Source organism: Myxocyprinus asiaticus, chromosome 48 (genome assembly GCF_019703515.2).
Source record: "Myxocyprinus asiaticus isolate MX2 ecotype Aquarium Trade chromosome 48, UBuf_Myxa_2, whole genome shotgun sequence".
NCBI classification, from domain to species: domain Eukaryota; kingdom Metazoa; phylum Chordata; class Actinopteri; order Cypriniformes; family Catostomidae; genus Myxocyprinus; species Myxocyprinus asiaticus.
The window spans coordinates 17,120,456-17,192,544 of NC_059391.1; the positions used below are offsets into that span (position 1 = coordinate 17,120,456).

General features: G+C 39.5%; 1 pseudogene; it reads right to left on the minus strand.

Moving 5' to 3' along the window:
• Window positions 1-25,240: 25,240 nt before the first annotated feature.
• On the minus strand, window positions 25,241-60,008 carry LOC127437349 (protein O-mannosyl-transferase TMTC3-like; annotated as a pseudogene).
• Between the last annotated feature and the right edge of the window lie 12,081 nt (window positions 60,009-72,089).

The window sequence follows — 72,089 nt, forward strand, 5'->3', positions numbered from 1 at the left end:
TTTAAAGCCATTTGAAAATTTGTAATTATTTTTATTGTGCCCCCAAGTGGCAAATCCCAGCCAAATTCATTACAGATGCCCTACAAATTTGTCTTAAGTTTGATCAAGATTGCTCATTGCGATCAGGAGTTATCACCTTTGAAGTGTTTTTGATAATTATTGATGTAAGGACTCCAAAGTATCTTTCTAAACTGGTTTAATTTTTATTGAACTTAAAACCTATGACTAGTTTGCAAAAGTAGGTTTTTCAAATAAACTCAAATATTTAATGAACGATTTGATGACACTTATGGTTCTTGAGGCAAAGTTGTTCAGAACGAGGAGAGCTATCATATGAATTACTTGTTTGTTTTTTAAAACACTGCATTATATCCAACCGTTAAAAGGAACAAAAATCGTGAAAACGCAACCCAGTGGCCGATTTTTAAAAAACTTTGCACAGACCTCTTAGGCCAAGAGTCAAATAGGTCCACCGAGTGTCGTTCTGATCAGCCTATGTTAACCCTGTGTAATAGCTGCTTAAATTTTATTGGTCGATAGCGGCCATGTTTTTCAACATAAGACATACAACTGTCCTCATAGACCTTTATAGTAGCTTGGACAAAGACACTGCATGCAAAATTTCATGTTGATTGGACCAACGGTTCCATAGTTGCAGCTGTTTTAATATTTTAAATTATTATAGCGCCATCAAGAGGCAGAGCCACGTAATTTTATTCATGTGTCCTCAGAATGACTCCATACATAACTGTACCGAATTGAGTGAGAATATCTCATTCCGTTCAAGAGTTATAACCATTTAAGCAAAACTCGCCAATCGCACCACGTACGTTTTAGCGTACCGTTCCGAAGATTAATCGAAATGTTAAAAATGTTTTGATAACTTTTCATAATGGGACTCTGCTGAATCTTTATGCACTGGTTTGGTTCCGAATGGGCAAACGGCCTAGGACTAGTTTATTTTGAATTTTATTTCGAATAATCGCAAATTGCGAGAAACATTTTTTTATGGCGGAAATGAATTCGGAGATAGATATGTGTTTTCCTTTGTTATAGTGCCACCATCTGGCAGATCAGGCTGAATCTTTGCGCTGTTGTAGACTGGGGGAGTACTACCTACCTTCAAAGTTTCAGTTCTCTACGACTTACGGTTTGGTCTGCACGATCAGTTTTAGGGCAGAATAATAATAATAATAAAAATTCCTACAAAAACAATAGGGTTTCAGCACTTCATGCTTGAACTCCTAATAAAAAAAAATCTGAGCAAAAACAATAGGGTTTCTAGCACTTCGTGCTTGAATCCCTAATAAAATCAAATCCAAGCAAAAACAATAGGGTTTCTAGCCCTTCAGACAAGAACCCCAAAATATAGCTGCAAGTGGCGATTGTCGGGGGCCAAGCACATATGCGAGATGACCAAAATAATCAAATTTGACAGAAAAAAATCCAGCAAATGCTGTGGACACAGTTATTTTTATTTGATATTTCAAATGATTTGAGCACAGTTGCAAAATGAAGATTTTCTAAAGTTATAATGCCCCCTAGCATCAAAAATAAATTAAACTTGGTTTGTTAACTCAGAGTGTTCTCTTGTCCATGTGTACAAAGTTTTGTTAAGTTTGAAAATTGCGCTCACAAGATACAGGCTAATTAGTCAATTTAGGCCATGCCTCAAAATGTATTTGTTTATATCTTCTAAACATTTTGACGAATCAAAATTCTTTTAACAACTTTTTGTCAGGAGGGTCTGTAGATGACGTTTACCAAGTTTTGTGCGAATCGGACAAACGGCCTAGGACGAGTTCGATAAACCGAATAAAACAAAGTCATAGAAAATGTTTGTTGCAGAAATTGAAATTCATGTGACTATGATTTGGGGGCACTGATGGATTCAGAAAAGCTTTAGAATTTTATTCTAGCCTATACAGTTCCAGAGATATTAGCAAAAACGTGAATTAGCTAATTATAGCGCCACCTTTGGCCAATTGTCACAGAATTTTATTTACCACTTCATGTAGACACCCTGCTTTTGTATAGTAAGTTTCATAACCATCGGCCATTCCCAATAGGAGTTATTAGATGCTGAAATTTGATTGGCCATTGGCGGCCATTTTTGTTAATTTGTTGAATCGATTTTTTAAGAATATCTTAGCACTTGAACCAAAGAAGAAGCATATTTAAGTGTTTATTATAGGGCCACCTAGGGTCAGATGGGTGTGCGTTTGTATGCCTGAGTAGTGGGGGAGATTTGTGATCATCCTGCCAAGTTTTGATGTCTCCACGACTTACGGACTCTGAAGCCCAGGCACTTTTATGGCAGAAAAAAAAAGAATAAGAAAAATAAGAAAATCAGTACAATTACAATAGGGTTCCAGCAGCTTCGCTGCTTGGCCCCCTAATAATAACAATAAAAATCCTAACAAATACAATAGGGGCTTGAATCCCTAATAATACAAATCCTGACAAATATAATTTGCATTACAATGCAATATGCAGAGTAGTTCTCATGAATGAGCATGACTAGCAGAGGTGCCTCCGAATACTACATCCTGTATATAACTGCCTATACATGCTACTAAAAGATTGTTTGTCATTCTATGAAAATGCTCTATTTAAACATGGATATTTTAGCATGCACACAATATTTCATCTATTGGTGCAATAAATATGAACTTTATTTGTTATAAACCAGGGGTATTCAATTAAAGTTCCAAGAGGTCCAATCTCTACATTTCCTTCCCAGCAAAGGTTCAGATTTAATTAATTGTTCAGAAATACTCACAGTTGTCATTTTGAGTCATTCTAGCAAATTCTTCAATGAATCCACAGAGTGTTTAAACATGATCTGACTCTGACTTAAAAAAAATGTTGTTGCAATTACAAGTGATGATCACCTGTCACTTGTAACTGCTCTCATTAAGTGCCAAATTAATGCTGTTTTCTCATTTCTTCTCGAGAGAACCATCTTTGTCCTGTGTCCCCGCATACAGGAAAGCGGTAATCACGCAGACACCGAGATGAGCCATCGCTCTCAGCAATAAGCCACACCCAAAATATATTTGCTTATATCTTCGAGGTATCAAAATTCTTTTGATTTTTTTTTTGTCATGAGGGTCTGTAGATTATGTATGCCAAGTTTCGTGCAAATTGGGAAAACGGCCTAAAAAGTAGGTTTTTCAAAAAATATTTGTGATAAAGTATTCTTGTGGGAATGAAAATCCATGTGACCATATCAGTGTGGGGCACTGGTGGATTCAAAGAAGCTACAAATTTGTTTTGTAGCCTATATGGTTCCGGAGTGCCCTTACGGTTGCAGAGATATGAGCCAAAACGCAAAAGTGTTTATTATAGGGCCACCTAGGTTCAGATGGGTGTGCGTTTGTGCACCTGAGTAGTGAGGGGAATTTGGGACCATCCTGCCAAGTTTGGTGTCTCCATGACTTACGCTCTCTGATGCCCAGACACTTTATGGCAGAAAAAAAAAAAAGAAGAAAAAGAATCCTCAGAATGACCCCATACATAATTGTCTAAAATTTGGGGAAAATATCTTATTCCGTTCAAGAGTTACTGTTCAAGTAAAAGTGGCCACGCCCGCTGCATACATTTTGGTATAGCGTTTCGATGATGAATGAAAAGTTTAAACTTTTTTGATAATTATTAATAATGGGACTCCAGAGAATCTTTCTGCACTTGTTTGGTTCCGATTGGTCGAACGGCCTAGGACGAGTTCAAATAGCTGCTATAAGTTGATTTTGTTGATGGTGGCCATGTTTTTCAAGGTATATGACTGTCCTCATAGACCTTGGTGGCACCTTTGATACAGACACTGCATGCAAAACTTCAAGTCGATCGGCCCAACGGTTCCATAGTTACAGTCATTTTGACATTTCTTTACTATTTTAGCACCACCAACAGGTAGAGACGCACAATTTTTTTGTGTCTCCTTAGAATGACTCCATACATATGTGCAGGGTTGGGAGGGTTACTTTTGAAATGTGTTCCACTACAGATTACAGAATACATGCTGTAAAATGTAATTTGTAATGTATTCTGTTAGATTACTCAAGGTCAGTAACGTATTCTAAATACTTTGGATTACTTCTTCAGCACTGGTAGATTTTTTCACTTGTTTTGACTATAAAAACTCTGCCAGTACAGTAAGACAAAATACACATGTTAAAAATACATTCTCTGAAAAACCTAAATATCTTATGCAGTGTTGTTTCTAAAACAAGATAAATCAAATTGATCTTGTTTTAAGGATTTTTAGATATTTTTACAGGAAAACAATACAGAAATTATTATTAAGAATACGATACTTGCCCTATATCAAAGGTCTTACTAGAAAAAAAAGAAATTATGATCTAACATGAATTTTCTTAATAAAAAAATATGATCGTGCCTGGTAACATGTGCATGTAAAATTTTAAAAGCATTTTATTTTAGCGTTAAGCTGACAATTTACACAAGGTTTATTTCTATTTCGTCCATACTTTATAATTACCAATGACCAAGTCCGGACAGACTCTGCAGACTTTTCACATTATCTACACTGATTTTGTGGAGAATGTGGGGAATTCTGAGGAATGCAGTTAAACAGGGGAAAATGTCATAAGTGGAACTGAGAGAACTGTACTTTTATTGGTAGCTGACAGCACAATCAGATTAGCTAAAATAAAACAAAAGAACAAGCAGGGGCCCGAGGATGTGTAAAACTTTTTAAATTACGGGCATCCTAAGTTGTAAACATCTTGTCGTAAACAAGTACAAAAGGTTTATTTCTATTTCTTCTGCTCCAAACTTACTTCTCTGTCTGCTCGTATGAATGTAACACATCATAAGAAAGTGTTTCACCGCTGTTCAAATGCACTTTGGATCGCATTATATATATGTATAAATGTTTTCGATCTGAAAGGACTAAATATTAAATGAAAGAAATGACAATAAAATGCAAAGTAATCTCTTCAGTAATCAAAATACTTTTTGAATGTAACTGTATTCTAATTACCAATGATTTAAATTGTAACTTTAGTGGAATACAGTTACTTATATTTTGTATTTTAAATATGTATTCCCGTTACATGTATTCCGTTACTGCCCAACCCTGCATACAGTGCATCCGGAAAGTATTCACAGCGCTTCACTTTTTCCACATTTTGTTATGTTACAGCCTTATTCCAAAATGGATTAAATTCATTATTTTCTGCAAAATTCTACAAACAATACCCCATAATGACAATGTGAAAGAAGTTTGTTTGAAATCTTTGCAAATTTATTTTTAAAAAAAAAAATCGGGAAAAAAAAAAAAAAAAAAAATCACATGTACATAAGTATTCACAGCCTTTGCTCAATACTTTGTTGAAGCACCTTTGGCACCAATTACAGCCTCAAGTCTTTTTGAGTATGATGCTACAAGCTTGGCACACCTATTTTTGGGCAGTTTCTCCCACTCTTCTTTGCAGGACCTCTCAAGCTCCATCAGGTTGGATGGGGAGCATCGGTGCACAGCCATTTTCAGATCTCTCCAGAGATGTTCAATCGGGTTCAAGTCTGGGCTCTGGCTGGGCCACTCAAGGACATTCACAGAGCTGTCCCGGAGCCACTCCTTTGTTATGTTGGCTGTGTGCTTAGGGTTGTTGTCCTGTTGGAAGATGAACCTTCACCCCAGTCTGAGGTCCAGAGCGCTCTGGGCAGGTTTTCATCAAGGATGTCTCTGTACATTGCTGCATTCATCTTTCCCTCGATCCTGATTAGTCTCCCAGTTCCTGCCGCTGAAAAACATCCCCACAGCATGATGCTGCCACCACCATGCTTCACTGTAGGGATGGTATTGGCCAGGTGATGAGCGGTGCCTGGTTTCCTCCAGACATGACGCTTGCCATTCAGGCCAAAGAGTTCAATCTTCATTTCTCATGGTCTGAGAGTCCTTCAGGTGTCTTTTGGCAAACTCCAGGTGGGCTGTCATGTGCCTTTTACTGAGGAGTGCCTTCCGTCTGGCCACTCTACCATACAGGCCTGATTGGTGGAGTGCTGCAGAGATGGTTGTTCTTCTGGAAGTTTCTCCTCTCTCCACAGAGAAATGCTGGAGCTCTGTCAGAGTGACCATCAGGTTCTTGGTCACCTCTCTGACTAAGGCCCGACTCCCCCGATCACTCAGTTTGGCAGGGCGGCTAGCTCTAGGAAGAGAAAATGAAGTGAAGTGCTGTGAATACTTTCCGGATGCACTGTATGTGTACCAAATTTGGTGACAATATCTGATTCTGTTCAAGAGTTATAACCGTTTTAGTAAAAGTGGCTATGCCCACTACGTCTGTTTTGGTGTACCGTTTGATGACAAATCAAAATTTCAAAATTCCTTTGATAACTTTTCATACTGGGACTCTGCTGAATCTTTCTGCACTGGTTTGGTTCCGATTGGGCGAACATTCTAGGACAAGTTCGTTTTGAAGGGGTGGAGCAAAATGTCTTCATCATGACACAAGGGATCACAGGAAAAAATTATTTTGTTTCTAGCCCTTACAGTTCAAGTGTTATTGCCAAAAGTGTGATTTTTTTTTTTCTTTAGTTTTGTTCACTATAGCGCCACCTATGGGCCAATCGGGCTGATTACATGGGTCCGGCTGCCCAACCGAAGTACTACCATCCCTGAAAGTCTCAAGTCTCTAGGTCTTACAGTTTGGTGCTTCGTGCTTGAACCCCTAATAAAAGCAAATCCGAGCTAAAACAATAGGGTTTCTAGCACTTTGTGCTTGAACCCCTAAAAAAGAAGAAAATCAGTACAATTACAATAGGGTTCCAGCAGCGTCACTGCTTGAACCCCTAATAAGAAAATCCTAACGGATAAAATAGGGTTCCAGCATCTTCGGTACTTGGCCACCTAATAAGAAAATCCTAACAGATACAATAGGGTTCCAGCACCTTTGGTGCTTGGCCCCCTAATTATAAGAAAATCCTAACGGATAAAATAGGGTTCCAGCAGCTTCGGTACTTGGCCCCCTAATAAGAAACTCCTAACGGATACAATAGGGTTCCAGCACCTTTTGTGCTTGGCCCCCTAATTATACGAAAATCCTAATGGATACAATAGGGTTCCAGCACCTTCAGTGCTTGGCCCCCTAAAAATCCTGACAAATACAATAGGGTTCAAGCCCGAAATATTTGGAATGCCACTTCTTGTTTAAGTGTGACGGAATTTGAAAGTTATTTTAAGATTCCAGAGGTCATATGAATAGCTACAGTACCTATTAATTGCATCAGATTTTGCCATGTTTGTAATGTAATCTCTTTTAAACTACTTAAGGGTATATTGTATTTTACTGAAACAGACAATAAAGAACAAACTCTCTCCACTGACAGCATCATAAAACAGTGACATCACAGTGCCATAAAAATCAATTAAGCAATGCAAGATTTTAGAATTATTATCATGGCATTAGAATTATTATCAGTATGATCACACAAGTTGACCAAATGTACCAGTACCCTGACATCATCCCCATTCTGCCAAGTTACCGACAAGTGCCACTTCCCATCAGACATTTTTGCATCAATTACAATGTTTTTACTTTTTCCTGTAGTACTACTGATAGCGCTAGCAGCCTCATAAACACTGCATCTGATCCCATGGAAACCAGCAAGTAATTGTGTTCACCTAATCAATATTGAGCGCAACTTAGAGGTTCCCTTTTCCCTGTAAGATTACATTTTCACTCCACTGACGGTTAGGTTAAGGGCTGGGGTTTGGGTTTTACATAATTTAAGACTAAAAACAATTTGCTTTTGGCACCCCTCTGTGGACATTTCACCCGGAAACCAGAGCTCACGCGTGCCTGCATGTTCAACAACATTTTTTTTCTGCGGTCACTGGGGGCAGAGTTTCAAATTTTGAGAAGCACTGACTGATTTCAGCTTAAGAACTTTTGACCTACTGTCGCCGAATTCACAGTGAGACCAATCTGTGCAGCAATGCACTTACAATATGGGGCAAGGCATAGCACTGGGATAAACTTGCATGCTGTTTTGAAAGTATAACCACAAGAGTTAAACATTACTTGTATTAACAAACAGTATAATAGAATTGCATACCTTGTCTCTGCAAAGTCATATCTAATATTTCAACCCCAGTCATGACCATGTAAAGTCAGTGAACTAGAAATCCATCCACCTAGAACAAGTAAACTACCTCTAAAACAACAAAAAACATTTTACAGAAGAATTTTATAAGTGTAACAAAAATACAAGCTTCAAATTTTTCTTTAAATACATTCTAAAATACCTTGCACCATAGACTTCCATTGTAAGTGTGTTACTGTACAGAATTACTATACATTTACAAAATGAGAAATGATTTGAAATTATTTTCTGTGGTAATCAACAGCATGCCAGCCAAGGATAAATTCTTAACTTGTATTTAACCCAGAATATACCTTCAAGTTGTTTATTGCATGTCTATGCTCAATTTGTATCTCAGATTCATCAACAAACTCATAACATTCCAGAATTTAAAAAAAGGAAAGAAAACGAAATATATATAGCATGTGCTGGTCTGAGAAATCATTTAAGAGTCATACTGTATGGGATTTTGGCTAAATGCATAAACAAAAGAGAGGCTTACATAGTGACACAGGGCACAGAGTTAGTCCAAAATGATGTGACAAATTATTCCAAACATGCTGCAGTTATTTTTGATAAATCACAATAAGGGAATATCATAAAATGTTTTAAAATTGGGTGTTGGGTTGCTTGGAAATCATACGAGCCAGTCTAGTCTAGTCTGGTAGATGATCCAGTCTGATGCAGTACATCTTAAAGATTATACAATCTATATTACATCGCAAGACAGGATTTCACAGTAAACATAAAATTAAATCTGATAACCATGGAGTTAAAATAGTTAACTCCAAAATTAAGGTTCTGTCATTATTCACTCAACCTCATGTTGTTCCAACCCCATATGCTGTTATTTTTCCATGTAACACAAAGTAGAATTTTTTTTTGAAGAATCTTTTCGCAGCTCTTTCCATTCAATGTCAAGTTCATAGTGACCAAACAGCGCCAGAAAAGCAAAAAAAGTACTAAAAGAAGTCTATTAAACTTGTAAACTATATTCATTCTTTTGAAGGTACACAATAGCTTTAACGTTAAATAGCTAAAACGTATATTCACATAAGAATTAAAAAATGCTGTGTTGTCATCATTTACGCTAAAACAGCTTTGTAGTAACTAAACATGACACTTCTTCGAATTCTGGACACAAACAAATATAAGATGCAAGCTTTGGCAGAAGGAAAGATTACCATAAAATGAAGTATTAAATTTTGCTCTGTTCCTCACACAAAAGTAATTGTGTAGCTTCATATAGTTCACAAATCATATGGACTTCTTTCACGATACTTTGGACTTTTTGGGAAATTGAGAGACAACAATAATAATAAAACAAATAAAAAATTAAATAAATGACAGAATTTTCATATTTGGGCGAACTATCCCTTCAACTTCAAGTGGAAAAAGGTATAGAGGGAGCAAAAAAAAAAAAAAAAAGGAGAGGTATTGGCCTATGATTAATCACCACATTGATTAATCACCACCTCCTTAGTATTTGAGAGCTGAAGAAACATAGGAACTTGAGGCTTAAACACTTCATCCGAGGTCAGGGTCAACATGAGTACTTCAGCAGCTTAGTTTCAGTAGCCGGCGCACTACTTCCTGTTGCTGATTGCTTATGTCCAGCTATTATACAGCTTTGAAGTCAAACCCAGCAGGAGAATGCTATAAGCCAAGACTCTGAGATCCTGATAATTCCCACAATTGTTCTGGCTAAAGTCTAAGCATCTCTGTTTACATGATGGGACCAGCGACTGTAGCTTCTTAAAATAGCGGTTTCCAGATCAAATACAGGAAATCATGACACTAACCAAACAAGACAATGGCTTCAAGATGAAGCCATTTTATGTCGTTTATGACTTGTTTTTCTGTTTCTAAACATTTTGAATGTCACAAGATAAAAAAACACTTGACCTAGCTTTATCGTATAATTAAAAACAGATAAGTCTGAAGATTCCCACACAACTGCGAGCAATACGGTAAAAATGTGTTCACATCATTCCTATAGATATTACTAAGAAACATTTTCAAAACAGGCCTTCAAATGGAAACAATGGTGGTGCTTTTCCAAGGCAATAGATGTGCTGGCATCCACCAGGACTCTTCCTAGAGCTGGCTGCCCAGCCAAACTGAGCGATTGGGGGAGTAGGGCCTTAGTCAGAGAGGTGACCAAGAACCCGATGGTCACTCTGACAGAGCTCCAGCGTTTCTCTGTGGAGAGAGGAGAACCCTCCAGAAGAACAACCATCTCTGCAACACTCCACCAATCAGGCCTGTATGGTAGAGTGGCCAGACGGAAGCCACTCCTCAGTAAAAGGCACATGACAGCCCGCCTGGAGTTTGCCAAAAGGCACCTGAAGGACTCTCAGACCATGAGAAACAAAGATTGAACTCTTTGGCCTGAATGGCAAGCATCGTGACTGGAGCAAACCAGGCATCGCTCATCACCTGGCCAATACCATCCCTACAGTGAAGCATGGTGGTGGCAGCATCATGCTGTGGGGATGTTTTTCAGCAGCAGGAACTGGGAGACTAGTCAGGATCGAGGGAAAGATGAATTCAGCAATGTACAGAGACATCCCTGATGAAAACCTGCTCCAGAGCGCTCTGGACCTCAGACTGGGGCGAAGGTTCATCTTCCAACAGAACAACGACCCTAAGCACACAGCCAGGATAACAAAGGAGTGGCTCTGGGACAACTCTGTGAATGTCCTTGAGTGGCCCAGCCAGAGCCCAGACTTGAACCCGATTGAACATCTCTGGAGAGATCTGAAAATGGCTGTGCACCGACGCTCCCCATCCAACCTGATGGAGCTTGAGAGGTCCTGCAAAGAAGAATGGGAGAAACTGCCCAAAGATAGGTGTGCCAAGCTTGTAGCATCATACTCAAAAAGACTTGAGGCTGTAATTGGTGACAAAGGTGCTTCAACAAAGTATTGAATACTTATGTACGTGATTTTTTTTTATTTTTCATTTTTTATTTTTAATAAATGTGCAAAGATTTCAAACAAACTCCTTTCACGTTGTCATTATGGGGTATTGTTTGTAGAATTTTGAGGAAAATAATGAATTTAATCCAATTTGGAATAAGGCTCTAACATAACAAAATATAGAAAAAGTGAAGCTCTGTGAATACTTTCCGGATACACTGTAAGCATTCTTCCACAGAGCGGTGAATACAAACAAAGAAGATGGCGAAAGCTTCGAGCAATTTTGTCTGGACGGACAATGAGGTTGCTTTATTACTACAATTACTTTGCTGGAGAAGCATCAATAAACTCAAAATCTTGAGCAGCATAAACACAGTCCTGTAGTCCGCCATTGTAGTTTTGAATGTCTCGCGCATTGTTTTGAAGTACTCGCGTGCATGCCTATAGACTGATCTGTCAAGATTATTAATTAAACTCTGCTAATTTTTTACCATCACTTCGTCTCCTGCTTCTTCTGTATTCCCCCTGCTGACTCTTGGGCTGGTAGGAGAGTAAGTTAACATAACAAGCTGTTGATGTTGACTGGTTTTGGATATCAGACAGAACTCTGATATATGGATATCTTCTGACGGAGAGAGAGGTCTTGTGTACACTGGATTTAACATGCATTTTCACTGCCTCTCATGTTTTCATATTCTAAGCATATCATTGAATACTGTACATGGCATCACATCTCTGTCTATAGGCTATATACATAAGCGGTGGATGAATGAATTGCAGGGTAAAGGTACATCAAATAAAATTAAGTAAATAATAAATAACATTTAAAATACAAATACATTTTTCCCATCTGAATCCATATATTAATTTCAAGATTTTAAAATAGCAGGTTCTGCCTACTGTACAAATGTTCACTCTCCATACAAAACACTCCAAATGAATAAATTGTTGATTATTGATATTTGCACAGACACCCGCATTCATATTCATATTGATGCCTATCAATCCATCATTCTTTATATAACACGTAATACGTGTGCGCATGTCGTCATCGTTTTCACAATTTCATCGTTTTTGTATGTTTACACGGAGATGATAACGGCATCATTTTCAAAAACTTGCACTTTGAAACCCATTTTCAAAAGTTTGCGTTTTCAGGCCCCAAAACGCTGTTGTCGTGTAAATGAACAGCCAAAACGCATAAAAAGTTTTCAGTTTTTAGTTGAAAACATTGTTGTGTAAACAAAGGTTTTACCTTTGTGGAAAACTTTGCTTAAAACACAGTACATGCCAAGGGCAATAACTTTCACCTTACACAGTCCTAAACGAGTCATGTTGCCGGTACAATTCAAAGCAAGCATAATTATGCCTTTGAAGAACTGTTTCAAGTGTGCAGGCTGATTTTTTTTTTTATTTTATTATGATTATTATTTTTTTCAATCTTTTAATAGCAAAATAACAAAAATCAGTTCAAACTATCTGGCTCTCTGACAGGGTATGTTGTTCTAATGACACATCTTCTGTTAAACCACCTAATTTTTTCTTAATAATGCAATAAGAGCTCTAAACACAACACAATGTGCCTATGAGGACTAATAAACCCTGATACACAACATACTTCCCATTGGGAAAAAAAAGGAAAGGGGCTTAACCTTATCTAATTATTCTGAATCCAAAAACAGTGACTCATAGAGCTGATGCATGTGTGAAACACATTTAATGTACCTCTGATTAATTTGTTCGCATTGTCTAACTGACATTTGTGAGAAACAGAACAAGATGACTAAGTTGCAAAAAAGACATTATAAACAGTAGTACATAAGCAAGTTGTAACTGAACGAGTTATGCATATGGTCACGAGCACCACAAAATACGCTGTCTGAGGATCATTCCTAACTTTAAGGACACCGGTGCCCATGGGGAAGAAGGTTACCACATGCTGACAAGTTGAGAAACCATGTTCACGCAATGCCTTTCTTACATATACATATATATATATATATATATATATATATATATATATATATATATATATATTATGTATTGACAGTGACATGATCCAACCATTCACGGTAAGTCTGCTTGAATGAAAGTATTAGCTGTTTTTTTTTTGTTTTTTTGTTTTTTAACAAGTTTGTTTCCAATGACAACTCTTTGAATGTTTAACGCAACAAAATGCTATATATCTTCTTTGTTTTGGAGTGGTTGTCTTCCCATGGTTACAACAGGATAACTATCTTTGGCTGAAAAAAGTCTACCTGAAGCGGTGTTCACAACCCATTGACGAAGTTAAACAGGAATTAGATATTCTTTTTTTTCATGATTAACATTTTTTATTTATTCATCTATTAAACAAAGAAAAGCAAAACATATACAAACAGAATCAATATTTAACCCCCACTATTACCTCCAAATCCCCAACCCCACTCTGACCCCCAACAACACCCCAGTGGTCACATGATAATAGACACACACACAAAAAATAAATAAATAAATAAATAAATAAATAATATATATATATAGAATTACCACACATTATCCACTACACCCCTCTCTCTCTCCACTGTCCCTCCCATAAAGGCTTCCAAAAATGCCAGATATTTGCCCCATTTCCCCACAAACAAGTCTAAATTCCCCAGTCTTCTGGATGACCCCTCTTCAAAAGCTGAAATGGGGGCGCTCAAGTATGTAAACTACTCCCAAAAACAGTACAGAGCAGGTGGCACAGCTGTAAATACATATAGAACTGAGATCTGGGAATCCCAAAATGTTGAACCAAATTTTCAAAGGATCTCAACACTCCACTCTCATATAGGTCACCGAGTGTATTAACCTCCCTCACGATCCACTCTGAGCAGCAAAAAGGGTACTTATTAATACATAATTTGGGGTTCAGCCATATGCTAGAGGCAACATTTACATAAAAGTCTGAATTAAACACTCTGGACACTTTTGTCCATACCGAGTGCAAATGTGAGATAATGGGGTGTAACTTAACTTCTCCGGTTAGGTTGATAGAAAGGCTTTTTAATGGCAAAATAGGGGCAAGAACTTCTTGTTCAATACAAAACCAGGGAAGGGCTCTCTCAGGTGGAAGCAACCAATGAGCCAAATGTCTGAGACCGAATGCATAATAATAAAACAAAATCTTCGGTAGGCCTAGCCCACCTTTGTCAATCGGCCTATGTAACTTACTGAAATGTAATCTGGGACGCTTACCATTCCAAATGAAGGTCACCTGTACACATCACTCGAAAACTGTTTTATTAAGGGGTCAAAATTAACTTTAACTAAATCACACAAATTTGCTGGGAATAAAATACCCAAATACTTAATGCCCTGATTAGGCCACTGGAAGGCACATGACTGAAAAGCCATTACTGAGCAGTACGCTTTCAGAGCCAAAGCTTCAGATTTAGACCAATTGACTCTGTATCCCGACTGAGAACTTAGAAAAGGAATTAATAATTCTGTGGAGTCAAGGCACAGATCTAGTGGGGTCGGAGACGAATAATAAAATATCATCTGCATAAAGCAAAATCTTATGCGTCATACCTCCCACCACCATCCCTGGAAAATCATCTTCCTTTCTTATCATGGCTGCTAATGGTTCCAGGGCAAGACAGAACAATAATGGGGAAAGAGGACAACCCTGCAGGTTGCCCCTATCCAGAGGAAAATATTCTGAAATTAATACATTTGTTTGTACCGCCGCTACCGGGTGTCTATAAAGCAAATTAATTCAACCAATAAACGTATTCCCAAAACCATACATTTCCACAGTCTTAAAAAGATAATCCCATTCTACCATATCAAATGCCTTTTCGGCATCAAGTCATATGGCAGTGACCGGAGCCTGATCATTCAACACTGACCATATGATATTGATGAGACGCCTGATGTTATCAGAAGAGCTGCAGCCCCAAATAAGCCCCACCTGATCTATATGTATAAGAGATGTCATAACTTTACTTAATCGGTTAGCCAACATTTTTTACAATATTTTAACGTCTAGCTGGATCAGGGAAATTGGACGGTAACTCTTACACTCACATGGATCTTTGTCCTTTTTAAGAATCAGACTGATCCGGGCTTGTGTCATGGTTGGAGGAAGCTTTCCATTCTTTAATGATTCCGAATAAACTTCTAATAAAAGTGAAGCCAATTCTGTTGCATAAGATCTAAAAAATTCAGTGGCAAATCTGTCTGGCATGGGAGCTTTGCCTGTAGGCAAGGCCTTAATTACCTCACCAAGCTCCTCCAAGGTTATCTCAGCATCAAGAGAATTTTTTGAGTTTAGGGAGTTCTAATGGTCCCACAAAATTTCTAATATCTTCATCAGTAGACGAAGACGTGGAGCTATAGAGATCAAGATAAAACACTTTATAAGCATTATTAATATCAATGTCCAAGGTAAAAATGTCACCACCAGCAGATTTCACTGAAGAAATGGTAGAAAAAGACTCTCTCTGCTTTATATATTTAGCCAAAAGCTTCCCTGCTTTGTCCCCCGACTCAAAGTATTACTGTCTTGCCCTGAATAGCCAAAACTCCACCTCCTGCGACAAAATAGTATTATATCTATATTTCAATCGGGTCAATTCTCTGAGGCCATCAGATGACATTCAGCACTTCAGCTCTGCCTCGACACTTTTAATATTCCCTTCCAACTCCACGAGTTCTCGTGCTTTGGACTTTTTGATGAATGAGGCATACTGTATGATCCAACCCCTAAGAACCGCTTTAAATGCTTCCAAAGCCATGCCCACAGAGGATACTGAGGACCAGTTGGTCTCCATATAAACACTGATTTCAGCCTTTAATATTTGTTGGAATTCAGGATTTTGCAAAAGGGATACATTAAATTGCCAACTATATGATTTCTTTTTCTCATTTGGAATGAACCACATCCTCACTTGGTTCTACACCAGCACTGCCTGGCACTGCAATAGCACCGCCCACAACCGCAAAGCCCTGCAAAGGGTGGTGCGAACTGCCAGACACATCATCGGAGGTGAGCTTCCCTCCCTCCAGGACATATATACCAGGCGGTGTGTGAAAAAAGCTTGAAGGATCATCAGAGGCTCCAGCCACCCGAGCCATGGGCTGCTCTTACTGCTACCATCAGGCAGGCGGTATCGCAGCATCAGGACCCGCACCAACCGACTCCATGACAGCTTCTTCCCCCAAGCAATCAGACTTTTGAACTCCTGATCCTCACGATCAATATACATCAGCACTGCACTTTATTAATCTTATTATCTCACAACGGACTGTCATAAATTATATTCTCTCTTAACAAAACACTGGCAACTGACTATCAACCGACAGCCTGAATGTCAATACAGTACAATACAACCTACTGTATATTTTATATATACCTCATATACTATTTTTATTGAATGTGTATTCTATATTGTGTGTAATTATGTGTATATTAGATATGTAAATTGTGTTGTGTAAATCTAATATTTATTGTAAATTAGTATATGTCTCATCACTGTCATGACTACAATGTTGCTCGGAACTGCACCCAAGACTTTCACCCACTGTTGCACTTGTGCATATGGTTGTGTGACAATAAAAGTGATTTGATTTGAAATCTTATGGACTGATGAAAAAATGTATAGTCCCTACTAGATGGATTCAAAAGTCTCCAAATATCTGTAAGACCAAGATTTTTACACATCCTGTGAAGCATCAATGTTGCTCTAGGGGGCTTACACACTTTTGTTTCACTATGATCAAGAACTGAGTCCATCAAAAGATTAAAGTCTCCTCCCAATATTATATCATGAGGGGTGCCAGCGGCTTGCAACATCCCTTCAAGATCTATAAAAAAGCCCTGATCATCAACGTTAGGTGTGTAAATATTAGCCAAAATCAACCTTTGCTCCTGAATTTCTGTTAAAACAATAATGACTCTACCTAATTTATCATTCATCTGTTTGAGACATTTGAATTGTAGATGTTTACTTATCAATGTAATGACTCCCCTGCTCTTACTTGAGCCAGCACTAAAGAAAACATGTCCACCTCATATCTTCACAAATTTTTCAGCTTCCTGCAGGGAAAAATGCATTTATTGAAGAAACACAATATCATATTTCTTACATTTAAGAAAAGAAATAACCTTTCTTCTTTTTATGAGGTGCCCCAATCCATTCACATTCCATGTGGAGAGAGACAATCCACTCATATTAACATCTGACATTTTAACATATTAGAAAAAATAGATTGTGTGTCAAAAATAAAATTATAAAGACCACTTTCCAACATTAGTGCAACAATCAAACCCCGAACTTTCCCCCTTACCAAACAAACAGAAAAAAGAAAAATGTGCACATTAACCCCACACGACAGCGCCAACCGGTGTCCATCCCTCTAAACTCAAACAGTCCAGGCTATGAGAGCCCCTGCGACAACTTTGCCATCAGATTGCTCAAGTCCGGTGCTTCTGTACAAATTTTGTGAGACAGAATTACACAACAGAAAATAATCTATAAAACAAACTCCAGCCAATAGGAGGGATAAACACAAAGATGTGTAGATTCATCCACATAACTGTTCTGAAGGTGTGTTCTTCCACAAAACAAACTCCAGCCGCTAGGCGGAACCAGCAAAAAAGAAACAAAAAAAGGCACCCAGTTTCCTCGGATAGTCAAGTGAATGTTCAGTGAGTCAGGCCCACTCGGCTGTTACATGACTGCAAAACAATGCCCTAATCACTCCAATGTTTTGCAAGAAATATTCGACAGAACAAACTTCAACCAATAGGAGGCACAAAGAACGTGCAGATTCATCCACAAACTGTCCCGAAGGAGTGTTACTCCACAAAACATACTCCAACCACTAGGCGGAACCAGCACAAAAAGAAACAAAGGCAGCGCTCAGTTCCTCAGACAGTCAAGTGAATGTTCAGAGAGTCAGGTCCACTCGGCTGCTTAGACAGTATCACACAATAACTTACTCATTCCATTGACTTTATGAAGGACATCGCTTGTTGTGGGCATTTTGCGGCCATCCTTAGTATCTATTCTCAAATTGATCGGGAATATCAGTGCAAAGGCGACCTTCCATTGATGTAACAGTTTCTTGCATTCCTTGAATCGATCACCTTTCTCTTTTGTCAAATTCGCAAAGTCTGGGAACAAGAAAATGCTGTGGGTCTTCCAAGAAAGCCTTCCTTTACTCCTCGCCTCCCATAACACAAGATCTTTATCGGATGATCTCAGATATTTGGCCAGAACTGATCGGGGCCTGTCTCCTTCAGCGAATCTCCGAGCCGGAACACTTTGAGCTCGCTCGATTTCCAGCTTATGGCCTGTTATGTTGAGCAGACTCGGGAAGAGCTCATCTAGGAATTTCACCATATCTCGGCTTTCTTCTTTCTCAGGAATTCCAACAATTCAGACGTTGTTTCACCAGCCATGATTCTCTAAGTCTTCTAACTTTCCCAAACGCATTCCAAGTCTGTCTTGATCGCTAGCAGGTTAGCAGCTAATTCCCTCTCCGATGACTCCAGATAATCGATTACAGCAAGATCCTCCAAGTCAGCAACGACCTTCACCAGCATTGCTGACATGCTCGACAGTTGACACCGAATCTCTCCCGCTGTGCATTCTTTTGTTAAATATTTTCTGAGGTGTTGTCTTATTAGGCCCTATTTAGAATATGTAATTTTCCCCCCCCACATTTTTACTGATGTTTCAACTTTTAATAACAAGTTGTATTTATATAGCGCCTTTGTAGAACCCAATTTTATTCACTTTTGCACATATTTTTGCCAACTTTTGTTTTCAATAATTTTGTTGCACAAAAAAAAAAAAAAAAAAAAAAGAATTTATGCATAGTTATTAGGGTAGTTGACATGAAATTTCAAGCATTGTCAGCATTGTCCTGTGGTGTGAAATTCTTTCTTCATCTAAAACTATTTTAAACATGATTTTCTTATTTTGTGTACTGTAATGGGTAACACTTTACAATACAGTTGTTTTTGTTAACATTAACAACTTTAGTTAACATGAACTAACAATGAACAATACTTAATCTTGGTAAATGTTATTTTCTACATTTATTAGTGCATTTTTAACATTAAAAGTTGTACAAGTTAACATCAATTAATGCAGTATGATGCATTGAACATGAACAAACAATGAACAGTTGTATTTTTTATAAATGAAAATGAAAGATTAATAAATGCTGTTAAATTATATTGTTCATTGTTAGTTCATGATACAGAATGCATTTACTAATGTTAACAAATAGAGCCTTATTATAAAGTGTAACCCTGTAATTATTATACTTGCAGTTCCCATGACCATGAGTATTGTACTTCTAGAAAAAAGTTGAAATAGTTAAAAAAATGTTGACTTGTCACAACACACAAAATACACATTTTTCCTTTTACATTCATGCACATTTTAACCTAACATATACAAACATATAGGGTGCTTATTTTTAGCACTTTCTCTTAAAAAAAAACAAAAAACACTTACATTCAATTCCACTCATCACGTTTGCAATGGTTCTATGGATGTTTTAAAGTTATGGGAATATTCACACCGGTGTAGCCCATTACCATGATTTTCCATGGGGATCCATAGGCCGACCGTGCATACAAGGCCAATTTCTAGTAGTTGTAGTGCACAATAATTAGTGAAAGATTAAAAAAGCAAAACAAACAAACAAACAAAAAAATAGGTAAACTTACAACCTGCAGGAAATAATGAGATAAAAGAAATTGCATTAATTATACAGCATGCTGTCCCTTTAAAAGCTTCAATGCTTGACAAAGATGCCAACCTCGGTCTGACAGTCTTCCATTGTATGTTATCTGAAATGGCTAATCTTTGTTCCCTGTCCATAGGACATCGGCCAGTTCATGAATTCCCAAACCGCGGACATGGCCATTTAAGACTTAATCAGGCATTACCACTACAAAAGGAACATTGAGCCTTTAATCCAATAATATAAATCGTGCTCTCTCACATGGACTAAAAGCATAACCATATTAAACATCTAGTGTGATCAAATGTCAATGTGATGACAATCTCGTTTCTTGAACCAGGAGCTCTGTAGACTACTTAAAGGTCAGTTCCTGTAGTTTAGTACTCTTGGTCTGCCAGATACTGCACATAATCACGTTTCCCAACAAATCCTAGATATGGGCCTTCCACCCTTACCATAAGCCTATTTCCCAAAAATATCCGGCAGCCAGGGTTAATGTGTTACACAAAGACTGTTAATTACCAAGATCAATTTCATGCCAAATTGTTCAACAAATGCAATAAAGTACCACTTGTTTGCAGCGTGCTTCATGGCCCGCATATCACATTACAGTGAGCGGTTTTGCAACAAAACTTGAGTTGAAACCCGAGGCTTCAACAACAAGGAAAAATTTACAGTTACAGCCTTTGGGTAGCACATGAGTCGCAGGGGTGTGGATGACTAACCTTGGGGTATGCATGTATGGACTATGGTTTGTATCTCTGTGCACACATCAAAACTCATATTTGTGTCTTGGCTATTCAAACCCTGCTGCTTGCTGATGCCAGAATGTGTAAAAAGTAGCATTTACGAGACAGTCCTGTAGTAATCCATTTTTATTGGATAACCAAAGACCTGCCACCACTCATAACTCAGGATATTAGCCGAAAACAGAAAAGACATACAAGAAGTAAAAGGTAAATACTGTAAATCAAAGAGGTAAACAAAATAGGTTTTTGGTTAAAACATAGCAACCACCAAGAAAATATGATTGGGGAAAATATAATAACTGGACATTTTTGTTGAGAAGCACCATGAAGACTCAAGCTAAGAAGGGAAGCTGAAATATGACATGCAGTTCAATGAGTTCTAAGTGAGCTCTATGATTTCGTGGAAACTAATATTCTTTACTTGCAATCCCAAACATTTCTAATATATACACTGGTTATATACACAAAAGTTTGGAATAATGTACAGACTTTGCTCTTAAGGAAAGAAATTGGTACTTTTATTCAACAAAGTGGCATTCCACTGATCACAATGTATAGTAAGGACATTAATAACGTGAAAAATTACTATTACAATTTGAATTTTTTAAACTACTTCAAAGAGTTCTCATCAAAACAATCCTCTATGTGCAGCAATGACAGCTTTGCAGATCTTTGGCATTCTAGCTGTCAGTTTGTCCATATACTCAGGTGACATTTCACCCCACACTTACTGTAGCACTTGCCATAGTCTAGCAGATCCCACAAAAGCTCAATAGAGTTAAAAATCCATAACACAAAAGCTCAATGGGGTTAAAATCCATAGCATTCTTTTCCAATTATCTGTTGTCCAGTGTCTGTTTCTTTGCCCACTCTAACCTTTTCTCTTTTTTTTTTCCTGTGTCAAAAGTGACTTTTTCTTTGCAATTCTTCCCATAAGGCCTGCACCCCTGAGTCTTCTCTTTACTGTTACATGAAACTGGAGTTGAGCAGGTAGAATTCAATGAAGCTGTCAGCTGAGGACATGTGAGGTGTCTGTTTCTCAAACTAGAGACACTGATGTACTTCTCCTCTTGTTTAGTTGTACATCTGGCTTTCCACATCTCTTTCTGTCCTTGCTAGAGCCAGTTGTCCTTTGTCTTTGAAGACTGTAGTGTATGCTTTTGTACGAAATCTTCAGTTTTTTTTTTTGTTTTGTTTTTTGGCAATTTCAAGCATTGTATAGCCTTCATTCTTCAAAACAATGATTGACTGACGAGTTTCTGGAGAAAATTATTTTCACACTTTTTTGCCATTTTTGACCTAATATTGACCTTAAGACATGCCAGTCTATTGGATATTGTGGCAACTCAAAAACAAACACAAAGACAATGTTAAGCTTCATTTAACAAACTAAATAGCTTTCAGCACTGTTTGATATAATGGCAAGTGGTTTTCTAGTACCAAATTAGCAATTTAACATGGTTACTCAATGATAAGGTGTTGAAGTGATGGCTGCTGGAAATGGGGCCTGTCTAGATTTGATCAAAAATGACTTTTTTCAAATAGTGATGGTGCTGTTTTTTACATCAGTACTGTCCTGACTATACTTTGTGATCAGTTGAATGCCACTTTGGTGAATTAAAGTACCAATTTCCTTCCGAAACAGCAAAATCTGTACATTAATCCAAACTCTTTTCCGCAGTGTATATACACCGATCAGCCACAACAATAAAACCACCTGCCTAATATTGTGTAGGTCCCCCTCGTGCCGCCAAAACAGCAGCAACCTACATCTCAGAATAGCATTCTGAGATGATGTTCTTCTCACCAAAATTGTACAGAGTGGTTATCTGAGTTACCGTAGACTTAACAAAAAAGCACCATTAAAGTGGTCAATATAAATTGTGTGCTATATTTTAAGTGTTCTGAAGCTATATAGCGATTGTGTGAGGAATAACAGAAATGTATGTTGTTATTCACTGATAATCTTCCTATCCAGTGAGCTGTTAATCACTGTCACCAGATCATTGAGTCTTTGAGTTTAACTCGAGAACCTGATTCATGAACAAATAATTCAGATTGCTTTTGTAAACTGGATCAATGTATAAAAAGTGTGTATATGTTCACGCATCTTATATTGCTACTGTTCAGATGAACTAGCTTAAGAAGACTTGGAATATAGTGCACAAGTCATATGGACCACTTTTTTTTTCTTTTTTTTTGGAGCTTGATAGCCCCAGTCAGTTTCATTAATGATTTCATTACTTTTCACAGAAAATTCACCTTTTGTATGAAGAACGACATTAGTGTTAATAACGTCAGTGTTGTGTAGATGGAATATATGGAAATGCATAACCCCTAAATGCTTTGTGGACTTCTATAGTCTGACAGATTGGCACATTCTCTGGTACCCTTTTCCTGTGAAGATGATCTGAGAGGTCAGAGCAGATATTTCAGGGCCAGCCTTCAAAGTCAACAGTAAAACAACGGCTTGTCACTAAGCTTCATGCATTCCAGCAAGAGAGCATGGATATTTCGGCTTCACAGAAATCAATAGGCCTAACATGTCTGCGATTACGATACCGGTAGCATAACAATTTGCAGATCCATCTGCAGAACATTATATTAAAATATTAAAGAAACATGTGTCAGTGGATAAAGAGCATGATTTAGTATCTCAGACTTAATACCAAAGCTTAAAGATCCCACAAAAATGTCAGGCTATGTGACGATGTTAGTTTCAAAAGTTTTTTCCCACTTAAAGGGATAGTGAAAATTAAAATTAAAAATGTAACATTCTGTAATCACAATCAAAAACCTGTATGATTATCCTTTTACAATAGAACACTGTGGTGGTGGGGGCGTGGTCAAGCGATGGCTTGTGAATGGAGAGCGAGATCGGGAGATGAGAACGGTAAGGATCATCACCTGTCAATGGCTGTCTCTAACAGCTGTCTGTCATTGCAGTGAGAGTTGGAGATGGATTTAAGAGCGAGCCAGATGCCAGTGAGGGAGAGAGAAAGCAACCACGCACACCCCGAGACTGTGCTGTTTATGTTGCCATTTGAAGATTCTGCTGAAAAGCGAGTTTTTTTGTTTAAAAATAAAATATCTTTCGCCATCTCCCGCTTCCTCCTTACACCTTCAACGAACTTGTCACAAACACAAATGGAGATTTTAGGCAGAATGTTAGCCTCAGTCACCATTCTCTCACTAAATCTTTATTCCATGTAATGAAAGTGAATACTGACTGAGGCTGTCATTCTGCCTAAAATCTACTTTCGTTGAAAGAAAGTAATACAAGTACAGAACGACACAATGTTGAATAAATGATGACAGAAATTCATTTTTGGGTAAACAATCCTTTTAAGGCTTGATTATAAAGCTAATCAGCCACAACAGTAAAACCACCTGCTTAATATTGTGTAGGTCCCCCTCATGATGCCAAAACAGCGCCAACCTGCATCTCAGAATAGCATTCTGAGATGTTATTCTTCTCACCACAATTGAACAGAACAGTTATCTGAGTTACTGTAGACTTTGTCAGTTCAAACCAGTCTGGCCATTCTCCGTTGACCTCTCTCATCAACAAGGTGTTTCCATCCGCAGAACTGCTGCTTACTGGATGTTTTTTGTTTTTGGCACCATTCTGAGTAAATTCTAGAGTAATTTCTAGAGACTGTTGTGTGTGAAAATCCCAGGAGATCAGCAGTTACAGAAATACTCAAACCAGCCCATCTGGCACCAACAATCATGTCATACTCCAAATCACTGAAATCACATTTTTTTTTTCCCATTCTGATGGTTGATGTGAACATTAACTGAAGCTACTGACCCGTATGTGCATGATTTTATGCACTGCACTGCTGCCACACGATTGGCTGATTAGATAATCGCATGGATGTTTGTTGGTGCCAGACGGGCTGGTTTGAGTATTTCTGTAAGTACTGATCTCCTGAGATTTTCACACACAACAGTCTCTAGAAATTACTCTAGAATGGTGCCAAAAACAAAAAACATCCAGTTAGCGGCAGTTCTGTGGATGGAAACGTCTTGTTGATGAGAGAGGTCAACGGAGAATGGACAGACAGGTTCGAACTGACAAAGTCTACGGTAACTGAGATAACCGCTCTGTACATCTGTGGTGAGAAGTATAGCATCACAGAATGCTATTCTGAGATGCGGGTAGGTGCTGTTTTGACAGCACGAGGGGGACCTACACAATATTAGGCAGGTGGTTTTAATGTTGTGGCTGATGTGTGTGTGGGACAGAACAAGAGCCAGTTTGAAAAACAGCAACAATCCCTGCAAAGGAGACCAAAGCCAGAGTAAAAGGAAAAGTCAGCCTCTGCATGACCAATCTGTGAAATCAGCATATCAGAAAAGAGCCCCAATGGTATAAAAGCCATATGGTACAGCATGAAGAAAATGCATGAAGTAGTAAATAACAAAATATAAAAATAACAGAAGCCACACTGAAAAGCATCGACAAGAAGGGCTGGAGAGGGTGGTGACCCTTATTCAGCTTATGTCAGAGGGATATAATTAAACACTGACACGATTCTGTGTTGAGACGGGAAAAAAAACAGCAATAATATGACATGTGAACAAACAGCGCCGGAGAATATGAGGAAGCGTGATGTCATGCAAAGGGAAAATAGTTGTGGGGGAGGGGTATTCTGAGCTTAAACCCAACAGCCATCTGACGACCCACCCAGAGACCCTGCTTTAAAATGGGCTAGTGTATAATACCATTCGTTTTCTTTTTTAATATGGGTAATACGCATTTAATAACTGTCAGTGGTAACAATCAATACACAAAAAAGTAACAAAAACTAATCCAGTGATTGAATACATAGATAAACAATCATAAAAAAAAATTATATGGTTAAAATGAGTTTTTTCTTTTCTTTTTTTTTTTTTTTTTGTGTAGAGGGGTTAAGAAAAAGTACCCAAAGTTGTGCTTTTTTGTTGCATATTTTTTTTTTGCTTGCAGCTTTACATAATTAAAGCCACAGATAAAAGGAGGTATACCCACAATATACAACATCATACAATCAATTAAAACAAAAAAGAAACAAAACAATCGAACAAAAGCACAGAGAAAACATGCATAAACAAGGGCTCAATTTGAAAAGTAAAGAGTCTCGTTCTCACGCTTAAAATAGTTCTATAAAAATAGTATGGTGGTTGATAAACAAGGTTAATCACTGCTTAATATGCGCTCAATCTCCTCCAGTCTCTTCAAGGCAGCCGCTCTTTTCTTTTCTATATCTTTAATCTCTTTTGTGGATTTGCTTTTAGTCCGCTTGTCAGACTGGCTTGCATCCAGCTTCTTTGATTGGCCGTAGCCCTGACTGCAGATGCTTTCTGCGGGGGCGGATTTCCTCAAATTCTTCTCTTTCCTGGCCCCCTTCCCAGCTCCCGAGGCAATTCCCCGCCCTTCCTCTTCTTCTTCCTCCTCCTCTTTTTTGTCCTGTTGTTGTTGCGGTTTCTCTGCCACACTGCCCCCTGTTGGTGTTATAGGCTGTCCTGCGGCGCTCATGGCGGTCATTTTGTTGCGCACAATGGCGAGGTGGCGGCGTATATACTTTTCGTGCGGAGCTATGGCTAACGTCTCCATTAAACAATGCTCGGCACGCTGCAGTTCCCGTTCTTCGAAGTGCACAACGCAAAAGTTGTGCTTGGCCTGCACATTGCTGGGGTCCATATTTATAATGCATTCGAAACAGACCTTAGCGCCGTGCGTATCTTTGCGATGGTTCATAAGGATGTCGCCTTTGACGTGCTCGGGGTGGTACTGTATAAGTTCTTCCAGCACTGGGAGAGCGTCCAGTTCACGTTGTGACTGGGAATAGAGCAGCGCCAGGTTAAACAAAGCACTGCGGAAGCCGGGTTGCAGTTGAATGGCCACCCGCATCCAGCGCTCGGCCTCTTCGTTCTCGTTAGCGTCCATCGCTAGCATTCCTAGGTTGAAGTAGCCATTAGCATCGTCCGGCTCCTCTTTCACATAGGTGAGAAAGCGACGGTTAGCCTCCGGCCGAAATTTTGCCTCACCTAATAAAAAGCAATAAGAAAATTAAAGGATAGGACGAGGCTGATGCAAATGTTTTTAAGAGTTTAAGTAATTTTATATATTTTATATATTAAAATGTATATACAATTATAGGATTTTAATTAATTGGTGTTTATTAAAAAAAAAAAAAAAATTATATATATATATATATGTTTTTTGGAGAAATGTGAATGTGTAAAGTGTAGGAAAGTCAGGGCTCCCACATTGTTCGACCAATACATTTCTATGACTTTTCCCAACTGATCATGATTACCGGATGAGGATTTTTAAAATTAATTTTATAGAGACTGCTCTCACAAAGAGAAATTTCAAGCTAACTAAATATTTTACAGCTGAGCATAACTAGAAAATTGTATACCCACTAAAGAAATATCACACTAGACCTTTTATTTGTAAGATCTCATTTTAAAGACTTGCAAATCACTAATTCAAAATTGCCTGATATTTTCATGTTTTCCATTACTGTGGAAACTTAATGAAATACATTAGAGCTAAGCACTGCCCTGCAAAAGCAAAATGCAGCAACTACACATTTGGTCAAAATTAAGTTGACTTGAATCGGTTCTCTTAGATTATGAACTGTTCTGTGACAGATTTGGTTCAAATATGCTCAAATTCAGAGAAAATAAATTGAGACCATTTTATTATCTCCAATGGACACTTATGACAAGTTTGTCCTAATTTAGCAACATAAATGTAGCAAACTTTTTTATATTTCCAATTTTTTAAATACTTGGTGTAAATTTATAACATTGAACTTTGTATTATATTACCTTGGAGTAAGTTTTAAAAATCGTGTTACCACAGCTGCGATGAGGCTTCTAACAGCTGCTGAGGGAGTGACAGAAAATGTAACCTTTTACTCTCTTCTTATTGCTGTTATGCTGAGATCTATATTTTTATCTTTCTTTGAAAAGCCGTGAAAGCACAATTGTTGATATTTTCTTTTGCTGTTGGAGCAAACAGGTGAGCAAAAATTACATTTGTTGTGGTCTCCCATTCACCTTTATTCAGTTTCAGTGTTAGTGTAATTGCTGCGTTTTGGCTTTGTAGAGCAGAGCAAAACAAGGGAAAACTTGCAGTACATTTAATACAGAATTTTCCACAACTTTTTTACAATTTTAGTCTTTGCATGATGTTTTCAGGGATGGAAAGCACAATTTAAAATTCCCTGATATTTCCAGGTCTCCAATGACAATGGAAATCCTGGAGTGTGTACGCTAGATTCAAACTCTCATCGCCCACATAAGCGCCACAACGTGATGCACTTATTGCTAGACCATGGCTTGAGAAGCCAATTTTGACAAGGATATCAGAATCAGCTTTATTGCCAAGTATGCTTACACATACAAGGAATTTGTCTTGGTGACAGGAGCTTCCAGTGTACAGTACAAAAACAATACAAAAACTGCAGCAAGACATAGATAATAAAAAATAAAAAAGTTATACACATACGTACATACATACACTATATTGCCAAAAGTATTCGCTCATCTGCCTTTAGACGCATATGAACTTAAGTGACATCCCATTCTTAATCCATAGGGTTTAATATGACGTCAGCCCACCCTTTGCAGCTATAACAGCTTCAACTCTTCTGGGAAGGCTTTCCACAAGGTTTAGGAGTGTGTTTATGGGAATTTTTGACCATTTTTCCAGAAGCGCATTTGTGAGGTCAGACACTGATGTTGGACGAGAAGGCCTGGCTCGCAGTCTTCGCTCTAATTCATCCCAAAGGTGCTCTATCGGGTTGAGGTCAGGACTCTGTGCAGGCCAGTCAAGTTCTTCCACACCAAACTCGCTCATCCATGTCTTTATGGACCTTGCTTTGTGCACTGGTGTGCAGTCATGTTGGAACAGGAAGGGGCCATCCCCAAACTGTTCCCACAAATTTGGGAGCATGGAATTGTCCAAACGCTCTTGGTATGCTGAAGCATTCAGAGTTCCTTTCACTGGAACTAAGGGACCAAGCCCAGCTCCTGAAAAACAACCCCACACCATAATCCCCCCTCCACCAAACTTCACAGTTGGCACAATGCAGTCAGACAAGTACCGTTCTCCTGGCAACCGCCAAACCCAGACTCGTCCATCAGATTGCCAGATGGAGAAGCGTGATTCATCACTCCAGAGAACGCGTCTCCACTGCTCTAGAGTCCAGTGGTGGCGTGCTTTACACCACTACATCCGACGCTTTGCATTGCACTTGGTGATGTATGGCTTGGATGCAGCTGCTTGGCCATGGAAACCCATTCCATGAAGCTCTCTACGCACTGTTCTTGAGCTAATCTGAAGGCCACATGAACTTTGGAAGTCTGTAGCGATTGACTCTGCAGAAAGTTGGCGACCACTGCGCACTATGCGCCTCAGCATCCGCTGACCACGCTCTGTCATTTTACGTGGCCTACCACTTCGTGGCTGAGTTGCTGTCATTCCCAATCGCTTCCACTTTGTTATAATACCACTGACAGTTGACTGTGGAATATTTAGTAGCGAGGAAATTTCACGACTGGATTTGTTGCACAGGTGGCATCCTATCACAGTACCACGATGGAATTCACTGAGCTCCTGAGAGCGGCCCATTCTTTCACAAATGTTTGTAGAAGCAGTCTGCATGCCTAGGTGCTTCATTTTATACACCTGTGGCCATGGAAGTGATTGGAACACCTGAATTCAATTATTTGGATGGGTGAGCGAATACTTTTGGCAATATAGTGTATGTAGTGCAATCTAATACAAATCTGTTATCTGTTATGTACAGTGCACATTTATTTTTATTTTCACATCATAAACGTGCAATCAAGCTCAAATTCAAATATGGCATTAATAATAACTTAAACCAGGGCAGTAAATCTCACTGACGTCGGTAGAGATAGTTTTGTTTGTTAAACCGCATTAACTGGTTTTATATGTTTACGTGTTTCCATTGAAACGGTGCCTTTTCCAAATGATTAAGCTTTCTTCTTTCTTTCTTTTTTTAGGATAAATGTCCCAGAATGCCTTGCGTTGTTATCTCTAGTATTTTGGCTCTGTTATTTGGCTTTGAAACAAGATCTACGATGTTCACCATCCTATGTTACAATAAGTTTAGAAAGAGGGTAAGGAGTATCGGTCAGCTTTCCATCACCCCATGAAAACTGTTCAGTAAAACTACTTTAGGCCAAAAGCGGGGAAACTGCAGATAGCATTTACACTCACAAACTTGCTTTCATGTGAGAATGAATATGGATGGGCACAACTACAAAACCAAATGAAAGAATAACAGTGTCAAGCAGGCCTGTGAATTGATCGCAGCATGCTTCTGCAGTCACATGATTAAACAGTCTGAACAACGGTCCTAAAACCAAGTGCAAATAAAGCTGTTGTATTCATGTTATTTACACTGCAGCTGCAGCGTAGGTGTGCTAATCTCCGGCAAATGGCAAATGGACTTTAGCTAAAGCCTCGCTCGAACTTCACGAATCCATCCGTCTATTCCTGCTATTCAAAGTTAGAGGTAAAAAATGGCATAAAACTCAGAGTTAGGGTCAATGAGTCACCTTCAATTTAAAGTTATTGCTTTGGGATCAAATGTTAACATTTCCCAGGCATGAGAACATTGCTGAATTAGGTGAGAGCTTGCTGCCTTACCTTGAGGTGGCACGCAAAGATCCATAGGTTCACAACTTGGCTTAAGCCCCTGATGTCTAAGTGTCTGACCTCATCTGAATCAAATATTAACTTTACTGGAGTACATTGACCACTTTAAAGGGTTAGTTCACCCTCTAAAATTCTGTCAATATTTACTCTACCACTAGTTGTTTCAAACCTGTAAGACTTTTTATTTCCATGGAACACAAAAGGAGATAAAAGTGAGTGGTGACCGAGGCTAAAATTTTGCCTTATATCTACTATTGTGTTCCACAAAATGTTCATTTTGGGTGAAAAGCCAAAGTTTTTTAAGCTGAGATTTGATAAATCAAGAATAAGGGAGTACAAAATTGTGCAACAATATTTGATTGCTTGGTTCTAGGGCAATTATTTAATCAATAAATTACATGCTATGCTGATTAACAAATCAAATAAAAAATAGCTCTCAAAAGAAGCTATTTCAAAGATCTTGCATTATTGTGCCAGACAAGTAAAGCATTCAGTAAACTTTGGAAAAAGAGTGTTGATAAAACAGATAGACATGGTAGGCAGACTATTAACCTCATTCCCCATTGACTTTCATTGCATCTTTTTTTCCATACAATGAAAGTGAATGGTGACTGAGGCTGTCAGTCCCTAACATTCTGCCTAACATCTCCTTTTGTGTTGCATATGATCACATGGGTTTTGAACAACATGAGGGGTGAGAAAATGATTTTACGAATTCCATGTTTGGATGAACTGTCCCTTTAACAGGTTAAATCTGTTTCTAAACAGTATCAAAGCATCTTTGGTTCCCACAAACCTGATTCTTGCATAAGAAGAGCCGAGTTGAAGAGAGCCAGTTTGTGGCGTGGATTTAGGTTCAACGCCCGGTTGAAGTTTCTCAGAGCTTCCGAGGTGTCCTTCATCTCAATGTTGACTATAGCCAGATTGTACCAGAGGTCTGCATTGGTATTGTCCAGCTCCAAAGCTTGTAGGTAGGCGTCCTTCGCCTCACTAGGCTTGTTCATTTTCAATAGAAGCTCTCCTCTGTGTTTTGAGAGAAACAGAAGACATTTTTTGAATACCTCTACCAGGACAGCTTGAAAATACAATACACATGTACAACAAGAAAGATCGGTTTCTTTAAGCTATATTTTCTTGGCAAATAGTTTGAGTAATACATAGGTTTTGGTTTTGATTTTTTTTGGTCTGTTTTGTTTGCTCTCTCTTCATAGATTTAGAGAGAATCCTGATGTTCATGAGAACCATGACATTCCAGTAAATCAACTTTCAATAGCTTATCTAATCAACATTTCATTAACAGGATAAGACATGTTGAGAGAAATCACAAAAGGAGAATAAAGTAAATTTTCACTTGATGCAAATTGTAACAAAAACAGCAAACACCTGATAGTCATAATAGTGTATCTGAAAGGCCATGGCCTTGGATCTCAGTTTATATCTATTCAAAATATTTTCTGACGGAGAGTTAAAAAAAGTTCAGGAAGGGTGTAAAATTTTAAGACAAGGGTGCTAGATTTTTTTTTAAATGAGAAAAGCGGTACTCTCTTGGATATTCTCCAGTGTCAAAATACTTCTAGAAAAACATACATTTCTTTCAGTGCAATAGTTTGGTCCATGTGATACATGACTCAATAACCTCCGCAAAATACTGTCTGCTGTATAACTGATTACCCTTTCAGTTTCATTTGGCCCGTCAATAAATCTACAAACACAGAGGAATTCTTGACACAGTCAGCACAAACAGACACTTGCCGACTGATGTAGGCCTGCTTGAAATCAGGTCTCATGCTGATTGCTTGTCTGTAGAGTTGGTCAGCCTCCTCCAGATGAGAGTCATTTGCCCGGATCAGGTTAGCCAGGTTAATGTAGACGTTCAGATGGTTGGGAGCCACACGGGTTACATACTTCTTCCCGGAGAGATCAGTGAGCGCATGCATTAAAAAGGGCTATAAGCACATTACATTTCCATACATTTCTGACTCTATGTATAGAAATAATATATTCAATATGTTCCTCCCATGTGCTTCCTACATGAAAGGTGGACCCATAAGCAGTTCAAAGGCCACTGCCTATAGATTTGAAACAGGACTAAGACATGCCTGGTTTCGGCCATGACAATAAATCATTCGTTCTGGTGCGTTTAAAATGTATTGCAAATATTTTTGTCCTTTTACTATACGAAATGCATAAATTGGTTTAAAGAGGCATCACTAGAAACAGTTCAGAGCTTAGGTTTAGTCTATAGAAATGTCCATGACTTTTACATAACTTTTGAAATTCATGAGTTTTTCAGGCCTGGAAAACCTGATATTTCCACGTTTCCCATGACCATGGGAACACTTATATATGCAAAAGTTTTTTAGACCAACGAGGAAGTTTTAAGTTCTTAAAGTTACAGTATGTTTGCATAGTACAACATACTCTTGTTTCAAAACAAAAGATTCTAGGAATTCTACATTTTCTTTAAGGCAGGGAAATCCATGTGTCATCATAGCCAAGACCCACAGTGAAAAACAATCGCATAGTTACTTCCCATAAAATCTCAATAAATGTATTTTGGGCTGGTTGGATTTTCCAACATTTAGGTAGAAATTTGAGAGTTTATCTTGAAATAAGATAGGCTGTTGTCTTTTGCCATGCAACTGAAAGCTGTTGCATTTGGCTCAATGAATGGACTGAAGTATGATGTTTGTAAGATGAACAGGAGAGGAGGTACTATAGCTGGTTTACTTACGTAACACCAGACCTAATAAAACATCTCAACTGGACTGATATGACAGTCTTACAGATTAGAACTCAGATGATAAATCAGTCTAATAATTTACTTAATAATAATCAACTTGACTTTTTGTTGGGAATTGCACTTATGATATCTAGTTCGATGTATGGCATGCAATTATGATGGCAATCTGATGCTGAGTTTGATTTACTTACCTCTAAAAGCTTATGAAAGCTTGAAGTCTGAAGATTTCGGAAAAGTGTGATGGCAATCTAAATGTAAACACAACCCAGCTTCTTGATAACTGCATTCCATACCTGTGGCATGAGCAATTTTGCAATGAGATATGCCTCCTCTGCCTCCTTAGACCTATTCAGGTTCTTGTAGGTCCTCCCAACGTTCATGTGGGCCCCAGTGTCATCTTAGAAGAGAAGAAAATAAGTATCACATCATAAATCAAGAAAATACCATAGGCAAATCTTAAAGACAGAGTAGATATTGTACTGTGATTCATATAGCTTTAGCGCACTTAAACATTTTTTATAATAACCGTTACAGACAGCTGACCAATTTAATACTAATTTGGGACGAGAGAATGATGGGAAAAACTGGGAAGCAAGTGGAAAAGCACCTCCCAAGAAAGCATTCCCCTTACAACTTTTTACAACCATGTGGACTGCATAACCCTGAATGCCAGGGAGTTAACCATAAGCGTCAGTATGTTTTAATGTGTGAAACTGATAATGCTACCAGCATTTTCCAAGAAACCTCTGTCTACACTCAAGCGATATGGAGTTTTTGTTATGAAAAGCAAAGTGATGAATAAAGATAGGCAGGCCAGGATTTCCTCATCCATTAACGTGTTTACATTGTTAATCTCTGAAAAACACATCTTGGGTGGTGAATCTCCTGGGTCATGTTGGCTCAATAAACCAACATAACAATTAATGTCAAGAGTCTGATGGCTTTGGCAGCCACAAGCGTCTTCCTCACAGGTAGCCTAACGACAGACGTATAGTAGAGGGAATACAAAACCTAAATCCTCATCTTCTCATTTCAAATCCTTAAATCCACCTATTCTCAAGACGCGAAAGTGTGAAAATAGTTTTCGAAGTCAACGTTTTCATAGAGTCCCCAGAAATACTACATAAACAACTTCTTGTTAGCTTATCCACAATTTGAAATTGTCCTTACCAACACGTCTCAAACTTACAATAATACGGCAGAATTTCCCACACCTCCCTAAAACAACATCTCAATGGTGAGTTTTGTTTAAAATAAGCTCAAACTCTGTGTTAATTTCCACAACCAATACATTAAAAAGAACTAAAGGAAATGTATTGCAAGTTAAAAAAAATTTTATTTTTGTGCTGTAAAAACTATACAGTGCAAAACATCTCAAAGCACACAATTTAATTTACAAATTAGAGTATTTGATTAGTTTTGTTTAAAATAAGTTCAGACTTTCAATGTTAATTTCCACTGCCAATATTTCAGAAAGAACTAAAGGAAATATTTTGGAAATAAAAGCTTTTTTAGTATTTTGTGCTGTTGAAGCAATATGGTGCAAAAACATTTCAAAAGACATTATAATTTACAAATTAGTTCCTCAAAAACAATTACGGCTCTATTTTCATGACCATGCTAGGCACAGCGCTACATGCAACGACCAGGTGCAACACCTTATCTAATTTTCGTGAGAGTGGTTATTCTAAGGGCAATATGTGCGCCGACGCAAAGCGCAAGTGGGCGTGGGTGGGAGGATTTGCGCTATATGTGGGTGTATTGTATGTTAATGAAGTGGCAAAAAGCGCAATTTGCTATTTTCCTGAGAAATAGGTAATTGCACCAAGACGTTTCAGAAGCACCTCTATTTTCAACACAAAGTCTAAAATCAGTTCCTGCATTTGTAATTCGTAGATTTCACCATCAGGTGGTAATAGAGTTCATGTCCAAACTCTGAAAATATAGTGGAACATCAAATTATGTCCCTGAAAATTACTGTTGTAGCCATTTTATGAAACAAAAATGTATGAGATTTGTTTTAAACTTTCTTGAGGTTATAGTTTTTTTTTTTTTTATAATTATTATTTTTTTATTAAAGGTGCAATATGTAACAATTTTCATGTAATATTTGCCTTTTTTTGCCAATGTGTGAACGGCTTGTAATGCAACTTAAAAAATGAGCCCTTCCCGGACTTCCTAGTTTGCCTATTAAAGCCTGTAGACTGATTTTCACGCGAAGGGAGCTGGTCGCTTTTGCCGGGAAAATCCAAATGATGTGATGTTTATGCGCGCTCCCGAGAGCCTTGCCTCAGACAGTAATAGCACCTCTTTCGCTATTCAACAGCGATGACAAACTGCAACACTAGGTAACATTATCTTAGAGATGGAATCCAGCAAACATCCGGCTCCCAGCACAACACCGACTCCTACACAAACTCAGAGTAAGCCAAAAAAAAAAAAAAAAAAAAAAAAAAAAGAAAAGCTAAGCGGGAACGTGATCATGGTCGAGCGAAAACTAGAGTGAACATCGGCAGGGCATTTGATTCCTGGAGGGAACTTCGTTCCGTTTTGGGGATCAAAACAGACCCTGAATTGCCGTTCTTCTTATTGGACAGGTAAGCTTACATAACGGCAAAGCATGTGAAATACAGTTTAATATATAAGGATTGATCTGTGTAATTTTAGCTAACTTGATCTTGCCTGCACAGTAACTGTCATAATGTTAATCTGTAATTATTCAGCAAGGTAAACTACAATAACACATGAAATGAACGTCATTAGTGTAACGTAACTTGGTTATACAGAAAATATATACATTCTATTATTATAAAACAATAGCGCATCGATATATAAAAATGACGGTTGTGATGGAATCACATCAATACTGAATTGTGACAACATATTTATAATGTACAGTCTATTTTATAAACAGCTACTGTCATCATCCACCAGATTTAGCTAACAGCTATTGATAAAGCTGGCTAGCTAGCTAATGCCGACATAGGCTATCGTATAAATGCAGTCAATGTGTCATGCAAAGAAAAGTGATTACTTCAAATTACAGTCTCGCATAGTCAGACCTCTATCCACATTTTGTTTTCGTTCCAGCACTGGAGAGTCAAATATACAGTCTCAAAGTAAAACAATCATAACTGTGTAATTTTAATTATGCTACCTCATCTGTCAGCATGATTTCGGAGAATCACGTTGTCTCTTTGTACGTTACGTCATTGTTTTGGCCTATGGAGTGTGTGCACGAGCGCGATCACGAGCAACAGGTAGCTGGCTGTAGTTCACTTAACGGCCACAAGTGCCATTAATAACAAGGGTTTCTGAATCTTGCATACTGTAACTTTGATAACTGTATTTATTAACTAATTTGTAATGGTATTTTTCCACCTGTTATGGGAGATTTTTAAGTCACTTCAAAAGGGGCCAGTGGAAGAAGTTGGAGAGGGTAAACGTTTGGATTTGGGGAGGTGGTTATATAGATGTTCCAAAAAATTTTAATTTTTAAAGCAAAAACGACTGGTAGAAGTGAAGCGTGTGCAAAAAACAAAACATCCCTCGATCCACAGCCTAACCTGAAAGGCAGATACAATCACTGTTAAAGGAGCTATAAGTGATGTTTCCATGGAAAAGTATGCAAAAAATGTTCCTACTCCCTTAAAGATATTAATGAAATAAGTGTCCTGAGATATCTCACTGGTCTCTGTGACAGCTGTAGACTCTGTAAACAGCAAAAAAGAAAAATGTATCCACGGACTGCGGACATTGACACTTTTTACCTGTCAATCATTTTGCTCGTTCCCACAGTGTTGTATTTGAAGCGGATCATTGAGGCTGATTCAGAATGTTTGTCAGTTGAGGGCGCTATTGTGCCACTTTTGAATTTGACAGCCACAGGAAAAAACAATGCTGCTCTTTTGCTCTGTTTTGGTCTCAAAATATTTTTTGGAGGGCAGGGTTTTGGAAAAATGTTATACTTACATTTTCTATAATTTAACAGAGCCTACATTCAAGTCGTGACAAGAACCACATTTTCCATGCGAATAAAAGGAGCGTGTCACTGACAATATGCCAGACATTCAACAAGGATGCAGTTAATGCACAAAATAATTTAAATCCATATTTCTATTCTACTAATTCATGTCACGCATTCCATTTAAACAACCAAATTCTTATGAATGTCCTGTCTTTGTTTATATCGCTGGTGCTTGAAATGGAATGGACTGTATAATAGTGTATCGCAGTGATGCGCTTAGTACTCATAAAATAGCGCCCCTAAATTCTAAACACTTAATTTCTACAAAACTAACATCACCAAAATGCAAAAATAATGACTATTTTAAAAGGTCTACCATTGGTTGGACAAACAGTTAGTTCCATCCCAAACTCACGCCATTGGTTGAGTCAATGTTGCTGCGTTGGGCTGGTCAGGATGCTTAAACAACAGAAAAATGTTTTGATCGTGCCACAGAGCCCCAGTGTTTACACATTTTGGAGGAATCGACCTATGAATGGCTTACTTATGACTGTCACTGCATGTTAAGCTTGGATAGGAGGAAGTATCTCCTTTATATATGCTTAAATACCTATAAAAAGTGTGTAACTTCTTTACCTGGTTGTACTTTCGTGGCTTGAAGGAAGTATCTCAGAGCTCTCTCATAATTGTTCTGATTCTCCAAAGCATGTCCAACATTATTCCAGAGTTTGGCATTGTTCTTGTTCACCTGGAGGATAACAATTTTGAAATGTTTTAGGCATTCCAGGCTGACAATACAAATCATATTTTCCAGACATCAACTTCATTGTACTCTTGTTAATGTCAAGCCTCCTCCTTTGTTACAAGGGAGCTAGCTGGATTTATGCATGGTAATGATCTTAAAATACAAGCATATAGTATGTATGAGCCAATGGCCAGATGTGCATTCATAAATGACTAATGTGTGTTTGGAAGTGTTCGTACTTTTAGTGCAGATGTGAAAAGCGTGTATTCTCACTCCCAGTTTCTGTTAAACGTCTTTACAGCGTATGTTATTAGAAGAACTCCCATGAGTAACCAAGACATTTTCTTTAGGCATCTGTGAAAAACAATGGAAAAAACCACTGATTGTAAGGCTCTGTAAAGAAACGAGTTACTCAAAAGCTTTGTTCAAATAGGCAGCAAAAATAATTTTTTTTGGTGTATATGATTCCAATCTGATTAGTGTTTTGAAGTCTGAACAGCAAAAAAAAAAACACGTGAAATCTAAACCCGATCCACAGTACATCAATGTGTGGTTTAAAATCAGATTAAAGTCAGTCTCAGTCTGAGTTTAGAATATGTTTATTTGTTCATCGGGATGCGATGCCTAAGTAACTTCTTACATTTTGCACAATATTGTCTGGAGCTGTGTTTAAATAAAATAATTTTTGCTCGCTATTTCCTCATATAATGATCATATACGTATGTGGCATATGTGACTATGTTGTAAATAGTGAGCAGTTTTGGACACAACATATGCAAGAATGTGTAAAATGCCTCTGTCCCTTATGTTGTCTCATTTCATTTTCATTCATATCATGAATTTAGCACCGCGGTGAGATGTCATGATATAATGTACACCGATCAGCCACAACATTAAAACCACCTGACTAATATTGTGTAGGTCCCCCTCGCGCCGCCAAACAGTGCCAACCCTATTCTTCTCACAACAATTGTACAGAGCAGTTATCTGAGTTACCGTAGACTGTGGCAGACAAGCCTCTTATTCATTGGAAAGGAGGAAGCGGGAACCGGGTTATCAACCAAAAAGACTTTTAATTCAACAAAACACAACATAAGTGCTTTTCAGCATAACCAAAACACTCGTCAACACACACAAACACACAGCCCTGTGTGTCTCCATCTCTCTCCCTGTGGCATCTCCGACTCCTTATCTCTCTCTCCCAATGATTGGGGCAACTCAGCGCCAGGCGTGCATCCTCATGGCCCGGCTACGCCCTCCTCCTCGTCACATACCCCCAAACGCCTGATTCAGGCCAGGGAACCAACCTGCCTGACCTACTCCCTCCCCCCCCCTTCCTGGAGGGGAGGAGTTGCCCCTTCGGCCGTTCCACCGCTGGCTGGTCTTTCCCGCCTCCTGGAAACCTGAGTAGGACAAGGGGAGGGAGAGGGGAGAGAGAGCAGGAGAGCCCGAGAGAGAGAGGAGAGAGAGAGGAAAAAAAGAAGAAAAACACTCCGGTTTCCGATCACACCACCATTCGTTCCTCAGCTAGCTGTGCAGCGATCCACCACAACGCCGGGCAAAGGCAGCGGGCTCCTCCGCCTCCTGGCGGACGGCAGAAGGCTCCTCCGCCTCCAGTACCACCGGATCGTGTATCCTCGGCGTCGCGATCCTCCGTCTGCAGTGAGGGCTCTCTGATGGTGTGTCTTCCATCAATCCCAGGTTTTGGCACCAGTGTGGCAGACAAGCCTCTTGTTCATCGGAAAAGAGGAAGCGGAAACTGGGTTATCAACCAAAAGACTTTTAATTCAACAAAACACAACATAAAAGTGCTTTTCAGTATAACCAAAACACACGTCGACACACACACACACACACACACACACAGCTCCGTGTGTGTGTCTCTCTCTCCCTCTGGCGTCTCCGGCTCCTCCTTATCTCTCTCTCCCACTGATTGGGGCAACTCCGCGCCTGGCATGCACCCTCTCGGCCCGGCCACGCACTCCTCCTTGTCACATAGACTTTGTCAGTTCGAACCAGTCAGGCCATTCTCTGTTGACCTTTCTCATCAACAAGGCATTCCATCCACAGGACTGCTGCTCACTGGATGTTTTTTTGTTTTTAGCACCATTCTGAGTAAATTCTAGAGACTGTTGTGTGTGAAAATCCCAGGAGATCAGCAGTTTCAGAAATACTCAAACCAGCCCGTCTGGCACAAACAATCATCCGTGAGATGATCTAATCAGCCAATCGTGTGACAGCAGTGCAGTGCATAAAATCATGCAGATACAGGTCAAGAGCTTTAGTTAATGTTCACATCAACCATCAGAATGGGGAAAAAAGTTTGATCACAGTGATTTGAACCGTGGCATGATTGTTGGTGCCAGACGGCTGGTTTGAGTATTTCTGTAACTGCTGATCTCCCGGGATTTTCACACACACAACACTCTCTAGAATTTAATTCAACTCAAGGATGGAAATGCCTTGTTGATGAGAGAAATCAACAGAGAATGGCCAGACTGGTTCGAACTGACAAAGTCTACAGTAACTCAGAAAACTGTTCTGTACAATTGTGATGAGAAGAATAGCATCTCAGAATGCTATTCTGAGATGCGGGTTGGCGCTGTTTTGGCGGCACGAGGGGGACCTACACAATATTAGGCAGGTGGTTTTAATGTTGTGGCTGGTACGTGAGCAGAGATAAAATTTCCAGTGCTCCGACCTCTCTTTCCACTCTGCCAGTTACTTTCAGTTGTAGTATGAGAAAGTCTCTTGGCAAAGTGCTGATGCTATAGCAACCTATATAGATATACTTGATACTGATTACACTGTCTGAACAAACGGATCCGATTTCCTCACTTGAAAAATCGATTTGTGTGCAGTGAGAACAAAGCCAAAGAGAGTAAGGTATAGGGGATTTGTTCTGGTGAAGTTTACCCTCTTTGGGAAAGAATTTTAAATCCATCGGCCACCAAAACACCCCATACTGGGCACATACAGGACCCTTTCAGCCACAACAAAGCCCACTGGGAAAAACAGGTTGGATGCAGGGATGAAAGGAAGAACAATAAGAGACAGTGCCTAAAAGAGAGAGAGAAATAATTTAGGTATTTATGATGTTTCCCACAATTACAATACAAAAATTATTATCTAAACTAAAATTAACTTGGCATGAAAAGTAGCAAATTTTAAACATCAAATACAAGCATCTGTTCCAGCTTAACAATGTCATAATTTTTATATAAATCCGTTCAACTGATAGTTAATTGACTGTACCATTTTCTTTTAAATTATTATTATTATTAACTAATTTTAATGACCAAAAACATGATTTTTTTTATTATTTAGATTTTTTTTAATGACATATGAAATGAATAAAAAAATGTAATATAAGATGAATGAACATGTAAAATGAACAGAAAATAAAACCACTCATATAACATTTAATTTGATGATCAACTTTTTTTTATGGTTAACCATATCCTTTCAAAAACTTTTGCTGAAAACATTTTTTAAAGAGTTTCAGGCCCTATTTTGTACCGTTAATTAATCCTTAATCTTTGATCCTTAATCTCTTCCAGTGGGGGTGATAGTCAAAACAATGAGGTATATGCATAAAAATATTTCCTGCTTTAAAAAGAAGTTCATTAATCAGTGAACACATATCTAAAAAGGAAAGTAATACTGTGCATTTTTCCCCATCCGGAACAAAATACTTTAACAGCCATGAACAAACAACTGAACTACAGCACATATCTTATGGCGACATTTTTCATGGCTTATTTGTACAACTTCCTTTGATGTTCAGCAATAACACAGTAAATTACATTGCGTGTTTGAACACATGACCAGGGGTTCCTTTGAAGTTACAGTTCATATTAAGATGTCAAAATCTGATTCTGTACACAGCAAAGGCATACAGTACTATTCTGTATACAGCTGATGTCTAGAACGGCATTCCTTTAATAAAGTGAAACAATTAAATGACCTGTTGTGAAAATGGGCTTTTCTTCCTCTTGTAAATCTAACAAGGGGAAGTACAAACGCCAATCGTTCTTGCATCAGGGATTTGTCTAAGTGACCAATGAAGTGCAAAACAGCCCAGAAAATTGTGAAATTCCAGAACTCAAATCTTGGATTTAAATGTTCTCATTGTTGGGATCAGACAAGCTTGTGCAGGTCTGAGTACTAATCACTCTTACATTTGGCTGGTTTCATGAAGCTTTGTCTAAAACCAAGACCATGAGTTTGATTAATCTCAAACTAAACCCAATTATACACGCTTGGCGTGTGACACAACTACCAAGCTACTTGATCCTGATGGCCAGAGATAATTTCTTCAAATGGTAAAAACATACAAACAAACATGATATATTTTATGCAAACGCGAACATGTCATTGCCGTGCTCCTCAAACATGGTCCTTCACATCAACTATAGGCAAACCTGCTTGCCTTGCACAATGCATGCCAGGCCACAAGATGTAAGATTGGGATTATATGTTTTGTTCATGAAAAGCACCTTATGACAAGGTGATGGATCAGGATTTTTTGAAACGCTGAACCCCTTTAAAGGCACAGCCTCTTGGACACCCTGTTTTGAAGAACAAACTATTTTGTTTTGTCAAGCTACGGCTAATCTTGCCTTTTATCAGCAGAAGAGTCGCTTTTCAAAGCTTCCCCAAATTTATGAGTTTATCGTGAAGTAAACCACAGGGCGCGATAGAGAGGAGGCTTTTTGATCACACGATTGCAAAAACAGGGGCATTCATCTCACGTTATGTGGTCTTAAAAATTAAATTGCAGAATTGGTTTTGGCAACGGCTTCAGAGTGCGTTGAGAATGAAACCGTCAGGCGTTGCTTGCACAGGGGCAGATTTAAAAGAGCTAGAGAACAGCAGTGTAGAGGACATCATATTTATTCAATTTGCTCATTGTTTGAAAGGCCAAAATCAACGTGGATGAAAGAAGTTACAGCGCAAATAAGAGCTACGTCCGCGGGTATTATGAGCTGCGGCTCCACATGCTGTTTGATTGCTTAGGAACATGCACCATACAAAGAACTGTTCTCAGTCAAATTAGCCAAACGTTTACAACAAAAGTGTTTCCTGTTTGCACAGAACAAGAGTTGAGGGTCGGCACTCAGAGAATCATTAAAATAACTAAGTGCGGCCAAATCAAACAGATACAGACTAATATCCTCATGCAACCTGTTCTCTGTCCTCCTGACCACATAGATTGGAGCAAAATGTTAATACCCAACCCCACCCCGCTTCGTGGTTGCGCATTGTTCACTAATAATGACTTGTGGCCCCCCGGTCTGGAAAGACAGCCTCTGCCAATAGAGCGAGGAAGTTCACCAAACTCTGTTGACAGTGAGTAGAGACACAGAAGAAGAATTCACTGTGCTGTTACACAACAAATGAGCAGAGATCTGAACACATAAGACGAGAAATATAAACTGTGACACGGTGAACTTTCGCCAGCAGGGAATAAGCCAGTGGTCAAACATATGTAGAGATAAGAGCTTCAGCGCCAGGCTATGTTTGATAAGATCTTTAATGACAAGAAGGGAAAAAATATGCCTATTTTGGCTGTAAATTAAGAAGAAAAATGAAATGTTGCACGAGAGTAAGCGTTTAAAAACATTAAATACACATATTCACTGAGAGGGAAATCTATGTGCTAAGACAGAAGACATGAATCATTCACTGTGGGTTGAAACAGGTTCCAAAAGCTATTCAAGTTCAATTGCATTGTACTTCAGAACTCTGGGTATGAAATGATGTGAACCGAATTTTCAAGTACAGCTTGTAGACTTTTTCATGTTTCAAGTTTTCATGTCTGAAATGAAAGTGTGCTTTATAATCCAAAAGTAACAAATAACTTCACTTCTTAATATGCTGCCAATAAATGTCCCACCTCTGTTACCAATGAATTTTTATTATGAAAGTTAAAGGGTTAGTTCACCCAAAAAGGAAAATTGTCTCATAATTTACTCACCCTCATGCCATCCTAGATGTGTGTGGCTTTCTTTCTTCTACAGAACACAAACAAAGACTTTTAGAAGAATATTTCAGCTCTGTAGGTCCTCACAATGCAAGTGAATGGTGGCCAGGACTTTGAAGCTCAAAAAAGGAAATCAAGTCAGCATCCAGTGGATTAATCCATGTCTTCTGAAATGATCCAGTCGGTATTGGGTGAGAACAGACCAAAATTTAAAAAACATGTCACTGTACATCTTGACAGAATTCTCCTTGGCGATCATAAAGTGTAATCGAGCTTGAAATCATGATTGTGCCAAGAGACTGCACTGGTAAGATGTACAGTGAAAAAGGACTTATATTTTGGTCTGTTCTCACCCAAAACCAACTGGAGCACTTCAGAAGACATTGATTAAACCACTGGAGTCTTATGGATTACCTTTATGCTGACTTTATCTCCATTCTGGAGCTTCGAAGTCCTGGCCACCATTCACTTGCATTGTGTGGACCCACAGAGCTGAAATATTCTTCTAAAAATCTTCGTTTGTGTTCTGCTGAAGAAAGAAAGTCATACACTTCTGGGATGGCATGAGAGTGAGGAAATGATGAAAGAATTTTCATTTTTGGGTGAACTATCCCTTTAATAGCTGTGCTGGCGTAACCCCTGACCTTGTTCATTAAAAAAATCGCTGCAGTTTTGAGGTGAATTGTCCACTGAGGGGCTCTAAAAGCCAGTTACATGTTCTACCAAAAAGATAAACAAAACCCACCTCCCTTGTCTCTAATCTAAACCTTTAACCTAAACATAACCAATAGTGTCATAAAAAGCAAATGTGAGATGACAGAGCATTAACCTTAAAAACCTCATCAGTGTTTCTAGTTTTAAATAAACAAAACAGACGTCCCTAGCCTAAATCCTACACCTCTATCTAACCGATAGTGTCATAAAGCTGTGCTTGAAGTGAGGCAGCTATTCTGTGATGAGACCACAGCCTGATCTCTTGGACTTGTTTTTTTATTTATTTATTTTTTACATCAGGTGTCATTTTGAAAGCAAAAAGCAACAAATAAAACACAAAAAAAATAGGCTGTCATCTACTAAATTGCGCAGCACGACCGAAGCAGGCTCGTTTCCTTACGCGATACACAGAAAGTGAAGAATTACTGAATTGATCTGTGCTGCCAAACTTCTTTTTGTGAGATGTTTGGCTTATTAAGTGTCCTTGTGCCATCTTTCTTTAAAAATAATTACCACTTGGTTTAACATTTTGCCATTTGTTTGACATTTAATTCAATTACATTTTTAAGTGTGTCAACTACAGTTGTAAATTTTTGGGACACTGCAAGTTATGACACATAATCTTGACAGAGTTTTCCAAATTTTTGTCTTTCCCCTTCAAGTAAACAGGAGCTGTTTGAAGACATTCGCCAAGATGGCGTCCTGTCATTTGCCTCATGGCATTGACAAGCATATGCAAGCCACATTCTGTGGCTGTCTCAGATGTCCAAAACTTTGATTTCTTTAAACTTTGTTTTGATATTTCAGTCTCATAGCGATCACCCTAACTCACTACAAGGGGGGATAATTAATTTAGGATTAGGTTTACTTTGTTTCTGGGAGAATGGCTTATTTGCCATAACTTCTGAGATGGGTCATCCAGTATGGATGAAAACCACCCTATATTAAATCTGACAGTCTGCAAATTAGGCCTGGGGCATCATATTATTTCAAACAGTTTTTGAACATATTCCTGAATGTTTCTCCATTGTGTTTTCAGGAATATTCAAGAACAGATAGCGAGACAGGCTCAGTTTATATATACAAACAAAAGAAAAACCACAGGAAAAATGTAAACATCTTCTTGTTCAATTTGTGGTTGCAAAATGCATATTCACTAAACAGGCAAAAAAAGCTTAAATGGACAGTTCATCCAAAAATAAAAATTCTGTGGTCATGTTGTTCCAAACACGTAAGATTTTCTTCTTTGCAACACAAAAGGAGAAGTTAAGCAAGTATTTTAGCCTCAGTCACCATTCACTTTCAATAGAATTTTTTCCAAACAATGAAAGTAAATTGTGACTGAGGCTAGCATTCTGCCTAACATCTACTTTTGTATTTCACAGAAGAAAGAAAGCCATACGGGTCTGGAAAAGATGGAACCCATTTGGATCTTTCTTTTCATTCAAACTTTGGATTTAGATACAAGCAAATTTCCAATAAGCTCCACCCACCAACTTACCATAATGACAATCTTGGCAGTGCTGTGGGTGTACCAAAGGCTGTGATAGGCCAGGAGGCACAACAAACCATAAAATACCAGTTTTGCCAGGTTGCGAGGGTCCAGCAGTGACACCACTAGGGGAATAGTACCCATAGTCCAGTCACAGCACAGTTCAGAGGGGTTGAGCAGCAGCCAGGCATTTACTGGCAGGAGGTAGTTGAAGGTCAGCTGCCTGGTCGGGGTTGAGCTCACAGCAGCTGGATTATCAAACCTGATGAGAGATAGAGAAAGAATTAATGAGTTCTTACACCAAGAAGATATTTCTTAAAAGCAGCAGTAGACCATTTGGACAGGGTTATTGATAAGAGAAATACAGATAAGAAGATGCTGGTTTTCTGTTTCGCCAAATCAATTAATCAATTAGCTGAAAAACTGCTTCATTTGCTATACTCATTTGAGAGTTTACTGGAGATTACGGGAACAAAAATTACAGTTCATAGATGTCAGAATGAAGTGTTCACAGAGTAAATTACATAAAGAAGATAGTGACAATGCGGAGGTCACAGTTTTGAATAGCTTAAAGCTGAAGTGTGTAAATTTGGCACCACTAGTTCCACCAAACAGAATTGCAAAAATAAAAGTTTGAATACGCCCCCCGTCATCTGCTGATCGAACAAACAGATAGTCCCGCCCCCAACTCATGCCATTGGTTGAGTTAATGTTGTTGTGTGGGTCTGGAAGGGTCGCTCAAAACAAACAGGAATTTTTATAATTGCCACAGACACAATGTTTACAGTTTTTGAGAAAATTAACCAACAAATGGCTTACAGTTGTCTCTGCATATTTAGCTGGGACAAGAGCAAGTTTTATGCACTATGAACCATAAAAAAAAAAAAAAAAAAAAATCAGTACTTGTTAATCTTGGTTAATGTTAATTTCAACATATTCTATTTTTAAAAAATGTGTCTGTGTTAACAATTTTATGCACTATGAATGAAAAAATGATGAACAGCTGTATGTTTATAAATTAACATTAATCAAGATAAATAAAAGCAGTAAAAAATATTGTTCATAGTTAGTTCATGACACCAATTGCATTTAAAAATGTTAACAATTACAACATTATTGTAAAGTGTCCCAAAAAGCTTCCAAAAATATATTTTCCATACAGAAAACAAAGCCTATTTTAGGACCATTAAGATTTTGCATTGTGACATATACTGTAATAAACAAACAAGAAACTTTGTCTGAATTTGTTTTTCTTAATCATTTGATCTAAAAGGCATATGCTTAAAAGATTGTAGACTTAAAAACTTGTAGATGAATATAAATTGTGCATATGCATGAATTTCTTTACAAAACTAGAATTTAAATTACACAAGTTGTTTTGCAATGGATGAGTTGGACTGAATAGTGAAGGAAAAGCAGCAAACAAGTGTCCAGCATTCATAGGACCTCCTTCAAAACTGCCAATATGAACTTACTATTATTCTAAAATGTAGGATAAAAAAAAACTAAAATGAAAGAATAGGTAGAGCTGTCCAAAATGTTGACAAAATTTGTAAACCATTAAACAATATCATAAATATAAATAACTTCAAACAACAATTTGTAGGGTCTAAGTTCAATAGAAAGCAATATGGAACAAAAAACATGTTCATTCAAGGTGATCTGAACTGCTGCAAAGAATTTGACATGCATTCTGACAATATATATGAGCTGACAACATAATATTGCAAGATTTAGATGTTTCCTAGCTATTTAACTTTTTTTTTTTTAAATAACTCTTTCATTTCCACATACATTTTCAACATTTATGTTGATCTTATTTAGCCCATGACCATCATTCTGCAACACATTGTGTTCCACATGCAACATGAACAAGGTGAGGGTGAGTAAATGAGGACAGAATTTTCATTTTTGGGTGAACTATCCCTTTAATGCTAGGCATCAGGCGATTAACTAAGTTGGCAACACCGATTTGTGGCAAGAGGCCACTAACTGTGACTCATGTCTCTCAAAACAGAATACAATTAAAAAAAAAAGTTTTTTGATTTTACTTATTTTCCTTGAATCACAAGCATTTAATGCAGCTGGCAGCTTTTACCGGATTAAATAGCATTACTCCCTGGACAATAATGATTGTGCACACCCATTAATTAACAAGAAATGAGAAAGCATTCTGATTTAGTTAAAACCGAGGGCGAACATTAGCTGTACTATTGTTTAATTTATTATACATTTATTCATTTGGCAGAGGACTTTATTGAAAGCGACTTAGTGTATTCAAGACATTTGATATGTATGCATGTTTTCTGGGAATTTAACCCATGACCTTGATGTTTTTAGCACAATGCTCTAGCAGTTCAGCTATAGCAGTAAAGAAACGTTATTTTTCCACTCACTAAAATTAAATCCTTTAACTAAACGAACCTTCAAAAGGTAAAAATGCGAACAGCCTTGACATCAGCTTTCAGTCTTCCCCATAAACACTTGCCATGTTAACACTCATTCTTTTGAGCATGAAACTAATATTTATTAAAAGTATTAAAAACCCAATAACACCCTTTGCACAACCCTGTCATAAATCCAATTGCTTGGAAGAAGAATGTTTTTGTATTGGCTGGAACATTCCAACATTATCACAACATTCCGAAATACAACATAGGGACAAAATATACACTAGCAGCCAAAAGTTTGGAATAATGTACAGATTTTGCTCTTATGGAAAGAAACTGATACTTTTATTCACCAAAGTGGCATTCAACTGATCACAACGTATAGTCAGGACATTAATAACGTGAAAAATTACTATTACAATTTGAAAAAAAAAATTCAGAACTTCTTAAACTACTTCAAAGTGTTCAGCAATGACAGCTTTGCAGATCCTTGGCATTCTAGCTGTCAGTTTGTCCAGATACTCAGGTGACATTTCACCCCACGCATCCTGTAGCACTTGCCATAGATGTGGCTATCTTGTCGAGCACTTCTCACACACCTTACAGCTGATCTCACAAAAGCTCAATGGGGTTCATATCACTCTTTTCCAATTATCTGTTGTCCAATGTCTGTGTTTCTTTGCCCTCCCTAACCTTTTCTTTTTGTATTTTCTGTTTCAAAAGTGTCTTTTTCTTTGCAATTCTTCCCATAAGGCCTGCACCCCTGAGTCTCCCCTTTACTGTTGTACATGAAACTGGTGTTGAGCGGGCAGAATTCAATGAACCTGTCAGCTGAGGACATGTGAGGCATCTATTTCTCAAACTAGAGACTGATGTACTTATCCTCTTGTTTAGTTGTACATCTGGCCTTCCACATCTCTTTCTGTCCTTGTTAGAGTCAGTTGTCCTTTGTCTTTGAAGACTGTAGTGTACACCTTTGTATGAAATCTTCAGTTTTTTGGCAGTTTCAAGCATTGTATAGCTTTCATTCCTCAAAACAATGATTGACTGACAAGTTTCTAGAGAAAGCTGTTTCTTTTTTGCCATTTTTGACCTAATATTGACCTTAAGACCTGCCAGTCTATTGCATACTGTGGGAACTCCAAAACAAACACCAAGACAATGTTAAGCTTCATTTAACAAACCAAATAGCTTTCAGCAGTGTTTGATATAATGGCAAGTGATTTTCTAGTACCAAATTAGCAATTTAGCATGATTACTCAAGGATAAGGTGTTGGAGTGATGGCTGCAGTCTAGATTTGATCAAAAATGACTTTTTTCAAATAGTGATGGTGCTGTTTTTTACATCAGTAATGTCCTGACTATATTTTGTGATCAGTTGAATGCCACTTTGGTGAATTAATGTACCAATTTCCTTCCGAAACAGCAAAATCTGTACATTATTCCAAACCTTTGGCCGCCAGTATACTTAGAAAGTATGTTAATCCAGCATATTATGTCTCCAGAGAACAGTGCAATAACGCTACTACAGATGGTCGGAGACAGTCTGTGGATTATGTCTGGGGGATTAGAGATCGCTTCTGTGACAAATCCAAAAGGATTTTTCGTACTGATCCCAATCAACTTCCAAGGTGATGATAAAAGAAAAGGAGGATGTCTAGGCATAAGGCATTCTTTTCTTTTATACAAAGTTTTTGGACTTTTGGAGATGTTTGTTTTGTATTAGGGTGGGTGGATTCAGTCACAATGCAAAAACCTCTTCAGTAGTGCCTGTACTGGGGCGACTGCAGATCGATTGATACACATTTATTTTAGCTTCACTGCATTGGTTGCTGGTTAGATACAGATTTGTAGGGCCGCAACTAACAATTATTTTGATAATAACCTTCGATTATTTCTTCGATTAATCAGATAAATAACAAAATGTCCTGTATTTTATTAAAATGTTATTTTTTAAGAAACAGAAATAATATAGGGCATTAGGATTTGGGTTGCTTTACTGTACTGAATGATTCTATACTCTCACAAAACTTTGAACAAAGCCTGAATCATGAAAAGTTCAGTTTGATTTTATTATTATTACTTCATGGAAAACGGTTCCTTTCCTTTAATTGTAAAACTTAACAAAAAGTACTGTTCATTGAAGAGTAAAATGATCCATTGGGGACAGAGTGGGACAAAAAAATCAGCACAGCAGAGGGCAATGATGACACAAGAGTGGAAATATTAATAATCCTGCCCAGCTGGTCACGTGGCGCCATGCGGGGGTTGGATGTGTGAACGGCGAGCTCTGCGCACTTTGCTAGTTTTTAATTCTTTTTGTGTCTTAAACCGATGAGATCTGATCCACCCTGCTACATAACGGTTCTAAGAAGTCAACATGTCAAAGAATTCAAAATCCTCGGGCTCCGGAGATATTAAAAGACACTTACATGCTCAAGCTGATACCCCAGACAGGGCCGCAGACCAGGGACTCAGTTTGGACAGTGCGGTGGGAGAAATTCAACGTCAGCTGTCCAGCATGTCTGTAATGCTGCCAAAGGTCATGGTGGACTTGGAGGATCTTGCGGTAATACGTTGATCGATTACTTCCATGGAGGCGAAATTCTCCGAGTTGGTCACATGAATCGGGGATGTCGAGAAACGGATCAATTATCTGGAGTCATCGGAGAGGGAGTTAGCTGCTAATCCACTAGCGACCAAAGTAGATTTGGAACGCGTTTGGGGAAAGTTGGAAGACCTTGAGAATCAAAATCTTTAATTTATGCGAGGCGAGGAATAAAGGAAAGCTTTCTTGGAAGAACCACAGCATTTTCTTGTTCCCTGACTTTGTGAATTAGACAAGAGAGAAACGTGATCGATTCAAGGAATGCAAGAAACTCTTACATCAACGGAAGATAGCTTTTGCACTGATGTTTCCGGCCAAATTGACAACAGAAAGGATGGCCGCAAAATATTTACATGCCCACAACAAGTGATGTCTTTCATAAAATCAATGGACTGAGGATGTCATGGTTTGTATCTCACATTGCCCCCAAGTGAGCTTGGCTCACTGAACATTCACTTGACTGTCCGAGGAAGCTAGGCGCCTTTTTTGTTTAATTTTGTGCTGGCTCCGCCTAGCGGCTGGAGTTTGTTTTGTGGAGGAACACACCTTCGGAACAGTTTTGTGAATGAATCTACACATTAAGTGTATTTATTCTGCCTATGGGCTGGAGTTTGTTTTATAGATTATTTTCTGTTATGTAATTCTGTCTCACAAAATTTGTATAGAAACACCGACGGCAAAGTTGTCGCGGGGACTCTCGTAGGCGTACGTGGATTGTTTGAGTTTAGAGGGATGGACGCCGGTTGGCGCTGTAGTGCACAGGGTTAATGCGCACGTTTTTCTTTTTTCTGTTTGTTTGGTTCGGGGGGGGGGAAGTTTGGGGATTGACTGTTGCACTAATGTTGGAATGTGGTCTTTATAATTTTATTTTTGACACACAATCTATTTTTTGTCAAAATGTCAAATGTTAATGAGTGAATTGTCTCTCTCCACGTGGAATGTGAATGGGTGGGGCACCCCATAAAAAGAAGGAAGGTTATTTCTCTTCTTAAGCGTAATAAATATGATATAGTGTTTCTTTAAGAAACACATCTTTCCACGCAGGAAGCTGAAAAATTTGGGAAAATATGGGGTGGACATTTTTTCTTTAGTGCTGGCTCAAGTAAGAGCAGGGGAGTCATTATATTGGTAAGTAAACATCTACAGTTCAAATGTCTCAAACATATTAAAGATAAATTAGGAAGAGTCATTATTGTTTTAGCAGAAAATTAGGGGCAAAGTTTGATTTTGGCTCAAATTTACACACCTAACGCTGATGATCAGGGCTTTTTTTATAGATCTTGAAGGGATGTTGCAAGCTGTAGGCACCCCTCATGATATAATATTAGGAGGAGACTTTAATCTATTGATGGATTCAGTCCTTGATCATAGTGAAGCAAAAGTGTGTAAGCCCCCTAGAGCAACATCGCACGCTTCATAGGATGTGTAAAAATCTTGGTCTTACAGATATTTGGAGACTTTTAAACATCTGGGAGGGATTATACATTTTTTTCATCAGTCCATAAGATTTATTCTAGAACAGATTTATATATATATATATATATATATATATATCTCTAGGTCCCTCATTTCATCTGTTGATTGTTCAATTAGAAACATCTTAGTCTCAGATCAAGCCCTAGTGAGTTTAGAGGTGTTGCCACATATGGATAAAAAGAAATCATATAGTTGGCGCTTTAATGTATCCCTTTTGCAAAATCCTGATTTCCAACAAAGGTTAAAGGCTGAAATCAGTGTTCATATGGAGACCAACTGGTCCTCAGTATCCTCTGTAGGCATGGTTGGGAGGCACTTAAGGTGGTTCTTAGGGGTCAGATAATACAGTATGCCTCATTCATAAAAAAAATCCAAAGCATGAGAACTCATGGAGTTGGAAGGGAACATTAAAAGTGCCAAGGCATAGCTGAAGCGACGAATGTCGTCTGATGGCCTCAGAAAATTGACCCAATTGAAATACAGTTAATACTATTTTGTCGCAGAAGGTGGAGTTTTGGTTATTCAGGGCAAGACAGTCATACTTTGAGTCAGGGGACAAGGCATGGAAGCTTTTGGCCATTTCCTCAGTGAAATCTGCTGGTGGTGAAATTTTTACCTCAGCCATTGATATTAATAATACTTTTAAAGAATTCTATCTTGATCTCTATAGTTCCACATCTTCATCTACTGATGAGGATATTAGAAATTTTGTGGAACCTTTAGAACTCCCTAAACTGATGACTGAGCAAAAAAAAAATCTTTTGATTTTGAGATAACCTTGGAGGAGCTTGGTGAGGTAATTAAGGCCCTACCTACAGGCAAGGCTCCGGGGCCAGATGGTTTTGCCGCTGAGTTTTTTTTAGATCTTATGCTACAGAACTGGCTCCAATTTCGTTTATACAGAATCATTAAAGAATGGAAAGCTTCCACCAACCAAGTAAGTGTAAGAGTTATCGTCCAATTTCCCTGATACAGCTAGACATTAAAATATTGTCAAAAATTTTGGCTCACCGATTAAGTTATGACATCTCTTATACATATAGATCAGGTAGGGTTTATTTGGGGCTGCAGCTCTTCTGACAACATTAGGCGTCTCATCAATATCATGTGGTCAGTGGCGAATGATCAGACTCCGGTCGCGGCCATCTCACTTGACGCTGAAAAGGCGTTTGATATGGTAGAATGGGACTATCTTTAAGATTTTGGAAATATACGGGTTCGGGAATACTTTTACTGGATGGATTAAGTTACTTTACAGACACCCAGTAGTGGTGGTACAAACAAATGGATTAATTTCAGATTATTTTCCTCTGGATAGGGGCACCCAGCAGGGTTGCCCTCTTTCCCCATTATTGTTCTGTCTTGCTGTGGAACCATTAGCAGCCGTGATAAAAAGAGAAGATGATTTGACTCCAGTCAGGCTTCCTAAGCAACCAATTGGCCCGGTTGCTAGGGTGGGTAGAGTCATGTTGGGTTAACCTCCTCGTGGTCACAATAATGTGGTTCTCACTCTCGGTGGGATGCGTGACGAGTTGTGTGTGGATGCCGCGGAGAATAGCGTGGGCCTCCACACGTACATCGTGTCCGCGGTAACGCGCTCAACAAGCCATGTGTTAAGATGCGCAGATTGACAGTCTCAGACGTGGAGGCAACTGAGATTCGTCCTCCACCACCCGGGTTGAGGCGAGTCACTACGCCACCACGAGGACCTAGATTGATTCCTCAATGCCGACCCGCTGTTTTCAAACATGACAGCGGAGCCCTTTGTCTGGGCTGCCCGGCCATGGAAGCATAGCCAAAAAAGGGGAAGGAGAGCTGGCATCCTCATAAGACTAAGACATTGCGAAAATTGACCCCGTTACCTAGCATTCTACTGGCAAATGTTCAGTCTCTGGACAACAAGCTCTGCGAGCTGACGGCGGATCTCTTTCCAATGAGAGACGAGGGCCTGCTGCATTATCTGCCTTACAGAAACTTGGATGTCTGGAGATTCCAGACTCAGCCATCGAACATGATGGGTTCTCAGTGCACCAAGCGGACAGAGTGAATGACCTCTCAGCTAAAAGGAGAGGTGGTGGTGTATGTTTTATGGTCAACAAATCCTGGTGTGATCAGAGGAACGTACATTCTATCAAGTCTTTCTGCTCTCCTGATCTGGAATTCCATATGATCCTGTGTCGACCATTCTGGCTACTGAGGGAATTCACAGTGGTCATTATCACAGCTGTGTGAATCCCCCCACAAGCCAACACAGACCGGGCACTCAAGGAACTGTATGGGAGTATAAATAAGCAGGAAAGCGGGGACTTTAACAAAGCCAAATTCATGTAAATCACACAAAAATACTTCCAACACACCTCTGCTTTTAATTCCAGGAACGCGAAGGAGCACAAACAAGCCAGTTATGCCCTCCGCAAAACCAGAGCAGCCAAATGCCAGTACAGAGACAAGATTGAAGGACAGTTCAACACCACCGACACAAGAAACATGTGGCAGGGAATTAATATCATCACAAACTTCAAAGGGAATAAAATCTCTACCGTGAACACCGCTGCCTCTCTCCCGGATAAGCTTAATATATTTTGTGCCCGTTTAGAGGGAAATATCCCCACCTTCGTTGAGAGAGCTCTCGTGGCCGAAGTTACGAAGGTTAGTTCACTCTCCGTCTCTGTAGCGAATGTAACCCGATCCTTCCAACAGGTGAATATCCATAAAGCCGCGGGTCCAGATGGCATTCTGGGCCGCATCATCAGAGCGTGCGCGAACCAACTGGCTGGTGTTTTTACGGTCATTTTCAATCTTTCCCTCTCCCTGTCTGTGGTTCCCACATGCTTTAAAATGTCCACCATTGTGCCTGTACCAAAGCAATCCAAAATCACTTGCTTTAATGACTGGCATCCTGTTGCTCTGACCCCCATCATCAGCAAATGCTTTGAGAGACTAATCAAAGATTACATCTGCTCTGTGCTGTCTGCCTCACTGGACCCACTGCAGTTTGCTTACCACAGTAACTGCTCCACTGATGATGCCATTGCATTTACACTACACGCTGCTCTCTCCCACCTGGATAAAATGTGAGAATGCTGTTTGTAGACTACAGCTCAGCATTCAACAACATAAGTGTCCTCCAAGCTTGATGTGAAACTTTGGGCTCTGGGCTTAAACAGCTCGCTGTGCAGCAGGATCCTGGACTTCCTGTCGGGCAGACGTCAGGTGGTCAGAACGGGCAGCAACATCTCCTCACCACTGACCCTCAACACTGGAGCTCCACAGGGCTGTGTTCTCAGCCCAATCCTGTACTCCCTCTATACACATGACTGCGTGGCAACACACAGCTCCAATGCCATCAAGTTCGCTGATGATATGACGGTGGTAGGTCTGATCACTGACAATGATAAAACAGCCAACAGAGAGGAGGTGCACGCTCTGACACGCTGGTGACAGGAGCACAACATTTCCCTCAATGTCAGAAAGACCAAGGAGCTTGTGAAGGACTTCAGGAGAAAAGACAGATAACACAGCCCATCACCATCAATGGAGCACCGGTGGAGAGGGTCAGCAGCCTCAAGTTCCTCAGTGTCCACATCACTGAAGAACTCACATGGTCTGTCCACACAGAGGCCAATGTGAAGAAGGCTCCTCAACACCTCTTCTTCCTGAGACAGCGGAAGAAGTTTGGAATGAAACACCGCATCTTCACACTGTTCTACACCAGCACTGTAGAGAGCATCCTGACTGGCTGCATCACTGCCTGGTACGGCAACAGCACCGCCCTCAACCGCAAAGCCCTCAACCGCAAAGCCCTGCAAAGGGTGGTGCGAACAGCCAGACACATCATCGGTGAGCTTCCCTCCCTCCAGGACATCTACACCAGGAGGTGTGTGAGAAAAGCTCGGAGAATCATCAGAGACTCCAGCCACCCTAACCATGGGCTGCTCTCACTGCTACCATCAGGCAGGCGGTATTGCAGCATCAGGACCCGCACCAGCCGACTTCATGTCAGCTGCTTCCCCCAAGCGATCAGACTTTTGAACTCTTGATCGCTCACGATACATATATCAGCACTGCACTTTATTAGTCTCAGACTGGACTCTAACATTTTATACTTTCTCTTAATAACACACTGGCAACTGGCTATCAACCGACAGCCCGAATGTCAACACAACACTTGCATATTTATTCCCAACTGATTACTGTGTATTTTTATTGTATACAGTGTATCTTATTTTGTGTATATTGTATACTGTATATTATTAGGTGTTTGTGTTGTGTAAACAAGATGTGTAAATTGTGTTATGTGTACATTAGATGTTTATTGGAGATTGTCATGACTGCTGTGTTGATTGGAACTGCACCCAAGACTTTCACCCACTGTTGCACTTGTGTATATGGTTGAGTGACAATAAAGGGATTTGATTTGGTTTGATTATCAAGCTAACAGTTCTGGCACAGGCAGCTGAAGTTTATATAAGCTTTGTGATGGTCCTCAACATTTTAGATGGTTAACATATTGGATAAAGAATGATTTCCCCATAATATGACACAGCAGACACATTTGACATTTGTCACATTCGTTTTTAATAATCGTTAATAATCAAAAGTGTTCAGGATATTATAGAAATATCATGAGATTATCCATGTTTGTTGTATCATATCTGCAACGAGAATTATGATGCATGTGCAAATGTTCCTTCCTTACTGTGTTTCCATTGTTATACAACCCAGCACCATATTTGTAGTCTTTTGAACACGTTTGTAGTCTTCTAAACAGGAAAAGCCCACCCCAAATCATTTTGTCCCATGATGGTAAGCGTATCATTCAAAACAGCCATGCCAATTTGAAAGTAAACCAAGCAGCTGTCCTGCATTATCTATTTGTACACTTGGAGCAGGAGAAGTTGCCAAGCAGCTGAAATCTCTTTCTTTGCACCATCGTGGTATGGATCCACAGAGGACAAAAAAAGGGTTATACACTTCTGGAAGTTATAGATAAACTAGATAACAATAGTGATGAGGAGCAAAACATTGAATCCAGCGACAACAGACATGCTTGTAGAGATACCAGATGAGGAACCATCAGATTCAACTGCAGATCAGTACGTTTTTGTTGTTTATACATATTATATGGAAATGTGTGTAAATTTACATATGTAAATACACATTTGATGGTTGTTTTATGTACAATAAGTACTAATATAATTGATGTATATGATAAATTTGAATCGTCTGATAAAAAAAAAAAATGAGAATTACTGGCAAAATGCTATTGTTGGGGAAAGTAGCTGTAAGACTGTCACTATTTACATTTTATAGACAATAATTTTTTGTCAGAGTGCTTACATTCATTTAGGTAAACAATGTTATTCAGACTATTGAAATTCATTGCTCCTTTTTAATGTTGTTTTTTCCACCTCTGTGTGTTGTGCAATAGGTGTCACTCTGTCAGTCTGGGTTTTTGTCTGACAGGATCAGTGTTCAGGAGATTTCCCGAACAGCCGGACAAAGTAACGGCCATGGCACAGGGGTGGACTGGCCATCGAGAGAACCAGGACTTTTCCTGTTATGCAGAACAGGCCACAAAATGACGGCGCGATATGCTGAAGGGGGCAGCGACACTTTTGTGCCAGTTTCTATGTAAAATCCCGGGCCGATTTCTCTTCCCTGTCCGTCCCTGGACAGGACCGTGGCATTATCATCCTATGTCTATCTTGTTTTACGTTGTCTGTCTTTGTGTGGGTGCATGGTTTCGGTTATATTCCCTGCCGTGCACTCTTCGGTCTGTCTTGTTTCGTGTCTGGGGTATGGTGTCTGGGTCCTGACTTCCTGTCTGGTTCGGTTTCGGTCGGTGTCGGGATCCGGACACTCATGCTCCATGTCTGTCTGTTATTGACGTGGATGCATCACGCTTATGTCATTCTTGGCAGCATGCACTCACGTCAGTAGTTTATGTCTGTCTCTTTCGAACATGGGTGCACCTCGTGACGCGCTCGTGTTGCGTGCCCAGGTCGCGAGCTGTCTTCATATTAATAATTAATAATTTTATTTATTTATCACACATTATACATTTGCACATATACAGTGAAATTCTTTTTTTCACATATCCCAGCTAAGCTGGGGTCAGAGTGCAGGGTCAGCCATGATACGGCGCCCCTGGAGCAGATAGGGTCAAGGGCCCAACAGTGGCATCGTAGCAGTGCTGGGGCTTGAACCCCCAACCTTCTGATCAGTAACCCAGAGCCTTAACCGCTGAGCCACCACTGCCCCAAAAAAATGTTGTACTGAGGTTCGGTCACTTCGGTCTAAGGTGTCGAGGCTGAACTCTCGCACAGGTGTCCTGTCTTTTTTTTGTCACCTGTTGCGTGCATCGCATGGCGTTTGCCTCGCAATGTACACTCAGGTTTCATTTTGTGTGAGAATGCCTGGCATCGCTTTGTTTGCCGTTGCTACGCATTCATCTTGTTTGTCGGTTGGCATGGGCATATACTGCCTCACTGTCTTGCCGATGCCATTCGGTTGTTTTTTTATTGTCTTGTGAGAGCACGTGGCTTTGTTTTGTTTCTGTATCGCTGCGTGTCGCTCTGTCTTACGTCATACCCCTAGCCTCACCGGTCCCCCGTTAACCCATTTGATTTCTCTCCCTATTTAAGTCTCCTCATGTTTGCTGTCCAGGACCAGTTTGTAATGTCTAAGAATGCAGAGGCAAGACCCAAACGCAGAGTTTTAAAAAACAAAGGATTTATTAATATAACCAAAAGGGGAAAAACTCCCACAAAGGGGAAAACAAACAAACAACACCATATGGGAAAACTAACCATGTAAATAATCCAGGCTGGGGCAGGGGAAACTGGAGACAGGACCGACTGGATCGGGTAGGGTTGGGGGAATAAACTGATTGACAAACTTGACCAGCCAACACACACGACTGACCGGAACAAACACAAGACTGGAAACAAGACGAACTGTGGATAGCAAACACAAGGAGACTAAATAGGTTTAACAGAGGACAGGTGAGGCTAAAACTAATAATAGGCAAATAAGGAGGCGAACAAGGAGGTATGACGTAAGACAGAGAGATACGCAGCGATACAGAAACAAAACAAAGCCACATGTTCTCACAAGACAACAAAACACCCAAATGGCATGAGCGCACATCGCCAAGACAATAAGGCAATATGCGCCCATGCCAACCGACAAACAAGACGAGAGAACGCGTAGCAACGCTAAAACAAAGAAATATCAAGCATTCTCACACTAAACGAAACCTGAGCAAGGTAAGCGCCACGTGATGCATGCAACAGGTGACAAAAACAAGACAGGACACCTGTGTGAGAGTTCGGCCACACACACACACACACACACACACACACACACACACTTGACACCTTAGACCGAAGGTACCGAACCTCAGCACAACATGAAGACTGCTTGTGACCCGGGCACGCAATGCAAGTGCGACATGCACCCGTGTTCGTGAGAGACAGACATAAACTATTGACACGAGTGCATGCTGCTAAGATGACATAATGCACCCACATCAATAACAGACAGACACTGAGAATGAGTGTCCGGATCCCGACACCGACCGAAATCGAACCAGACAGGAAGTCAGAACCCAGACACCATACTCCAGACATGAAACAAGACAGACCGAAGAGCGCACGGCAGAGAATACAACCGAAACCATGCGCCCACACGAAGACAGACAACGAAACTCAAGACAGACATGGGACGATAATACCACCGTCATGTCAGACAAAAACCCAGACTGACAGAATGACAGGACCGTGACAATAGGTCTCCAGATAATCATTTTGTTGAGGACTGGACTAGCCAGCAACCAGCAAAAAGATGCAGACGGTTGGCATCTTCAACACTGGTGTTGTCTTTTACACCTGCTTTCAACAGTTTCAGTGGGAGAGGCAGAGGGACAGGGAGAGGAAGAGGTAGACAGACCTGATCATTACTGGCTGTTTTTGAGACATGGCATTCCCCAGAAGAAGCAGACATTCCACCACTTGAACCAGTCTTCAAAACATCTCGAACACCTGGCCCACAAATAATATAAACAGAGTCCTACAATCCACTTGAATTATTTCAGCTTTTCTTCTCATCCTCTGTGTGTCATACAATAATACAAAACTCCAATGTGTATTCTGCTGAGCACCAGAAAACCTCGGAAGGACATGTCTGTGATGGACTTGTACTCTTATCTGTCACTCACACTTTGCATGGGTCTGGTAAAGTTATCAGAAGTCAGAGATTACTGTAAAGAGTCCAGAATACTCAGTATCACCTTTCCGGCAATTGCAGGAAGTTTCAGGCAATTTCCTCAGCCATTCATCTCAGTGATCTGAAGATTGAGAATGTGAAGAAAAAAGGAACACCTGACTATGACCGCCTTTGTAAGGTGAAGCCAGTCACATCAGCAGCTAAGAAGTGCTTGCAAGACTTGCTTTCATGGGATTTTTTAATTTATGAAGGAAAATCCCCTGCAGCACAGAGCCAGCAAAGCTAGGGGCTAAACTACAAGTCTGTCATGGCACTGGTGGATGAAAAGTTCTTGGGAACAGGCTACAAGCTTTATGTAGATAATTTCTACACCAGCCCATCACTTTTCAAAGACCTTCCAGAAGAACATGTTGGCCTGTGGGACAGTTCATAGCAACAGGGTGTGCTTCCCACAAACAATAAGCTGCCCAAAAACACGCCCCATGGAAGCATGCCGTTGACAAGGGATGACAAGCTTCTGTTTGTTGAATGGAAGGACATGAGAGAAGTGTTGATGTGCTCCTCCCATTCAGCAAAGCTCGATCAGACTGTGAAGAGGAGGATCAAGACCAGAGACCAGAAAATGACTGTTCCAATTCCTAATGCAGTGGTAGAATACAACAAGGGAGTAAAATGTATTATTATATATGATTATATGTAAATATGTATTTATATGTAAAATTATGTTTTTGTATATGAAGTTGTGTATTTGTGTATTTTATTTACTTGAATATGTCCATTTTAAATATGCTCCATTATTTTACGCACAGAAACATGGGAGGAGTGAATCTTTCCGATGCCCTTATTGGGTATTATTCAGTTCTCCGAAAGACCAGAGTGTGGTACAGGTCTCTGTTCTACCATTTCTTGGACACTGCAGTGGTGAATGCCTTCATACTACACCAACAGGTGGCCACACTACACAACCAGAAGCCACTGAGTCAGAGGGAATTCCGGGAGACTCTGATTCAGGAACTTGCACATTGGATGCCTTGAAATCAGACACCGGCTTCTGCTCCTTCTGCTTCTTCAAGTGCAGGAGGACACTCATATCATGCCTGCCATAAGCCACAGCACATCAAATCAAATCAAATCACTTTATTGTCACACAGCCATATACACAAGTGCAATGGTGTGTGAAATTCTTGGGTGCAGTTCCGATCAACATAGCAGTCGTGACAGTGATGAGACAGTACCAATTTACACTAACATCAAATTAACACAACACAATTTAAACATCTGATATACACATAATTACACTCAACAATATACAAATAATAACATACACTGTACAGTATACAATACGCACTATATAGATACACATTATTCAATAAAAATAAAATATATAAAACAGTATATATAGTATTTGTAGAATGTACAGTATTGTACTGTATTGACATTCAGCTGTCGGTTGATAGTCAGTTATTAAGAGAGAATATAATATAATAATAATATAATTTATGACAGTCCGGTGTGAGATATAAGAGTAAGGGTAATAAAGTGCAGTGCTGATGTATTTGATCGTGGGAGATCAAGAGTTCAGAAGTCTGATTGCTTGGGGGAAGAAGCTATCATGAAGTCGGCTGGTGCGGGTCCCGATGCTGCGATACCGCCTGCCTGATGGTAGCAGTGAGAACAGCCCATGGCTCGGGTGGCTGGAGTCTCTGATGATCCTCCGAGCTTTTTTCACACACCGCCTGGTATATATTTCCTGGAGGGAGGGAAGCTCACCTCCGATGATGTGTCTGGCAGTTCGCACCACCCTTTGCAGTGCTTTGCTGTTGTGGGCGGTGCTATTGCCGTACCAGGCGGAGATGCAGCCAGTCAGGATGCTCTCTACAGTGCAGGTGTAGAACCGTGTGAGGATGTGGCGGTTCATTCCAAACTTCCTCAGCCGTCTCAGGAAGAAGAGGCGCTGATGAGCCTTCTTCACAACGACTTCAGTGTGGATGGACCATGTGAGTTCCTCGGTGATGTGGACACCCAGGAACTTGAAGCTGCTGACTCTCTCCACTGGTGCTCCATTGATGGTGATGGGACTGTGTTCTGTCTTTTCTCCTGAAGTCCACCACAAGCTCCTTTGTCTTACTGACGTTGAGGGAGAGGTTGTGCTCCTGACACCAGTGTGTCAGAGTGTGCACCTCCTCTCTGTAGGCTGTTTCATCATTGTCAGTGATCAGACCTACCACCGTCGTGTCATCAGCAAACTTAATGATGGCACTGGAGCTATGTGTTGCCACACAGTCATGTGTGTACAGAGAATACAAGAGTGGGCTGAGAACACAGCCCTGCGGGGCTCCAGTGTTGAGGGTCAGTGATGAGGAGATGTTGCTGCCTATTCTAACCACCTGGCGTCTGCTTGACAGGAAGTCCAGGATCCAGCTGCACAGCGAGCTGTTTAAGCCCAGAGCCCGGAGTTTCTCATCTAGCTTGGAGGGCACTATGGTGTTGAATGCTGAGCTGTAGTCTACAAACAGCATTCTCACATAAATGTTCTTTTTTTCCAGGTGGGAGAGAGCAGTGTGTATTGTAGATGCAATGGCATCATCACCCAACTGCAATGGGTCCAGTGATGGAGGCAGCACAGAGCAGATATAGTCTCTGATTAGTCTCTCAAAGCATTTGCTGATGATGGGGGTCAGAGCAACAGGACGCCAGTCATTTAAACAAGTTATTTTTGATTGTTTTGGAACAGGCACAATGGTGGATGTTTTAAAGCATGTGGGAACCACAGACAAAGAGAGGGAAAGGTTGAAAATGTCCGTAAAAACACCAGCCAGCTGGTTCGCGCACGCTCTGATGACGCGGCCCGGAATGCCGTCTGGGCCCGCGGCTTTGCGGATATTCACCCATCGGAAGGATAGGGTTACATCCACTACAGAGACGGAGAGTGAACTAACCTCTGTAGCTTCAGCTGCAAGAGCTCTCTCCACGAGGGCGGTGTTATTTCCCTCGAAACGAGCATAAAAAGTATTTAGCTCATCCGGTAGAGAGGCAGCGGTGTTCATGGCGGAGTTTTTATTCCCTTTGAAGTCTGTGATGATGTTAATTCCCTGCCACATGCTTCTAGAGTTGGTGATGTTAAACTAACCTTCAATCTTGCTCCTGTACTGGCGTTTTGCGGTTCTGATAGTTTTTCGGAGGGCATAACTGGCTTGTTTATGTTCCTCCGCGTTCCCGGAATTAAAAGCGGAGGTTTGCACATTAAGTGCCGCGCGAACATTTCTATTAATCCAAGGTTTCTGATTCGGATAGATCCGTACTGTTCTGGTCGGAACCACGTCCTCTACGCACGTCCTGATGAAGCACATTACGTTATCAGCGTAAAGCTCGATGTCGTCATCAGAGGCGGACCGGAACATCTCCCAGTCCGTGTGAACAAAACAGTCTTGTAGCGTAGAGTCTGATTGGTCCGACCAGCACTGGATCGTTCTGAGGGTGGGTGCTTCCTGTTTCAATTTCTGCCAGTAAGCAGGCAGAAGCAGAATGGAAGAGTGGTCCGATTTGCCAAATGGTGGGCGGGGGAGGGATTTGTAGCCATCCCGGAAGGGAGTAGCAGCAATGGTCCAAAACCCGGTCCCCTCATGTGTTGAAACTAATGTGCTGGTGATATTTTGGTGCGACTGATTTTAAACTGGCTTTATTAAAGTCCCCGGTCACAATGAACGCAGCCTCAGGGTGCGCGGTTTCACACAAACCAGCAGTGGTGGCAGACGAAAATGCAGAGTGTGCCACCAAAAAAACCATTCGTAACCTGCCGGGTATGTGATGTGCCTTTATACTTTCAGATTGTTTCAATGCCTGGCATGATGAGAGCGATTTGTAGTGTTGGGCACTTAACAGTTATAATTAGTTGAATAATAGTTTGTGGTCTGGTTTTGTACTGTTCTTGTTTGGTGGTTTTTTTTTTTTTCCATACATTCATGTTAAAACAAGTTCAGATGGTAGAGCATTGGTTGAAAGTGTTTGCCTAATGCATAAATGCATTGTAAAAATGTTTACACGATGTTTTAAAATGAATGTGTGTGTTTGTGTGTGTGTGTTGTGGTGTATATGCTACTTATTGAAGGAACTGTATGGTTTAGTATATTCCACAGGTCAAATAGTTAAGTGTCCTTTTGGAATCTCCAAGTGGAGCTTGGATGTCACCAAATTAACTTTTTTGGTACTGTGCCTAAATAAAATTTCATAGCAAACTCATTTTTGGAGATATCAATCTCAAATATTACACACAACTTGAATAGACATGTGGCTTTAAATTTCTGTTGTTTTGGGGTGACCAGGCACAGGTTTGTTATATATTCTCTTTACAAAATACAAAATTTAGTGCAAGTTTAGTGCAGTACATTTCATTGCAATAAACTTAAGCTTCCATAACTTTGTTGTTTTTTTTTTTTTCACTTATTTTACTGCTTTCACATCAGCTATAAGCTCCTAAATCTATTGTCTCCTATTGTCTACTTTCAAAAGAGACCATATGTAGGCCTTTCGATCAATGCGTTCATGAGTTACAACCCTTTAATCACAAAACGTTTAATCACAAAGTGGAGCTTGGATGTCATCTAGTGGCCATTTTGGGTACTGCGTCAAAAATGCCATTGCAAACTAATTTTTCGAGATATCAATCTAAAACTTTATACACAACTTGGGTTGACATATGGCTTTGAACTCGTAGCATTTTAGGGTGGCCAGGTACAGTTTTTGTGATTTATAAGATTTATTTATAAAATAATTAAACGTTTAAAGCAATACATTTTCATCAAACTAAACTTAAACTTCTATATATTTTCTATATACTTTTGTTAGTACTTTCAATCAGCAATAAACTGCCAAGTGTCTTCTTTCAAACGAGACCATGATTAGGACTGTAGCTGAAAGCATTCATGAATTACAACCATTTAAGATTGGGTATGCCATTTTCCACTCTATGCTCAAAAAGGGCGGCGCAAGGTAAGAGGTTAAAGTTATATAAAATGCCACTAAAACCTATTAATGCAATAAATAACACATTTGGCTTGGTTGTTATGTAGTGGAGTGAATTAACTCCAGATGATGTTTCTTTGTTTCAGTCATTAACTTGTGACTCAACTCTTTTGAATCCGCTCACCAAAAAGATTGGTTCATATTCATTCACAGATTCATTCAGTAACCATTTTTGTAAAAACACGCATTTCTGCTAGAAGGTAGCAACCAAAACAAGTCTAATTATCCACGTCATAAGCGTTTTCCCCACAAAAGTCAACAAAGCATGTCTATCATTTTGTGAACTGATGTGCATGACTACCAAGCTACACTATATTGCCAAAAGTATTCGCTCATCTGCCTTTAGACGCATATGAACTTAAGTGACATCCCATTCTTAATCCATAGGGTTTAATATGACGTCAGCCCACCCTTTGCAGCTATAACAGCTACAACTCTTCTGGGAAGGCTTTCCACAAGGTTTAGGAGTGTGTTTATGGGAATTTTTGACCATTCTTCCAGAAGCGCATTTGTGAGGTCAGACACTGATGTTGGACGAGAAGGCCTGGCTCGCAGTCTTCGCTCTAATTCATCCCAAAGGAGCTCTATCGGGTTGAGGTCAGGACTCTGTGCAGGCCAGTCAAGTTCTTCCACACCAAACTCGCTCATCCATGTCTTTATGGACCTTGCTTTGTGCACTGGTGCGCAGTCATGTTGGAACAGGGAGGGGCCATCCCCAAACTGTTCCCACAAAGTTGGGAGCATGGAATTGTCCAAAATCTCTTGGTATGCTGAAGCATTCAGAGTTCCTTTCACTGGAACTAAGGGGCCAAGCCCAGCTCCTGAAAAACAACCCCACACCATAATCCCCCCTCCACCAAACTTCACAGTTGGCACAATGCAGTCAGACAAGTACCGTTCTCCTGGCAACCGTCAAACTCAGACTCGTCCATCAGACTCGTCACCACTGCTCTAGAGTCCAGTGGCAGCGTGCTTTACACCACTGCATCCGACGCTTTGCATTGCACTTGGTGATGTATGGCTTGGATGCAGCTGCTCGGCCATGGAAACCCATTCTATGAAGCTTTCTATGCACTGTTCTTGAGCTAATCTGAAGGCCACATGAACTTTGGAGGTCTGTAGCGATTGACTCTGCAGAATGTTGACGACCTCTGCGCACTATGCGCCTCAGCATCCGCTGACCCCGCTCTGTCATTTTACGTGGCCTACCACTTCGTGGCTGAGTTGCTGTCATTCCCAATCGCTTCCACTTTGTTATAATACCACTGACAGTTAACAGTGGAATATTTAGTAGCGAGGAAATTTCACGACTGGACTTGTTGCACAGGTGGCATCCTATCACAGTACCACGCTGGAATTCACTGAGCTCCTGAGAGTGGCCCATTCTTTCACAAATGTTTGTAGAAGCAGTCTGCATGCCTATGTGCTTCATTTTATACACCTGTGGCCATGGAAGTGATTGGAACACCTGAATTCAATTATCTGGATGGGTGAGCGAATACCTTTGGCAATATAGTGTATATAAAAGACAACACTAGCCTAAAAACAATTTCTTATTTTCAATTAGGCCTACATCTTGATGTCTTTGTAAATGTTGTCAGTCACTTTTACTCATAATTCATGCAGACCCTTTCTCTCCTTGTTGAACGAGATTACCAAACTAAATGAATGACATGCGGCTGGAGCCCCCCTAAATAATGTCTAGCCAGGCCTATGGTTAGGGATTTGAGCAAATCCCTAATCACAAGTCTTAGCCTAAACTTCATAATTGCCCCGTACCATTTGTTATAAAATTTTATCTCATATCAAGTGGCTTGTTGTGGAGAGGTCTGATATTACTTTTCAAAGCAATTGGATTTTTTGCTTGTGTTTGAAAAAAAGTAGTAAATAAATAAATAATAAAAAAAAAAAGAAAATCACAGAAGGGACCTCAGCCACATCTAGGGACCAGAAAATCATAAGACACTTCAGGGTTAGGCTTGGACCAGTAAACAACCACCCAGAACACCCCATTAACTGCACAGCAACATGTTAAAAACCAACCAGAACACCCCGACAACCACACATCAACATACTGAAAACCACCAGAACACCCCAACAACTGCATAACAACATGCTGAAAACCACCAGAACACCCCAACAACCGCATAACAACATGCTGAAAACCACCAGAACAACCGCATAACAACATACAGAAAACCACCAGAACAACCCATTAACTGCATAGCAACATGTTAAAACTAACCAGAACACCCCAGCAATCGCATAGCAACATGTTGAAAACCACCAGAACACCCCATTAACCACATAACAACATGCTGAAAACTACCAGAACACCCCATTAACCGCATAGCAACATGTTAAAAACCAACCAGAACACCCCAACAACCACACATCAACATACTGAAAACCATCAGAACAACCCATTAACTGCATAGCAACATGTTAAAAACAAACCAGAACACCCCAACAACTGCATAACAACATGCTGAAAACCACCAGAACACCCCATTAACTGCATAGCAACATGTTAAAATCTTTAGGAACCACTCAGAACACCTGAGTGTTGTGGCGGCAACATTTTCCACATCTAAACACCACTCACAAAATCCAGTTAATAATTATGTAACATTTTTTACATTCATTTTATAGGCTTTTTAAATTTGTATTGATGGCAAAAGTAGAGAGAAGACATGACGGAAAGATCGGTACAGAGCACAGACCACATCTAAAAGGCACAAATCCCAAATTAACAGCATGATGGCTCATGGTGACTGGAGGACATCTGCTAACCACCAGGTCACAACTCCGACCAAAAAAGATATTTTATGGAGATAAGTGCTGCATAAGAGGACGCTGCGATAAAACTCACACGCCACATTAGCTCTGCACCGGACACATTAGATCAACATTACATTTAATACATTGTTTAAACGCTGTGTGTGTGTGTGTAACAAATTAGGCCGATTAGAGTAATTACTATGTGTATTTCAGTGGAACATCAAAGTCCATTGGCTGCTCATGCATATGGGTTGAATTAGAGGCTTAGCTGGGTGAACTGAGCAACGATTCATCCAAAGCAAAGAGCCACAGACCTCGGGTTCGTGTCAGAAACAACAGCTGCTTATATTCATACCCTTACAGGAGGGAGCGCACATAAGAGGATTATGCCAGAGTCCATTGTGTACAATTTAATTGCATAATACAAAGGGCATGGTAGGCTGTCAAAAGAGCAAAGGAACAGCCGTACATCCAACCACTAATGGACAAAATGAATACATCAAATAAACACACTGGGTCATTGGAGTGGTTTTTATTAAAGGGATAGTTCCGCCGAAAATGAAAATTCTGTCATAATTTTTCACCCTCATTTTGCTTCAAGACTGCATGATTTTTTTCTTCCACAAAAGTAGAAATTTTGCTGTATGTTCACGTTGCTCTTTTCCATGCAATGAAAGTGTATGGTGACCAGGAACTGTCAAGCTCCAAAAATGGCAAAAAGCACCATTAAAGCAGCCCCTACTCATGCGCTATATATCAAGTCTTCTGATGCCATAGATCAGAGGTACCCAAACTAGGGCCTGAGGGCCAAAGTTGGCCGGTGATGACCTTTAATTTGGCCCGCCTTGCCATAGATGACATGAGGCGAAAAAAAAAAAAAAAAAAAAATATGGCTTTGACGCAGCTCTTCGTTTTTAATTAAACTTTTTGTTTTAAAATTTTTTGTTTTATTTGTGAATAACAAAAACTATAGCTTATTTGAACAGTAGAGAGTATAAGTGATTTCATTTTTTAAAATTTATATGCGTACTTCGATGACCTTTAAAGAAGTACTGTCTGAAAGTTTGCTCCACTGGCCATCCCAGGTGCCACCGCAAAATATTCCCTATGATTGGCCAGCTCCAAAGTCGGAGGTGGGCATTCAATACCGCCAGACAGAACCTAGTTGGTTTAAAACGGAGCAGGAACTGAAGCAGTGTCAAGAAATGACAGGTAATTAGGTGGACTCACGGAAACAGTGCGTACAGTCATCCGAAATTAAATATAGCTTGAACGCGCACTACAGGTTGTGCAACATTTCATACCTGCGTGAACACGACCACTGAAGCGCACCCGTGAAGCGGGCTTGATAAAGTCAGGTGAGGGAGCATTTCAATATAAACAATGGTTCCATTCACTCCAAACACCACACAACATTACGACAAGCACTATAAATGAACAGACCAGGACTCTCAAAAATCCCTTTTCTGTCCTGCCAGCTGACAAAAACAGTAATGCAGTAAACTAATTCTTCATAATTCATCTTCTTATTCTGACTAAACCCCGTTTTGGGGTGTGTATAACATCTGTGTGCATCATACTGTAATTCGTTTGTCAAACGTGAGGATATCTTGTTTACTTGCAACTATCTGCCTAAAAACAGATAGCTGCAAGTTTTTTAATAACCATAAGATACAATGCCATATTTCGGCAGGTTCTTAATCATAATCACATTTTGGAGTCAACAAAATTAATAGGCCTCTCAATTTTTTTAATTTGCAGAAATGTGCTTCATAGCTTTAATTTCCTTTCATAATATAATGCATTTAGCCTTAATCCATTTCCTCTTAAGAAAAGAAGTAAAAGTACAATTCAAGTTTTTGATATCACAACAGGAAAACAGTTTTAAATGTCAAATAAAAGTAGGCAGGCTAAATGCATTAACTACTAAAAAACATTTTACAGCATTGTTTAATTAAATAATCCTAAGCGTTTGGCAGTCCCAATAAATGGTAATACTCATATGACCATGTGTAGCCTAGGTCTATGATAAGAAACATCTTTAATATCTTCTTTGTCACAAAACAAATATCCTGCTTGATAGTATTACGTCATGACATTGTATCTTCAGCTCTCCAAAACTGCACAGAACTACCGTGTGGTCAATGTGAGGAGATGCGCTGTTCTTAAAGAGACAATAACCATATTTTAAGATCATTTAGTTGTTTAGCAGACATTTTATCCAAAGTGACTCACAAATGAGAAAGAGACACAACATACACAAAAATTATTCTGAAATCAATTATCTGCATTGTGCAAGTATAGGACAATAGGATTTTAATTTTAGAGTTCTGTGTTTTGCAGTATTAATATTTAATTTTAAAATAATACAGTTTGATATATACAACGTTTATTTTTGGCCCACTGCCCTCAATCAAATTTGATTTTTGGCCCTTCATAGGAAAAAGTTTGGGCACCTCTGCCATAGATAATTGCTTTGTGTGACAAAAAAAAAACTATGCCGCTCAAATCTCATTCACGGTTGCGCAAATTCAAATATGGAGCATTGAAACGTTTCACACCAGATTTGATGTCAATTTGTAAACATCTTTGGTTATCATTGTCTCGTAAATGATAGCTTCGTGCCAAATTTGAATGTGTGCATATTCAAATTGCAAAAATTATTTTTGAGAGCTATGGCAAAGGGGACAGTTACGAACGTATAATGACTTTAATTTTGGACTGTTCCAAAGACAGAGCTATCATATGGCTTCAAGTGATTTGGAATAAAGCGCACAAGTCATATGATTTTGTGATACTTTTATGGAGCTTTTTCCCATTTTTGGAGCTTGACAGCCCCTGATTATCATTCACTTTCATGTATGGAAAAGAGCAGTGTAAACATTCAGCTAAACATCTCCTTTTGTGTTCAATGAAAGGACAAAAGGCCATGCTGGTTTGGAAAAACATGTTGGGGGGGTTGAAGTCAGAAGTTTACATACACCTTAGCCAAATATATTTAGTCAGTTTTTCACAATTCCTGACATTTAATTTGACAAAACATTCCCTGTCTTAGGTCAGTTAGGATCAGTACTTTATTTTAAGAATGTGAAGTGTCAGAATAATAGTAGAGAGAATGATTTATTTCAGCTTTTATTTCTTTCATCACATTTCCAGTGGATCAGATGTTTACATACACTTTGTTAGTATTTGGTTGCATTGCCTTTAAATTGTTTAACTTGGGTCAAACATTTTGGGTAGCCTTCCACAAGCTTCTCACAATAAGTTGCTGGAATTTTGGCCCATTAGAGAATGCGTCTCCTTCCTGAGCAGTATGATGGCTGCATGGTCCCATGGTGTTTATACTTGTGTACTATTGTTTGTACAGATGAACGTGGTACCTTCAGGCGTTTGGAAATTGCTCCTAATGATGAACTAGACTTATGGAGGTCCACAATTTTTTTCTGAGGTCTTGACTGATTTCTTTTGATTTTCCCATAATGTCAAGCAAAGAGGCACTGAGTTTGAAGATAGGCCTTAAAATACATCCACAGGTACACCTCCAATTTAGTACACCTCCTATCAGAAGCTAATTGGCTACTTGTCTAAAGGCTTGACATCATTTTCTGGAATTTTCCAAGCTGCTTAAAGGCAAAATAAACTTCTGACCCACTGGAATTGTGATACACACAAATTGTTTCTCTTTTAATTGAGTGTAAACAATTGTTGGAAAAAGTACTCATGCCACGCACAA